Here is a 72,089-nt window from a genome sequence, read left to right as displayed (position 1 = left end):
ATCATCTGAGAATGCCTGCCAAACACACCCCAGCCCATTCTTGTTCTTCTGAATATTTCTGTCTCATGGTCCGCATCCGCTGTCACTACCTGCCCTAAGTTGATGTATTCCCTTACGACATCTAGTGCCTCGCTGCCAATTGTAAATTGCTGTTTTCTTCCGAGACTGTTAAGCATTACTTTAGTGTCCTGCTGATTAATTTTTAGACCCACTCTTCTGCTTTGCCTATCCAGGTCAGTGAACATGCATTGCAATTGGTCCCCTGAGGTACTGAGGAAGGCAATGTCATCAGCGAATCGCGAGTTACTAAGCTATTCTCGATTAACTTTTATCCCCAATTCTTCCCAATCCATGTCTCTGAATACCTCCTGTAAAATAAATTGCCCAAATAAAACAAAGCATTTTGGGGGCCGTTGACCGTGCTGACGCAGTGTGATTTCTGCCCAGTCCCCTATATGTCAACTTGATAAAATGCAACAAGGCGTGGGTAAACGAAGAGACTAACAATGACTCCCATGAGGTGCGACTAGAGCAGCACGGTTCTGCACTGTCTGGTGTGGTTTACCTGGCATGCACCGCGGGAATCTCACTGTGCACTTAAAACAAATGATTGTGAAGGCTGTTGCCGATGCTGACACTATGTGATTTCTGCCCAGTGCTATTTAATGTCAACGTGAAGAAATGCAAGAAGGTGTGCGTAAGCGAAGAGAGTAACAATGACTCCCTCGTGGTGCGACTAGAGCAGTGCGGCTCTTGCGCAGTCTGCTGCACTCCAACTGGCATAGATCGGGGGAATCCGACTGTCCATTTAAAACAAATGATTCGAGGGCCGTTCACCATGCTGACGCAATGTGATTTCTGCCTAGTGCTCTAAACGGCAAAGTGATGAAATAAAGAAATGCCTGGATAAAGGCCAGGTGTAAGAGTGACTCCTGTGAGGTGCGGCTGGAACAGTGCAGCTCTTGCACGGTATGGTACGCCTCAACTGGCATGGACCGGTGGAATTCACTGTCCAAATGAAACAAAGCATTCTGGGGGCCAGTGCTCTAAAGGTCAACGTGAAGAAATGCAAAAAGGTGGGTATAAAGGACAGGAGTAAGAATGACTCCCGTGCAGAGTTTATTGAGCAGTTTCGCTTTGTGCTATCCATTGTGCTTCATTTGGTATGGACCGGTGGAATCCAACTGTCCATTAAAACAAAGCTTTGCGAAGACTTTTGATCATGCTGACGTAATGTGACTTCTGCCCAGCGCTCTAAATGTCAACGTGAAGAAATGCAACAAGGCATGGTTACACAAAGCGAGTAACAATGGCTCTCTTGAGGGGCGGCTAGAGCAGTGTGGCGCTTGCGCTGCTTGGTGCGCTTCAACTGGCATGGACCGGGAGAATCCGACTCTCCAAATAAAACAATGCATTTTGAGGGCCGTTGACCATGCTGACGCAATGTGATTTCTGCCCAGGTCTGTAAATGTCAACGTGAAGAAATGAAAAAAAGGCGTGGTTAAACGACAGGAGTAACTATGACACCCTTTAGGTGCGGCTAGCGCAGTACAGCTCTTGCGCGGTCTGGTGCGAATGAACTGGCATGGACTGACAGAATCCACTGTCCAAATAAAACAAACCATTCTGGGGGCCGTTGAGCATGCTGACGCAGTGTGATTTCTGCACAGTGCTCTAAATGTCGAAGTGAAAAAATGAAAAAAAAGCGTGGATAAAAGACAGGAGTAAGAATGACTCCCTTGCAGTGTGGATTGAGCTGTGCCGCTTTGCACTTTCCGTTGCGCTTCAACTGGTATGGACCGGGAGAATCTGACTGTCCATTGAAAACAAAGCATTGCGAGGACTTTTGACCATGCTGATGCAATGTGATCTCTGCCCAGTCCCCTATATGTCAATTTGATAAAATCAACAAGGCGTGGGTAAACGAAGAGACTAACAATGACTCCCATGAGGTGCGACTAGAGCAGCACGGCTCTGCACTGTCTGGTGTGGCTTACCTGGCATGCACCGGGGGAATCTCACTGTGCACTTAAAACAAATGATTGTGAAGGCTGTTGCCGATGCTGACACTATGTGATTTCTGCCCAGTGCTATTTAATGTCAACGTGAAGAAATGCAAGGAGGTGTGTGTAAGCGGTGAGAGTAACAATGACTCCCTTGAGGTGCGACTAGAGCAGTGCAGCTTTTGCACAGTCTGCTGCACTCCAGCTGGCATAGATCGGGGGAATCCGACTGTCCATTTAAAACAAATGATTGCGAGGGCCGTCGGCCATGCTGACGCAATGTGATTTCTGCCCAGTGCTCTAAATGTGAAACTGAAGTAAATAAAAAAAGGCATGGATAAACTACAGGAGTCACAATGACTCCCTTGTGGTGCGGCTATCGCAGTGCGGCTCTTGCGTGGTCTTGTGTGCCTCAACTGGCATGGACCGGCGGAATCATCATCAGCATCAGCCTGGTTACGCCTACTGCAGGGCAAAGGCCTCTCCCATACATCTCCAACAACCCCGATCATGTACTATGTGTGGCCATGTCGTCCCTGCAAACTTCTTAATCTCATGCGCCCGCCTAACTTTCTGCCGCCCTCTGCTAAGCTTCCCTTCCCTTGGAATCCATTCTGTAACCCTTAATGACCATCGGTTATCTTCCCTCCTCATTTCGTATCCTGCCCATGCCCATTTCTTTTTCTTGATTTCAACTAAGATGTCATTAACTCGCGTTTGTTCCCTCACCCAATCTGCTCTTTTCTTATCCTTTAACGTTACACCTATCATTCTTCTTTCCATAGCTCGTTGCGTCGTCCTCAATTTGAGCAGAACCCATTTCGTAAGCCTCCAGGTTTCTGCCCCATAGGTGAGTACTGGTAAGACACAGGTATTATACTCTTTCCTCTGGAGGGGATAATGGCAACCTGCTAATCATCATCTGAGAATGCCTGCCAAACGCACCCCAGCCCATTCTTGTTCTTCTGAATATTTCTGTCTCATGATCCGCATCCGCTGTCACTACCTGCCCTAAGTTGATGTATTCCCTTACGACTTCTAGTGCCTCGCTGCCAATTGTAAATTGCTGTTTTCTTCCGAGACTGTTAAGCATTACTTTAGTTTCCTGCAGATTAATTTTAGACCCACTCTTCTGCTTTGCCTATCCAGGTCAGTGAACATGCATTGCAATTGGTCCCCTGAGGTACTAAGGAAGGCAATGTCATCAGCGAATCGCGAGTTACTAAGCTATTCTCGATTAACTTTCATCCCCAAATCTTCCCAATCCATGTCTCTGAATACCTCCTGTAAAATAAAATGCCCAAATAAAACAAAGCATTTCTGGGGCCGTTGACCGTGCTGACGCAGTGTGATTTCTGCACAGTGCTCTAAATGTCAAAGTAAAGAAATGAAAAAAAGGTGTGGATAAACGACATGAGTAAGAATGACTCCCTTGCAGTGTGCATTCAGCTGTGCCGCTTTGCACTTTCCATTGCGCTTGAACTGGTATAGACCGGGGGAATCCGACTGTCGATTTAAAACAAAGCATTGCGGGGACTTTTGACCACGCTGACGCAATGTGATTTCTGCCCAGTCCCCTATATGTCAACTTGATAAAATGCAACAAGGCGTGGGTAAACGAAGAGACTAACAATGACTCCCATGAGGTGCGACTAGAGCAGCACAGGTCTGCACTGTCTGGTGTGGCTTACCTGGCATGCACCGCGGGAATCTCACTGTGCACTTAAAACAAACGATTGTGAAGGCTGTTGCCGATGCTGACAATATGTGATTTCTGCCCAGTGCTATTTAATGTCAACGTGAAGAAATGCAAGAAGGTGTGTATGCGATGAGAGTAACAATGACTCCCTCGAGGTGCGACTAGAGCAGTGCGGCTCTTGCGCAGTCTGCTGCACTCCAACTGGCATAGATCGGGGGAATCCGACTGTCCATTTAAAACAAATAATTGCGTGGGCCGTTCACCATGCTGACGCAATGTGATTTCTGCCTAGTGCTCTAAACGGCAAAGTGATGAAATAAAGAAATGCCTGGATAAAGGACAGGTGTAACAGTGACTCCTGTGAGGTGCGGCTGGAGCAGTGCAGCTCTTGCGCGGTATGGTACGCCTCAACTGGCATGGACGGGCGGAATTCACTGTCCAAATGAAACAAAGCATTCTGGGAGCCAGTGCTCTAAATGTCAACGTGAAGAAATGCAAAAAGGTGGGTATAAAGGACAGGAGTAAGAATGACTCCCGTGCAGAGTTTATTGAGCAGTTTCGCTTTGTGCTATCCATTGTGCTTCATTTGGTATGGACCGGTGGAATCCAACTGTCCATTAAAACAAAGCTTTGCGAAGACTTTTGATCATGCTGACGTAATGTGACTTCTGCCCAGCGCTCTAAATGTCAACGTGAAGAAATGCAACAAGGCATGGCTACACAAAGCGAGTAACAATCGCTCTCTTGAGGTGCGGCTAGAGCAGTGTGGCGCTTGCGCTGCCTGGTGCGCTTCAACTGGCATGGACCGGGAGAATCCGACTCTCCAAATAAAACAATGCATTTTGAGGGCCGTTGACCATGCTGACGCAATGTGATTTCTGCCCAGGTCTGTAAATGTCAACGTGCAGAAATGAAAAAAAGGCGTGGTTAAACGACAGGAGCAAGAATGACTCCCTTGCAGTGTGCATTCAGCTGTGCCGCTTTGCACTTTCCATTGCGCTTGAACTGGTATAGACCGGGGGAATCCGACTGTCCATTTAAAACAAAGCATTGCGGGGACTTTTGACCACGCTGACGCAATGTGATTTCTGCCCAGTCCCCTATATGTCAACTTGATAAAATGCAACAAGGCGTGGGTAAACGAAGAGACTAACAATGACTCCCATGAGGTGCGACTAGAGCAGCACAGGTCTGCACTGTCTGGTGTGGCATACCTGGCATGCACCGCGGGAATCTCACTGTGCACTTAAAACAAACGATTGTGAAGGCTGTTGCCGATGCTGACACTATGTGATTTCTGCCCAGTGTTACTTAATGTCAACGTGAAGAAATCCAAGAAGGTGTGAATGCGATGAGAGTAACAATGACTCCCGCGAGGTGCGACTAGAGCAGTGCGGCTCTTGCGCAGTCTGCTGCACTCCAACTGGCATAGATCGGGGGAATCCGACTGTCCATTTAAAACAAATAATTGCGCGGGCCGTTCACCATGCTGACGCAATGTGATTTCTGCCTAGTGCTATAAACGGCAAAGTGATGAAATAAAGAAATGCCTGGATAAAGGACAGGTGTAAGAGTGACTCCTGTGAGGTGCGGCTGGAGCAGTGCAGCTCTTGCGCGGTATGGTACGCCTCAACTGGCATGGACGGGCGGAATTCACTGTCCAAATGAAACAAAGCATTCTGGGAGCCAGTGCTCTAAATGTCAACGTGAAGAAATGCAAAAAGGTGGGTATAAAGGACAGGAGTAAGAATGACTCCCGTGCAGAGTTTATTGAGCAGTTTCGCTTTGTGCTATCCATTGTGCTTCATTTGTTATGGACCGGTGGAATCCAACTGTCCATTAAAACAAAGCTTTGCGAAGACTTTTGATCATGCTGACGTAATGTGACTTCTGCCCAGCGCTCTAAATGTCAACGTGAAGAAATGCAACAAGGCATGGCAACACAAAGCGAGTAACAATGGCTCTCTTGAGGTGCGGCTAGCGCAGTGTGGCGCTTGCGCTGCCTGGTGCGCTTCAACTGGCATGGACCGGGAGAATCCGACTCTCCAAATAAAACAATGCATTTTCAGGGCCGTTGACCATGCTGACGCAATGTGATTTCTGCCCAGGTCTGTAAATGTCAACGTGCAGAAATGAAAAAAAGGCGTGGGTAAACGACAGGAGTAAGAATGACTCCCTTGCAGTGTGGATTCAGGAGTGGCGCTTTATGCTATCTGTTGTGCATCAACTGGCATGGAGCTGCTGAAACTGACTGTCCACTTAAAACAAAGCATTGCAAGGACTTTTGACGATGCTGACGCAATGTGATTTGTGCCCAGGGCTCTAAATGTCAATGTGAGGAAATGGAACAAAGCGTGGGTGAAGGACGTTAGTAACAATGACTCCCTTGAGGTGCGGCTAGAACAGTGCTGCTTTGCACTGTCTGGTGTGGTTCAACTGGAATGCACAGGGGGAATCTTACTGTGCTTTTAAAAGATATAATTGCGAGGGCGGTTGACCATTTTTATGCAAGGTGATTTGTGCCCAGTGCCCTAAATGTCAACCTGAAGAAATAGAACAAGGCGTGGGGGAGCTAAGTGAGTAACAATGACTCCCTTGAGCTGCGACTAGAGCAGTGCGGCTCTAGCGCTGCCTGGTGCGCTTCAACTGGGATAGATCGGGGTAATCCGACTGTCCATTTAAAACAAATGATTGCGAGGGCCGTTGACCATGCTGACGCAATTTGATTTCGGCCTAGTGCTTTGGGCGTGAAATAAATAAATTATGGAAAGGGCTGGATAAACGACAGGAGTAACTATGACACCCTTTAGGTGCGGCTAGCGCAGTGCAGCTCTTGCGCGGTCTGGTGCGAATGAACTGGCATGGACTGACAGAATCCACTGTCCAAATAAAACAAACCATTCTGGGGGCCGTTGAGCATGCTGACGCAGTGTGATTTCTGCACAGTGCTCTAAATGTCGAAGTGAAAAAATGAAAAAAAAAATGGCTGTGGCTTAGCTAAGGTTAAGCCCAGGATGCGAAGCATACTAGCCTTTATTTTAACGCGACAGCGTTAAGGAGCTCGTGTCGCAGAAAAGCCGGTGTCGTCGGCGTCGGCTCAGGCGTGCGGCGCTTGCTCAGGCGCACATTTCGTTGTCGCGCCGAACGCTGCGTTGCTCGACGCGCACCGCGTCCGATGCGGGGCGCGACGCCGCGAGCGACGGCGGGAGTTGGAGCGCCGGTTCTCCTCTGTCGTGACGTCACGGTGTCACGTGATTTCATGGTCACCGCCGCGCCTGAGGAGCTGGGTTGAGCCCTCGTAATATGCTTCGCATAACGTCGGCTCAGGCGTGCGGCGCTTGCTCAGGCGCACATTTCGTTGTCGCGCCGAACGCTGCGTTGCTCGACGCGCACCGCGTCCGATGCGGGGCGCGACGCCGCGAGCGACGGCGGGAGTTGGAGCGCCGGTTCTCCTCTGTCGTGACGTCACGGTGTCACGTGATTTCATGGTCACCGCCGCGCCTGAGGAGCTGGGTTGAGCCCTCGTAATATGCTTCGCATAAAAAGCGTGGATAAAAGACAGGAGTAAGAATGACTCCCTTGCAGTGTGGATTGAGCTGTGCCGATTTGCACTTTCCGTTGCGCTTCAACTGGTATGGACCGGGAGAATCTGACTGTCCATTTAAAACAAAGCATTGCGAGGACTTTTGACCATGCTGATGCAATGTGATCTCTGCCCGGTCCCCTAAATGTCAACGTGATAAAATGCAACAAGGCGAGGGTAAACGAAGAGACTAACAATGACTCCCATGAGGTGGGACTAGAGTAGCGCGGCTTTGCACTGTCTGGTGTGGTTTACCTGGCATGCAACGGGGGAATCTAACTCTGCCATGAAAAGAAATGATTGCGAAGGCCGTTGACCATGCTGACACAATGTGATTTCTGCCCAGTGCTATTTAATGTCAATGTGAAGAAATGCGAAAAAGTGTGTGTAAGCGATGAGAGTAACAATGACACCCTTGAGGTGTGATTAGAGCAGCGCAGCATTTGCACAGTCTGCTGCACTCCAGCTGGCATAGATCGGGGGAATCCGACTGTCCAATTAAAACAAATGATTGTGAGCGCCGTCGACCATGCTGACGGAATGTGATTTCTGCCCAGTGCTCTAAACGTCAAAGCGAAGTAAATAAAAAAAAGGACGGATAAACGGCAGGAGTAACAATGACTCCCCTGTGGTGCGGCTATCGCAGTGCGGCTCTTGCGTGGTCTTGTGTGCCTCAACTGGCATGGACCGGCGGAATCATCATCAGCATCAGCCTGGTTACGCCTACTGCAGGGCAAAGACCTCTCCCATACATCTCCAACAACCCCGATCATGTACTATGTGTGGCCATGTCGTCCCTGCAAACTTCTTAATCTCATGCGCCCGCCTAACTTTCTGCCGCCCTCTGCTAAGCTTCCCTTCCCTTGGAATCCATTCTGTAACCCTTAATGACCATCGGTTATCTTCCCTCCTCATTTCGTATCCTGCCCATGCCCATTTCTTTTTCTTGATTTCAACTAAGATGTCATTAACTCGCGTTTGTTCCCTCACCCAATCTGCTCTTTTCTTATCCTTTAACCTTACACCTATCATTCTTCTTTCCATAGCTCGTTGCGTCGTCCTCAATTTGAGCAGAACCCATTTCGTAAGCCTCCAGGTTTCTGCCCCATAGGTGAGTACTGGTAAGACACAGGTATTATATACTTTCCTCTGGAGGGGATAATGGCAACCTGCTAATCATCATCTGAGAATGCCTGCCAAACGCACCCCAGCCCATTCTTGTTCTTCTGAATATTTCTGTCTCATGATCCGCATCCGCTGTCACTACCTGCCCTAAGTTGATGTATTCCCTTACGACTTCTAGTGCCTCGCTGCCAATTGTAAATTGCTGTTTTCTTCCGAGACTGTTAAGCATTACTTTAGTTTCCTGCAGATTAATTTTAGACCCACTCTTCTGCGTTGCCTATCCAGGTCACTGAACATGCATTGCAATTGGTCCCCTGAGGTACTAAGCAAGGCAATGTCATCAGCGAATCGCGAGTTACCAAGCTATTCTCGATTAACTTTTATCCCCAATTGTTCCCAATCCATGTCTCTGAATACCTCCTGTAAAATAAAATGCCCAAATAGAACAAAGCATTTTGGGGGCCGTTGACCGTGCTGACGCAGTGTGATTTCTGCACAGTGCTCTAAATGTCAAAGTGAAAAAATGAAAAAAGGTGTGGATAAACGACATGAGTAAGAATGACTCCCTTGCAGTGTGCATTCAGTTGTGCCGCTTTGCACTTTCCATTGCGCTTCAACTGGTATAGACCGGGGGAATCCGACTGTCCATTTAAAACAAAGCATTGCGGGGACTTTTGACCATGCTGACGCAATGTGATTTCTGCCCAGTCCCCTATATGTCAACTTGATAAAATCAACAAGGCGTGGGTAAACGAAGAGACTAACAATGACTCCCATGAGGTGCGACTAGAGCAGCACAGCTTTGCACTGTCTGGTGTGGTTTACCTGTCATGCACCGGGGGAATCTCACTGTGCACTTAAAACAAATGATTGTGAAGGCTGTTGCCGATGCTGACACAATGTGATTTCTGCCCAGTGCTATTTAATGTCAACGTGAAGAAATGCAAGAAGGTGTGTATGCGATGAGAGTAACAATGACTCCCTCGAGGTGCGACTAGAGCAGTGCGGCTCTTGCGCAGTCTGCTGCACTCCAACTGGCATAGATCGGGGGAATCCGACTGTCCATTTAAAACAAATAATTGCGTGGGCCGTTCACCATGCTGACGCAATGTGATTTCTGCCTAGTGCTCTAAACGGCAAAGTGCTGAAATAAAGAAATGCCTGCATAAAGGACAGGTGTAAGAGTGACTCCTGCGAGGTGCGGCTGGAGCAGTGCAGCTCTTGCGCGGTATGGTACGCCTCAACTGGCATGGACGGGCGGAATTCACTGTCCAAATGAAACAAAGCATTCTGGGAGCCAGTGCTCTAAATGTCAACGTGAAGAAATGCAAAAAGGTGGGTATAAAGGACAGGAGTAAGAATGACTCCCGTGCAGAGTTTATTGAGCAGTTTCGCTTTGTGCTATCCATTGTGCTTCATTTGGTATGGACCGGTGGAATCCAACTGTCCATTAAAACAAAGCTTTGCGAAGACTTTTGATCATGCTGACGTAATGTGACTTCTGCCCAGCGCTCTAAATGTCAACGTGAAGAAATGCAACAAGGCATGGCTACACAAAGCGAGTAACAATCGCTCTCTTGAGTTGCGGCTAGAGCAGTGTGGCGCTTGCGCTGCCTGGTGCGCTTCAACTGGCATGGACCGGGAGAATCCGACTCTCCAAATAAAACAATGCATTTTGAGGGCCGTTGACCATGCTGACGCAATGTGATTTCTGCCCAGGTCTGTAAATGTCAACGTGCAGAAATGAAAAAAGGCGTGGTTAAACGACAGGAGTAAGAATGACTCGCTTGCAGTGTGCATTCAGCTGTGCCGCTTTGCACTTTCCATTGCGCTTGAACTGGTATAGACCGGGGGAATCCGACTGTCGATTTAAAACAAAGCATTGCGGGGACTTTTGACCACGCTGACGCAATGTGATTTCTGCCCAGTCCCCTATATGTCAACTTGATAAAATGCAACAAGGCGTGGGTAAACGAAGAGACTAACAATGACTCCCATGAGGTGCGACTAGAGCAGCACAGGTCTGCACTGTCTGGTGTGGCTTACCTGGCATGCACCGCGGGAATCTCACTGTGCACTTAAAACAAACGATTGTGAAGGCTGTTGCCGATGCTGACACTATGTGATTTCTGCCCAGTGCTATTTAATGTCAACGTGAAGAAATGCAAGAAGGTGTGTATGCGATGAGAGTAACAATGACTCCCTCGAGGTGCGACTAGAGCAGTGCGGCTCTTGCGCAGTCTGCTGCACTCCAACTGGCATAGATCGGGGGAATCCGACTGTCCATTTAAAACAAATAATTGCGTGGGCCGTTCACCATGCTGGCGCAATGTGATTTCTGCCTAGTGCTCTAAACGGCAAAGTGATGAAATAAAGAAATGCCTGGATAAAGGACAGGTGTAACAGTGACTCATGTGAGGTGCGGCTGGAGCAGTGCAGCTCTTGCGCGGTATGGTACGCCTCAACTGGCATGGACGGGCGGAATTCACTGTCCAAATGAAACAAAGCATTCTGGGAGCCAGTGCTCTAAATGTCAACGTGAAGAAATGCAAAAAGGTGGGTATAAAGGACAGGAGTAAGAATGACTCCCGTGCAGAGTTTATTGAGCAGTTTCGCTTTGTGCTATCCATTGTGCTTCATTTGGTATGGACCGGTGGAATCCAACTGTCCATTAAAACAAAGCTTTGCGAAGACTTTTGATCATGCTGACGTAATGTGACTTCTGCCCAGCGCTCTAAATGTCAACGTGAAGAAATGCAACAAGGCATGGCTACACAAAGCGAGTAACAATCGCTCTCTTGAGGTGCGGCTAGAGCAGTGTGGCGCTTGCGCTGCCTGGTGCGCTTCAACTGGCATGGACCGGGAGAATCCGACTCTCCAAATAAAACAATGCATTTTGAGGGCCGTTGACCATGCTGACGCAATGTGATTTCTGCCCAGGTCTGTAAATGTCAACGTGCAGAAATGAAAAAAAGGCGTGGTTAAACGACAGGAGCAAGAATGACTCCCTTGCAGTGTGCATTCAGCTGTGCCGCTTTGCACTTTCCATTGCGCTTGAACTGGTATAGACCGGGGGAATCCGACTGTCCATTTAAAACAAAGCATTGCGGGGACTTTTGACCACGCTGACGCAATGTGATTTCTGCCCAGTCCCCTATATGTCAACTTGATAAAATGCAACAAGGCGTGGGTAAACGAAGAGACTAACAATGACTCCCATGAGGTGCGACTAGAGCAGCACAGGTCTGCACTGTCTGGTGTGGCTTACCTGGCATGCACCGCGGGAATCTCACTGTGCACTTAAAACAAACGATTGTGAAGGCTGTTGCCGATGCTGACACTATGTGATTTCTGCCTAGTGCTACTTAATGTCAACGTGAAGAAATCCAAGAAGGTGTGAATGCGATGAGAGTAACAATGACTCCCGCGAGGTGCGACTAGAGCAGTGCGGCTCTTGCGCAGTCTGCTGCACTCCAACTGGCATAGATCGGGGGAATCCGACTGTCCATTTAAAACAAATAATTGCGCGGGCCGTTCACCATGCTGACGCAATGTGATTTCTGCCTAGTGCTCTAAACGGCAAAGTGATGAAATAAAGAAATGCCTGGATAAAGGACAGGTGTAAGAGTGACTCCTGTGAGGTGCGGCTGGAGCAGTACAGCTCTTGCACGGTATGGTACGCCTCAACTGGCATGGACCGGTGGAATTCACTGTCCAAATGAAACAAAGCATTCTGGGGGCCAGTGCTCTAAAGGTCAACGTGAAGAAATGCAAAAAGGTGGGTATAAAGGACAGGAGTAAGAATGACTCCCGTGCAGAGTTTATTGAGCAGTTTCGCTTTGTGCTATCCATTGTGCTTCATTTGGTATGGACCGGTGGAATCCAACTGTCCATTAAAACAAAGCTTTGCGAAGACTTTTGATCATGCTGACGTAATGTGACTTCTGCCCAGCGTTCTAAATGTCAACGTGAAGAAATGCAACAAGGCATGGCTACACAAAGCGAGTAACAATGGCTCTCTTGAGGGGCGGCTAGAGCAGTGTGGCGCTTGCGCTGCTTGGTGCGCTTCAACTGGCATGGACCGGGAGAATCCGACTCTCCAAATAAAACAATGCATTTTCAGGGCCGTTGACCATGCTGACGCAATGTGATTTCTGCCCAGGTCTGTAAATGTCAACGTGCAGAAATGAAAAAAAGGCGTGGGTAAACGACAGGAGTAAGAATGACTCCCTTGCAGTGTGGATTCAGGAGTGGCGCTTTATGCTATCTGTTGTGCATCAACTGGCATGGAGCGGCTGAAACTGACTGTCCACTTAAAACAAAGCATTGCAAGGACTTTTGACGATGCTGACGCAATGTGATTTGTGCCCAGGGCTCTAAATGTCAATGTGAGGAAATGGAACAAAGCGTGGGTGAAGGACGTTAGTAACAATGACTCCCTTGAGGTGCGGCTAGAACAGTGCTGCTTTGCACTGTCTGGTGTGGTTCAACTGGAATGCACAGGGGGAATCTTACTGTGCTTTTAAAAGATATAATTGCGAGGGCGGTTGACCATTTTTATGCAAGGTGATTTGTGCCCAGTGCCCTAAATGTCAACCTGAAGAAATAGAACAAGGCGTGGGGGAGCTAAGTGAGTAACAATGACTCCCTTGAGCTGCGACTAGAGCAGTGCGGCTCTAGCGCTGCCTGGTGCGCTTCAACTGGGATAGATCGGGGTAATCCGACTGTCCATTTAAAACAAATGATTGCGAGGGCCGTTGACCATGCTGACGCAATTTGATTTCTGCCTAGTGCTTTAAACGTGAAATAAATAAATTATGGAAAGGGCTGGATAAGCGACAGGAGTAACTATGACACCCTTTAGGTGCGGCTAGCGCAGTGCAGCTCTTGCGCGGTCTGGTGCGAATGAACTGGCATGGACTGACAGAATCCACTGTCCAAATAAAACAAACCATTCTGGGGGCCGTTGAGCATGCTGACGCAGTGTGATTTCTTCACAGTGCTCTAAATGTCGAAGTGAAAAAATGAAAAAAAAATGGCTGTGGCTTAGCTAAGGTTAAGCCCAGGATGCGAAGCATACTAGCCTTTATTTTAACGCGACAGCGTTAAGGAGCTCGTGTCGCAGAAAAGCCGGTGTCGTCGGCGTCGGCTCAGGCGTGCGGCGCTTGCTCAGGCGCACATTTCGTTGTCGCGCCGAACGCTGCGTTGCTCGACGCGCACCGCGTCCGATGCGGGGCGCGACGCCGCGAGCGACGGCGGGAGTTGGAGCGCCGGTTCTCCTCTGTCGTGACGTCACGGTGTCACGTGATTTCATGGATACCGCCGCGCCTGAGGAGCTGGGTTGAGCCCTCGTAATATGCTTCGCATAACGTCGGCTCAGGCGTGCGGCGCTTGCTCAGGCGCACATTTCGTTGTCGCGCCGAACGCTGCGTTGCTCGACGCGCACCGCGTCCGATGCGGGGCGCGACGCCGCGAGCGACGGCGGGAGTTGGAGCGCCGGTTCTCCTCTGTCGTGACGTCACGGTATCACGTGATTTCATGGTCACCGCCGCGCCTGAGGAGCTGGGTTGAGCCCTCGTAATATGCTTCGCATAAAAAGCGTGGATAAAAGACAGGAGTAAGAATGACTCCCTTGCAGTGTGGATTGAGCTGTGCCGCTTTGCACTTTCCGTTGCGCTTCAACTGGTATGGACCGGGAGAATCTGACTGTCCATTTAAAACAAAGCATTGCGAGGACTTTTGACCATGCTGATGCAATGTGATCTCTGCCCAGTCCCCTAAATGTCAACGTGATAAAATGCAACAAGGCGAGGGTAAACGAAGAGACTAACAATGACTCCCATGAGGTGGGACTAGAGTAGCGCGGCTTTGCACTGTCTGGTGTGGTTTACCTGGCATGCAACGGGGGAATCTAACTCTGCCATGAAAAGAAATGATTGCGAAGGCCGTTGACCATGCTGACACAATGTGATTTCTGCTCAGTGCTATTTAATGTCAATGTGAAGAAATGCAAAAAAGGTGTGTGTAAGCGATGAGAGTAACAATGACACCCTTGAGGTGTGATTAGAGCAGCGCAGCATTTGCACAGTCTGCTGCACTCCAGCTGGCATAGATCGGGGGAATCCGACTGTCCAATTAAAACAAATGATTGTGAGCGCCGTCGACCATGCTGACGGAATGTGATTTCTGCCCAGTGCTCTAAACGTCAAAGCGAAGTAAATAAAAAAAAGGACGAATAAACGGCAGGAGTAACAATGACTCCCTCGTGGTGCGGCTATCGCAGTGCGGCTATTGCGTGGTCTTGTGCGCCTCAACTGGCATGGACCGGCGGAATCATCATCAGCATAGGCCTGGTTACGCCTACTGCAGGGCAAAGGCCTCTCCCATACATCTCCAACAACCCCGATCATGTACTAAGTGTGGCCATGTCGTCCCCGCAAACTTCTGAATCTCATGCGCCCGCCTAACTTTCTGCCGCCCTCTGCTAAGCTTCTCTTCCCTTGGAATCCCTTCCGTAACCCTCAATGACCATCGGTTATCTTCCCTCCTCATTGGGTATCCTGCCCATGCCCCTTTCTTTTTCTTGATTTCAACTAAGATGTCATTAAGTCGCGTTTGTTCCCTCACCCAATCTGCTCTTTTCTTATCCTTGAACGTTACACCTATCATTCTTCTTTCCATAGCTCGTTGTGTCGTCCTCAATATGAGCAGAACCCTTTTCGTAAGCCTCAAGGTTTCTGCCCCATAGGTGAGTGCTGGTAAGACACAGGTATTATATACTTTCCTCTTGAGGGGATAACGGCAACCTGCTATTCATCATCTGAGAATGCCTGCCAAACGCACCCCAGCCCATTCTTGTTCTTCTGAATATTTCTGTCTCATGATCCGCATCCGCTGTCACTACCTGACCTAAGTTGGTGTATTCCCTTACGACTTCCAGAGCCTCGCTGCCTATTGTAAATTGCGGTTTTCTTCGGAGACTGTTAAGCATTACTTTAGTTTCCTGCAGATTAATTTTTAGACCCACTCTTCTGCTTTGCCTATCCAGGTCACTGAACATGCATTGCAATTGGTCCCCTGAGGTACTAAGCAAGGCAATGTCATCAGCGAATCGCGAGTTACCAAGCTATTCTCGATTAACTTTTATCCCCAATTCTTCCCAATCCATGTCTCTGAATACCTCCTGTAAAATAAAATGCCCAAATAAAACAAAGCATTTTGGGGGCCGTTGACCGTGCTGACGCAGTGTGATTTCTGCACAGTGCTCTAAATGTCAAAGTGAAAAAATGAAAAAAAAGCATGGATAAAAGACAGGAGTAAGAATGACTCCCTTGCAGTGTGGATTGAGCTGTGCCGCTTTGCACTTTCCGTTGCGCTTCAACTGGTATGGACCGGGAGAATCTGACTGTCCATTTAAAACAAAGCATTGCGAGGACTTTTGACCATGCTGATGCAATGTGATCTCTGCCCAGTCCCCTATATGTCAACTTGATAAAATCAACAAGGCGAGGGTAAACGAAGAGACTAACAATGACTCCCATGAGGTGCGACTAGAGCAGCACGGCTCTGCACTGTCTGGTGTGGCTTACCTGGCATGCACCGGGGGAATCTCACTGTGCACTTAAAACAAATGATTGTGAAGGCTGTTGCCGATGCTGACACAATGTGATTTCTGCCCAGTGCTCTAAACGTCAAACTGAAGTAATTAAAAAAAGGCATGGATAAACTACAGGAGTCACAATGACTCCCTTGTGGTGCGGCTATCGCAGTGCGGCTCTTGCGTGGTCTTGTGTGCCTCAACTGGCATGGACCGGCGCAATCATCATCAGCATCAGCCTGGTTACGCCTACTGCAGGGCAAAGGCCTCTCCCATACATCTCCAACAACCCCGATCATGTACTATGTGTGGCCATGTCGTCCCTGCAAACTTCTTAATCTCATGCGCCCGCCTAACTTTCTGCCGCCCTCTGCTAAGCTTCCCTTCCCTTGGAATCCATTCCGTAACCCTCAATGACCATCGGTTATCTTCCCTCCTCATTGCGTATCCTGCCCATGCCCATTTCTTTTTCTTGATTTCAACTAAGATGTCATTAACTCGCGTTTGTTCCCTCACCCAATCTGCTCTTTTCTTATCCTTGAACGTTACACCTATCATTCTTCTTTCCATAGCTCGTTGCGTCGTCCTCAATTTGAGCAGAACCCTTTTCGTAAGCCTCCAGGTTTTTGCCCCATAGGTGAGTACTGGTAAGACACAGGTATTATATACTTTCCTCTTGAGGGGATAATGGCAACCTGCTAATCATCATCTGAGAATGCCTGCCAAACGCACCCCAGCCCATTCTTGTTCTTCTGAATATTTCTGTCTCATGATCCGCATCCGCTGTCACTACCTGCCCTAAGTTGATGTATTCCTTTACGACTTCCAGTGCCTCGCTGCCAATTGTAAATTGCTGTTTTCTTCCGAGACTGTTAAGCATTACTTTAGTTTCCTGCAGATTACTTTTTAGACCCACTCTTCTGCTTTGTCTCTCCAGGTCAGTGAACAAGCATTGCAATTGGTCCCCTGAGGTACTAATGAAGGCAATGTCATCAGCGAATCGCGAGTTACTAAGCTATTCTCGATTAACTTTTATCCCCAATTCTTCCCAATCCATGTCTCTGAATACCTCCTGTAAAATAAAATTCCCAAATAAAACAAAGCATTTTGGGGGCCGTTGACCGTGCTGACGCAGTGTGATTTCTGCCCAGTCCCCTATATGTCAACTTGATAAAATGCAACAAGGCGTGGGTAAACGAAGAGACTAACAATGACTCCCATGAGGTGCGACTAGAGCAGCACGGTTCTGCACTGTCTGGTGTGGTTTACCTGGCATGCACCGCGGGAATCTCACTGTGCACTTAAAACAAATGATTGTGAAGGCTGTTGCCGTACTGACACTATGTGATTTCTGCCCAGTGCTATTTAATGTCAACGTGAAGAAATGCAAGAAGGTGTGCGTAAGCGAAGAGAGTAACAATGACTCCCTCGTGGTGCGACTAGAGCAGTGCGGCTCTTGCGCAGTCTGCTGCACTCCAACTGGCATAGATCGGGGGAATCCGACTGTCCATTTAAAACAAATGATTCGAGGGCCGTTCACCATGCTGACGCAATGTGATTTCTGCCTAGTGCTCTAAACGGCAAAGTGATGAAATAAAGAAATGCCTGGATAAAGGACAGGTGTAAGAGTGACTCCTGTGAGGTGCGGCTGGAGCAGTGCAGCTCTTGCACGGTATGGTACGCCTCAACTGGCATGGACCGGCGGAATTCACTGTCCAAATGAAACAAAGCATTCTGGAGGCCAGTGCTCTAAAGGTCAACGTGAAGAAATGCAAAAAGGTGGGTATAAAGGACAGGAGTAAGAATGACTCCCGTGCAGAGTTTATTGAGCAGTTTCGCTTTGTGCTATCCATTGTGCTTCATTTGGTATGGACCGGTGGAATCCAACTGTCCATTAAAACAAAGCTTTGCGAAGACTTTTGATCATGCTGACGTAATGTGACTTCTGCCCAGCGCTCTAAATGTCAACGTGAAGAAATGCAACAAGGCATGGCTACACAAAGCGAGTAACAATGGCTCTCTTGAGGGGCGGCCAGAGCAGTGTGGCGCTTGCGCTGCTTGGTGCGCTTCAACTGGCATGGACCGGGAGAATCCGACTCTCCAAATAAAACAATGCATTTTGAGGGCCGTTGACCATGCTGACGCAATGTGATTTCTGCCCAGGTCTGTAAATGTCAACGTGAAGAAATGAAAAAAAGGCGTGGTTAAACGACAGGAGTAACTATGACACCCTTTAGGTGCGGCTAGCGCAGTACAGCTCTTGCGCGGTCTGGTGCGAATGAACTGGCATGGACTGACAGAATCCACTGTCCAAATAAAACAAACCATTCTGGGGGCCGTTGAGCATGCTGACGCAGTGTGATTTCTGCACAGTGCTCTAAATGTCGAAGTGAAAAAATGAAAAAAAAAAGCGTGGATAAAAGACAGGAGTAAGAATGACTCCCTTGCAGTGTGGATTGAGCTGTGCCGCTTTGCACTTTCCGTTGCGCTTCAACTGGTATGGACCGGGAGAATCTGACTGTCCATTGAAAACAAAGCATTGCGAGGACTTTTGACCATGCTGATGCAATGTGATCTCTGCCCAGTCCCCTATATGTCAACTTGATAAAATCAACAAGGCGTGGGTAAACGAAGAGACTAACAATGACTCCCATGAGGTGCGACTAGAGCAGCACGGCTCTGCACTGTCTGGTGTGGCTTACCTGGCATGCACCGGGGGAATCTCACTGTGCACTTAAAACAAATGATTGTGAAGGCTGTTGCCGATGCTGACACAATGTGATTTCTGCCCAGTGCTATTTAATGTCAACGTGAAGAAATGCAAGAAGGTGTGTGTAAGCTATGAGAGTAACAATGACTCCCTTGAGGTGCGACTAGAACAGTGCAGCTTTTGCACAGTCTGCTGCACTCCAGTTGGCATAGATCGGGGGAATCCGACTGTCCATTTAAAACAAATGATTGCGAGGGCCGTCGACCATGCTGACGCAATGTGATTTCTGCCCAGTGCTCTAAACGTGAAACTGAAGTAAATAAAAAAAGGCATGGATAAACTACAGGAGTCACAATGACTCCCTTGTGGTGCGGCTATCGCAGTGCGGCTCTTGCGTGGTCTTGTGTGCCTCAACTGGCATGGACCGGCGGAATCATCATCAGCATCAGCCTGGTTACGCCTACTGCAGGGCAAAGGCCTCTCCCGTACATCTCCAACAACCCCGATCATGTACTATGTGTGGCCATGTCGTCCCTGCATACTTCTTAATCTCATGCGCCCGCCTAACTTTCTGCCGCCCTCTGCTAAGCTTCCCTTCCCTTGGAATCCATTCCGTAACCCTTAATGACCATCGGTTATCTTCCCTCCTCATTTCGTATCCTGCCCATGCCCATTTCTTTTTCTTGATTTCAACTAAGATGTCATTAACTCGCGTTTGTTCCCTCACCCAATCTGCTCTTTTCTTATCCTTTAACGTTACACCTATCATTCTTCTTTCCATAGCTCGTTGCGTCGTCCTCAATTTGAGCAGAACCCATTTCGTAAGCCTCCAGGTTTCTGCCCCATAGGTGAGTACTGGTAAGACACAGGTATTATATACTTTCCTCTTGAGGGGAAAATGGCAACCTGCTAATCATCATCTGAGAATGCCTGCCAAACGCACCCCAGCCCATTCTTGTTCTTCTGAATATTTCTGTCTCATAATCCGCATCCGCTGTCACTACCTGCCCTAAGTTGATGTAATCCCTTACGACTTCTAGTGCCTCGCTGCCAATTGTAAATTGCTGTTTTCTTCCGAGACTGTTAAGCATTACTTTAGTTTCCTGCAGATTAATTTTTAGACCCACTCTTCTGCTTTGCCTATCCAGGTCAGTGAACATGCATTGCAATTGGTCCCGTGAGGTACTAAGGAAGGCAATGTCATCAGCGAATCGCGAGTTACTAAGCTATTCTCGATTAACTTTTATCCCCAAATCTTCCCAATCCATGTCTCTGAATACCTCCTGTAAAATAAAATGCCCAAATAAAACAAAGCATTTTGGGGGCCGTTGACCATGCTGACGCAATGTGATTTCTGCCCAGGTCTGTAAATGTCAACGTGCAGAAATGAAAAAAAGGCGTGGTTAAACGACAGGAGTAAGAATGACTCCCTTGCAGTGTGGATTCAGGAGTGGCGCTTTATGCTATCTGTTGTGCATCAACTGGCATGGACCGGGGGAATCCGACTGTCCATTTAAAACAAAGCATTGCGGGGACTTTTGACCATGCTGACGCAATGTGATTTCTGCCCAGTCCCCTATATGTCAACTTGATAAAATCAACAAGGCGTGGGTAAACGAAGAGACTAACAATGACTCCCATGAGGTGCGACTAGAGCAGCACAGCTTTGCTCTGTCTGGTGTGGTTTACCTGTCATGCACCGGGGGAATCTCACTGTGCACTTAAAACAAATGATTGTGAAAGCTGTTGCCGATGCTGACACAATGTGATTTCTGCCCAGTGCTATTTAATATCAACGTGAAGAAATGCAAGAAGGTGTGTATGCGATGAGAGTAACAATGACTCCCTCGAGGTGCGACTAGAGCAGTGCGGCTCTTGCGCAGTCTGCTGCACTCCAACTGGCATAGATCGGGGGAATCCGACTGTCCATTTAAAACAAATGATTACGCGGGCCGTTCACCATGCTGACGCAATGTGATTTCTGCCTAGTGCTCTAAACGGCAAAGTGTTGAAATAAAGAAATGCCTGGATAAAGGACAGGTGTAAGAGTGACTCCTGTGAGGTGCGGCTGGAGCAGTGCAGGTCTTGCGCGGTATGGTACGCCTCAACTGGCATGGACGGGCGGAATTCACTGTCCAAATGAAACAAAGCATTCTGGGAGCCAGTGCTCTAAATGTCAACGTGAAGAAATGCAAAAAGGTGGGTATAAAGGACAGGAGTAAGAATGACTCCCGTGCAGAGTTTATTGAGCAGTTTCGCTTTGTGCTATCCATTGTGCTTCATTTGGTATGGACCGGTGGAATCCAACTGTCCATTAAAACAAAGCTTTGCGAAGACTTTTGATCATGCTGACGTAATGTGACTTCTGCCCAGCGCCCTAAATGTCAACGTGAAGAAATGCAACAAGGCATGGCTACACAAAGCGTGTAACAATGGCTCTCTTAAGGTGCGGCTAGAGCAGTGTGGCGCTTGCGCTGCCTGGTGCGCTTCAACTGGCATGGACCGGGAGAATCCGACTCTCGAAATAAAACAATGCATTTTGAGGGCGCGGTTGACCATGCTGACGCAATGTGATTTCTGCCCAGGTCTGTAAATGTCAACGTGCAGAAAGAAAAAAAGGCGTGGTTAAAGGACAGGAGTAAGAATGACTCCCTTGCAGTGTGGATTCAGGAGTGGCGCTTTATGCTATCTGTTGTGCTTCAACTGGCATGGACCGGCTGAAACTGACTGTCCACTTAAAACAAAGCATTGCAAGGACTTTTGACGATGCTGACGCAATGTGATTTGTGCCCAGGGCTCTAAATGTCAATGTGAGGAAATTGAACAAAGCGTGGGTGAAGGACGTTAGTAACAATGACTCCCTTGAGGTGCGGCTAGAACAGTGCTGCTTTGCACTGTCTGGTGTGGTTCAACTGGAATGCACAGGGGGAATCTTACTGTGCTTTTAAAAGATATAATTGCGAGGGCGGTTGACCATTTTTATGCAAGGTGATTTGTGCCCAGTGCCCTAAATGTCAACCTGAAGAAATAGAACAAGGCGTTGGGGAGTTAAGTGAGTAACAATGACTCCCTTGAGCTGCGACTAGAGCAGTGCGGCTCTAGCGCTGCCTGGTGCGCTTCAACTGGGATAGATCGGGGTAATCCGACTGTCCATTTAAAACAAATGATTGCGAGGGCCGTTCACCATGCCGACGCAATTTGATTTCTGCCTAGTGCTTTAAACGTGAAGTAAATAAATTAAGGAAAGGGCTGGATAAACGACAGGAGTAACTATGACACCCTTTAGTTGCGGCTAGCGCAGTGCAGCTCTTGCGCGGTCTGGTGCGAATGAACTGGCACGGACTGACAGAATCCACTGTCCAAATAAAACAAACCATTCTGGGGGCCGTTGAGCATGCTGACGCAGTGTGATTTCTTCACAGTGCTCTAAATGTCGAAGTGAAAAAATGAAAAAAAAATGGCTGTGGCTTAGCTAAGGTTAAGCCCAGGATGCGAAGCATACTAGCCTTTATTTTAACGCGACAGCGTTAAGGAGCTCGTGTCGCAGAAAAGCCGGTGTCGTCGGCGTCGGCTCAGGCGTGCGGCGCTTGCTCAGGCGCACATTTCGTTGTCGCGCCGAACGCTGCGTTGCTCGACGCGCACCGCGTCCGATGCGGGGCGCGACGCCGCGAGCGACGGCGGCAGTTGGAGCGCCGGTTCTCCTCTGTCGTGACGTCACGGTGTCACGTGATTTCATGGTCACCGCCGCGCCTGAGGAGCTGGGTTGAGCCCTCGTAATATGCTTCGCATAACGTCGGCTCAGGCGTGCGGCGCTTGCTCAGGCGCACATTTCGTTGTCGCGCCGAACGCTGCGTTGCTCGACGCGCACCGCGTCCGATGCGGGGCGCGACGCCGCGAGCGACGGCGGGAGTTGGAGCGCCGGTTCTCCTCTGTCGTGACGTCACGGTATCACGTGATTTCATGGTCACCGCCGCGCCTGAGGAGCTGGGTTGAGCCCTCGTAATATGCTTCGCATAAAAAGCGTGGATAAAAGACAGGAGTAAGAATGACTCCCTTGCAGTGTGGATTGAGCTGTGCCGCTTTGTACTTTCCGTTGCGCTTCAACTGGTATGGACCGGGAGAATCTGACTGTCCATTTAAAACAAAGCATTGCGAGGACTTTTGACCATGCTGATGCAATGTGATCTCTGCCCAGTCCCCTAAATGTCAACGTGATAAAATGCAACAAGGCGAGGGTAAACGAAGAGACTAACAATGACTCCCATGAGGTGGGACTAGAGTAGCGCGGCTTTGCACTGTCTGGTGTGGTTTACCTGGCATGCAACGGGGGAATCTAACTCTGCCATGAAAAGAAATGATTGCGAAGGCCGTTGACCATGCTGACACAATGTGATTTCTGCTCAGTGCTATTTAATGTCAATGTGAAGAAATGCAAAAAAGGTGTGTGTAAGCGATGAGAGTAACAATGACACCCTTGAGGTGTGATTAGAGCAGCGCAGCATTTGCACAGTCTGCTGCACTCCAGCTGGCATAGATCGGGGGAATCCGACTGTCCAATTAAAACAAATGATTGTGAGCGCCGTCGACCATGCTGACGGAATGTGATTTCTGCCCAGTGCTCTAAACGTCAAAGCGAAGTAAATAAAAAAAAGGACGAATAAACGGCAGGAGTAACAATGACTCCCTCGTGGTGCGGCTATCGCAGTGCGGCTATTGCGTGGTCTTGTGCGCCTCAACTGGCATGGACCGGCGGAATCATCATCAGCATAGGCCTGGTTACGCCTACTGCAGGGCAAAGGCCTCTCCCATACATCTCCAACAACCCCGATCATGTACTAAGTGTGGCCATGTCGTCCCCGCAAACTTCTGAATCTCATGCGCCCGCCTAACTTTCTGCCGCCCTCTGCTAAGCTTCTCTTCCCTTGGAATCCATTCCGTAACCCTCAATGACCATCGGTTATCTTCCCTCCTCATTGCGTATCCTGCCCATGCCCCTTTCTTTTTCTTGATTTCAACTAAGATGTCATTAAGTCGCGTTTGTTCCCTCACCCAATCTGCTCTTTTCTTATCCTTGAACGTTACACCTATCATTCTTCTTTCCATAGCTCGTTGTGTCGTCCTCAATATGAGCAGAACCCTTTTCGTAAGCCTCAAGGTTTCTGCCCCATAGGTGAGTGCTGGTAAGACACAGGTATTATATACTTTCCTCTTGAGGGGATAACGGCAACCTGCTATTCATCATCTGAGAATGCCTGCCAAACGCACCCCAGCCCATTCTTGTTCTTCTGAATATTTCTGTCTCATGATCCGCATCCGCTGTCACTACCTGACCTAAGTTGGTGTATTCCCTTACGACTTCCAGTGCCTCGCTGCCTATTGTAAATTGCGGTTTTCTTCGGAGACTGTTAAGCATTACTTTAGTTTCCTGCAGATTAATTTTTAGACCCACTCTTCTGCTTTGCCTATCCAGGTCACTGAACATGCATTGCAATTGGTCCCCTGAGGTACTAAGCAAGGCAATGTCATCAGCGAATCGCGAGTTACCAAGCTATTCTCGATTAACTTTTATCCCCAATTCTTCCCAATCCATGTCTCTGAATACCTCCTGTAAAATAAAATGCCCAAATAAAACAAAGCATTTTGGGGGCCGTTGACCGTGCTGACGCAGTGTGATTTCTGCACAGTGCTCTAAATGTCAAAGTGAAAAAATGAAAAAAAAAGCGTGGATAAAAGACAGGAGTAAGAATGACTCCCTTGCAGTGTGGATTGAGCTGTGCCGCTTTGCACTTTCCGTTGCGCTTCAACTGGTATGGACCGGGAGAATCTGACTGTCCATCTAAAACAAAGCATTGCGAGGACTTTTGACCATGCTGATGCAATGTGATCTCTGCCCAGTCCCCTATATGTCAACTTGATAAAATCAACAAGGCGAGGGTAAACGAAGAGACTAACAATGACTCCCATGAGGTGCGACTAGAGCAGCACGGCTCTGCACTGTCTGGTGTGGCTTACCTGGCATGCACCGGGGGAATCTCACTGTGCACTTAAAACAAATGATTATGAAGGCTGTTGCCGATGCTGACACAATGTGATTTCTGCCCAGTGCTCTAAACGTCAAACTGAAGTAATTAAAAAAAGGCATGGATAAACTACAGGAGTCACAATGACTCCCTTGTGGTGCGGCTATCGCAGTGCGGCTCTTGCGTGGTCTTGTGTGCCTCAACTGGCATGGACCGGCGCAATCATCATCAGCATCAGCCTGGTTACGCCTACTGCAGGGGAAAGGCCTCTCCCATACATCTCCAACAACCCCGATCATGTACTATGTGTGGCCATGTCGTCCCTGCAAACTTCTTAATCTCATGCGCCCGCCTAACTTTCTGCCGCCCTCTGCTAAGCTTCCCTTCCCTTGGAATCCATTCCGTAACCCTCAATGACCATCGGTTATCTTCCCTCCTCATTGCGTATCCTGCCCATGCCCATTTCTTTTTCTTGATTTCAACTAAGATGTCATTAACTCGCGTTTGTTCCCTCACCCAATCTGCTCTTTTCTTATCCTTGAACGTTACACCTATCATTCTTCTTTCCATAGCTCGTTGCGTCGTCCTCAATTTGAGCAGAACCCTTTTCGTAAGCCTCCAGGTTTTTGCCCCATAGGTGAGTACTGGTAAGACACAGGTATTATATACTTTCCTCTTGAGGGGATAATGGCAACCTGCTAATCATCATCTGAGAATGCCTGCCAAACGCACCCCAGCCCATTCTTGTTCTTCTGAATATTTCTGTCTCATGATCCGCATCCGCTGTCACTACCTGCCCTAAGTTGATGTATTCCCTTACGACTTCCAGTGCCTCGTTGCCAATTGTAAATTGCTGTTTTCTTCCGAGACTGTTAAGCATTACTTTAGTTTCCTGCAGATTACTTTTTAGACCCACTCTTCTGCTTTGTCTCTCCAGGTCAGTGAACATGCATTGCAATTGGTCCCCTGAGGTACTAATGAAGGCAATGTCATCAGCGAATCGCGAGTTACTAAGCTATTCTCGATTAACTTTTATCCCCAATTCTTCCCAATCCATGACTCTGAATACCTCCTGTAAAATAAAATGCCCAAATAAAACAAAGCATTTTGGGGGCCGTTGACCATGCTGACGCAGTGTGATTTCTGCACAGTGCTCTATATGTCAACGTGACAAAATGAAAAAAAGCGTGGATAAACGACATGAGTAATGACTCCCTAGCAGTGTGCATTCAGCTGTGCCGCTTTGCACTTTCCGTTGTGCTTCAACTGGTATAGACCGGGGGAATCCTGCTGTCCATTTAAAACAAAGCATTGCGGGGACTTTTGACCATGCTGACGCAATGTGATTTCTGCCCAGTCCCCTATATGTCAACTTGATAAAATGCGACAAGGCGTGGGTAAACGAAGAGACTAACTATGACTCCCATGAGGTGCGACTAGAGCAGCACGGCTTTGCACTGTCTGGTGTGGTTTACCTGGCATGCACCGGGGGAATCTCACTGTGCAATTAAAACAAATAATTGTGAAGGCTGTTGCCGATGCTGACACAATGTGATTTCTGCCCACTGCTATTTAATGTCAACGTGAAGAAATGCAAGAAGGTGTGTGTAAGCGGTGAGAGTAACAATGACTCCCTTGAGGTGCGCCTAGAGCAGTGCGGCTCTTGCGCAGTCTGCTGCACTCCAACTGGCATAGATCGGGGGAATCCGACTGTCAATTTATAACAAATGATTGCGAGGGCCGTTCACCATGCTTACGCAATGTGATTTCTGCCCAGTGCTCTAAACGTCAAAGTGAAGTAATTAAAAAAAAGGGCGGATAAACGACAGGAGTAACCATGACTCCCTTGTGAAGCGGCTATCGCAGTGCGGCTCTTGCGTGGTCTTGTGTGCCTCAACTGGCATGGACCGGCGGAATCAGCATCAGCCTGGTTACGCCTACTGCAGGGCAAAGGCCTCTCCCATACATCTCCAACAACCCCGATCATGTACTAAGTGTGGCCATGTCGTCCCTGCAAACTTCTTAATCTCATGCGCCCGCCTAACTTTCTGCCGCCCTCTGCTAAGCTCCCCTTCCCTTGGAATCCATTCCGTAACCCTTAATGACCATTGGTTATCTTCCCTCCTCATTTCGTGTCCTGCCCATGCCCATTTCTTTTTCTTGATTTCAACTAAGACATCATTAACTCGCGTTTGTTCCCTCACCCAATCTGCTCTTTTCTTATCCTTTAACATTACACCTATCATTCTTCTTTCCATAGCTCGTTGCGTCGTCCTCAATTTGAGCAGAACCATTTTCGTAAGCCTCCAGGTTTCTGCCCCATAGTTGAGTACTGGTAAGACACAGGTATTATATACTTTCCTCTTGAGGGGATAATGGCAACCTGCTAATCATCATCTGAGAATGCCTGCCAAACACACCCCAGCCCATTCTTGTTCTTCTGAATATTTCTGTCTCATGATCCGCATCCGCTGTCACTACCTGCCCTAAGTTGATGTATTCCCTTACGACTTCTAGTGCCTCGCTGCCAATTGTAAATTGCTGTTTTCTTCCGAGACTGTTAAGCATTACTTTAGTTTCCTGCTGATTAATTTTTAGACCCACTCTTCTGCTTTGCCTATCCAGGTCAGTGAACATGCATTGCAATTGGTCCCCTGAGGTACTGAGGAAGGCAATGTCATCAGCGAATCGCGAGTTACTAAGCTATTCTCGATTAACTTTTATCCCCAATTCTTCCCAATCCATGTCTCTGAATACCTCCTGTAAAATAAAATGCCCAAATAAAACAATGCATTTTGGGGGCCGTTGACCGTGCTGACGCAGTGTGATTTCTGCCCAGTCCCCTATATGTCAACTTGATAAAATGCAACAAGGCGTGGGTAAACGAAGAGACTAACAATGACTCCCATGAGGTGCGACTAGAGCAGCACGGTTCTGCACTGTCTGGTGTGGTTTACCTGGCATGCACCGCGGGAATCTCACTGTGCACTTAAAACAAATGATTGTGAAGGCTGTTGCCGATGCTGACACTATGTGATTTCTGCCCAGTGCTATTTAATGTCAACGTGAAGAAATGCAAGAAGGTGTGCGTAAGCGAAGAGAGTAACAATGACTCCCTCGTGGTGCGACTAGCGCAGTGCGGCTCTTGCGCAGTCTGCTGCACTCCAACTGGCATAGATCGGGGGAATCCGACTGTCCATTTAAAACAAATGATTCGAGGGCCGTTCACCATGCTGACGCAATGTGATTTCTGCCTAGTGCTCTAAACGGCAAAGTGATGAAATAAAGAAATGCCTGGATAAAGGAACGGTGTAAGAGTGACTCCTGTGAGGTGCGGCTGGAGCAGTGCAGCTCTTGCACGGTATGGTACGCCTCAACTGGCATGGACCGGCGGAATTCACTGTCCAAATGAAACAAAGCATTCTGGGGGCCAGTGCTCTAAAGGTCAACGTGAAGAAATGCAAAAAGGTGGGCATAAAGGACAGGAGTAAGAATGACTCCCGTGCAGAGTTTATTGAGCAGTTTCGCTTTGTGCTATCCATTGTGCTTCATTTGGTATGGACCGGTGGAATCCAACTGTCCATTAAAACAAAGCTTTGCGAAGACTTTTGATCATGCTGACGTAATGTGACTTCTGCCCAGCGCTCTAAATGTAACGTGAAGAAATGCAACAAGGCATGGCTACACAAAGCGAGTAACAATGGCTCTCTTGAGGGGCGGCTAGAGCAGTGTGGCGCTTGCGCTGCTTGCTGCGCTTCAACTGGCATGGACCGGGAGAATCCGACTCTCCAAATAAAACAATGCATTTTGAGGGCCGTTGACCATGCTGACGCAATGTGATTTGTGCCCAGGTCTGTAAATGTCAACGTGAAGAAATGAAAAAAAGGCGTGGTTAAACGACAGGAGTAACTATGACACCCTTTAGGTGCGGCTAGCGCAGTACAGCTCTTGTGCGGTCTGGTGCGAATGAACTGGCATGGACTGACAGAATCCACTGTCCAAATAAAACAAACCATTCTGGGGGCCGTTGAGCATGCTGACGCAGTGTGATTTCTGCACAGTGCTCTAAATGTCGAAGTGAAAAAATGAAAAAAAAGCGTGGATAAAAGACAGGAGTAAGAATGACTCCCTTGCAGTGTGGATTGAGCTGTGCCGCTTTGCACTTTCCGTTGCGCTTCAACTGGTATGGACCGGGAGAATCTGACTGTCCATTGAAAACAAAGCATTGCGAGGACTTTTGACCATGCTGATGCAATGTGATCTCTGCCCAGTCCCCTATATGTCAACTTGATAAAATCAACAAGGCGTGGGTAAACGAAGAGACTAACAATGACTCCCATGAGGTGCGACTAGAGCAGCACGGCTCTGCACTGTCTGGTGTGGCTTACCTGGCATGCACCGGGGTAATCTCACTGTGCACATAAAACAAATGATTGTGAAGGCTGTTGCCGATGCTGACACAATGTGATTTCTGCCCAGTGCTATTTAATGTCAACGTGAAGAAATGCAAGGTGTGTGTAAGCTATGAGAGTAACAATGACTCCCTTGAGGTGCGACTAGAACAGTGCAGCTTTTGCAGTCTGCTGCACTCCAGCTGGCATAGATCGGGGGAATCCGACTGTCCATTTAAAACAAATGATTGCGAGGGCCGTCGACCATGCTGACGCAATGTGATTTCTGCCCAGTGCTCTAAACGTGAAACTGAAGTAAATAAAAAAGGCATGGATAAACTACAGGAGTCACAATGACTCCCTTGTGGTGCGGCTATCGCAGTGCGGCTCTTGCGTGGTCTTGTGTGCCTCAACTGGCATGGACCGGCGGAATCATCATCAGGTTCAGCCTGGTTACGCCTACTGCAGGGCAAAGGCCTCTCCCGTACATCTCCAACAACCCCGATCATGTACTATGTGTGGCCATGTCGTCCCTGCAAACTTCTTAATCTCGTGCGCCCGCCTAACTTTCTGCCGCCCTCTGCTAAGCTTCCCTTCCCTTGGAATCCATTCCGTAACCCTTAATGACCATCGGTTATCTTCCCTCCTCATTTCGTATCCTGCCCATGCCCATTTCTTTTTCTTGATTTCAACTAAGATCTCATTAACTCGCGTTTGTTCCCTCACCCAATCTGCTCTTTTCTTATGCTTTAACGTTACACCTATCATTCTTCTTTCCATAGGTCGTTGCGGCGTCCTCAATTTGAGCAGAACCCATTTCGTAAGCCTCCAGGTTTCTGCCCCATAGGTGAGTACTGGTAAGACACAGGTATTATATACTTTCCTCTTGAGGGGATAATGGCAACCTGCTAATCATCATCTGAGAATGCCTGCCAAACGCACCCCAGCCCATTCTTGTTCTTCTGAATATTTCTGTCTCATGATCCGCATCCGCTGTCACTACCTGCCCTAAGTTGATGTAATCCCTTACGACTTCTAGTGCCTCGCTGCCAATTGTAAATTGCTGTTTTCTTCCGAGACTGTTAAGCATTACTTTAGTTTCCTGCAGATTAATCTTTAGACCCACTCTTCTGCTTTGCCTATCCAGGTCAGTGAACATGCATTGCAATTGGTCCCCTGAGGTACTAAGGAAGGCAATGTCATCAGCGAATCGCGAGTTACTAAGCTATTCTCGATTAACTTTTATCCCCAAATCTTCCCAATCCATGTCTCTGAATACCTCCTGTAAAATAAAATGCCCAAATAAAACAAAGCATTTTGGGGGCCGTTGACCATGCTGACGCAATGTGATTTCTGCCCAGGTCTGTAAATGTCAACGTGCAGAAATGAAAAAAAAGGCGTGGTTAAACGACAGGAGTAAGAATGACTCCCTTGCAGTGTGGATTCAGGAGTGGCGCTTTATGCTATCTGTTGTGCATCAACTGGCATGGACCGGGGGAATCCGACTGTCCATTTAAAACAAAGAATTGCGGGGACTGTTGACCATGCTGACGCAATGTGATTTCTGCCCAGTCCCCTATATGTCAACTTGATAAAATCAACAAGGCGTGGGTAAACGAAGAGACTAACAATGACTCCCATGAGGTGCGACTAGAGCAGCACAGCTTTGCACTGTCTGGTGTGGTTTACCTGTCATGCACCGGGGGAATCTCACTGTGCACTTAAAACAAATGATTGTGAAGGCTGTTGCCGATGCTGACACAATGTGATTTCTGCCCAGTGCTATTTAATGTCAACGTGAAGAAATGCAAGAAGGTGTGTATGCGATGAGAGTAACAATGACTCCCTCGAGGTGCGACTAGAGCAGTGCGGCTCTTGCGCAGTCTGCTGCACTCCAACTGGCATAGATCGGGGGAATCCGACTGTCCATTTAAAACAAATAATTGCGTGGGCCGTTCACCATGCTGACGCAATGTGATTTCTGCCTAGTGCTCTAAACGGCAAAGTGCTGAAATAAAGAAATGCCTGCATAAAGGACAGGTGTAAGAGTGACTCCTGCGAGGTGCGGCTGGAGCAGTGCAGCTCTTGCGCGGTATGGTACGCCTCAACTGGCATGGACGGGCGGAATTCACTGTCCAAATGAAACAAAGCATTCTGGGAGCCAGTGCTCTAAATGTCAACGTGAAGAAATGCAAAAAGGTGGGTATAAAGGACAGGAGTAAGAATGACTCCCGTGCAGAGTTTATTGAGCAGTTTCGCTTTGTGCTATCCATTGTGCTTCATTTGGTATGGACCGGTGGAATCCAACTGTCCATTAAAACAAAGCTTTGCGAAGACTTTTGATCATGCTGACGTAATGTGACTTCTGCCCAGCGCTCTAAATGTCAACGTGAAGAAATGCAACAAGGCATGGCTACACAAAGCGAGTAACAATCGCTCTCTTGAGTTGCGGCTAGAGCAGTGTGGCGCTTGCGCTGCCTGGTGCGCTTCAACTGGCATGGACCGGGAGAATCCGACTCTCCAAATAAAACAATGCATTTTGAGGGCCGTTGACCATGCTGACGCAATGTGATTTCTGCCCAGGTCTGTAAATGTCAACGTGCAGAAATGAAAAAAGGCGTGGTTAAACGACAGGAGTAAGAATGACTCGCTTGCAGTGTGCATTCAGCTGTGCCGCTTTGCACTTTCCATTGCGCTTGAACTGGTATAGACCGGGGGAATCCGACTGTCGATTTAAAACAAAGCATTGCGGGGACTTTTGACCACGCTGACGCAATGTGATTTCTGCCCAGTCCCCTATATGTCAACTTGATAAAATGCAACAAGGCGTGGGTAAACGAAGAGACTAACAATGACTCCCATGAGGTGCGACTAGAGCAGCACAGGTCTGCACTGTCTGGTGTGGCTTACCTGGCATGCACCGCGGGAATCTCACTGTGCACTTAAAACAAACGATTGTGAAGGCTGTTGCCGATGCTGACACTATGTGATTTCTGCCCAGTGCTATTTAATGTCAACGTGAAGAAATGCAAGAAGGTGTGTATGCGATGAGAGTAACAATGACTCCCTCGAGGTGCGACTAGAGCAGTGCGGCTCTTGCGCAGTCTGCTGCACTCCAACTGGCATAGATCGGGGGAATCCGACTGTCCATTTAAAACAAATAATTGCGTGGGCCGTTCACCATGCTGGCGCAATGTGATTTCTGCCTAGTGCTCTAAACGGCAAAGTGATGAAATAAAGAAATGCCTGGATAAAGGACAGGTGTAACAGTGACTCATGTGAGGTGCGGCTGGAGCAGTGCAGCTCTTGCGCGGTATGGTACGCCTCAACTGGCATGGACGGGCGGAATTCACTGTCCAAATGAAACAAAGCATTCTGGGAGCCAGTGCTCTAAATGTCAACGTGAAGAAATGCAAAAAGGTGGGTATAAAGGACAGGAGTAAGAATGACTCCCGTGCAGAGTTTATTGAGCAGTTTCGCTTTGTGCTATCCATTGTGCTTCATTTGGTATGGACCGGTGGAATCCAACTGTCCATTAAAACAAAGCTTTGCGAAGACTTTTGATCATGCTGACGTAATGTGACTTCTGCCCAGCGCTCTAAATGTCAACGTGAAGAAATGCAACAAGGCATGGCTACACAAAGCGAGTAACAATCGCTCTCTTGAGGTGCGGCTAGAGCAGTGTGGCGCTTGCGCTGCCTGGTGCGCTTCAACTGGCATGGACCGGGAGAATCCGACTCTCCAAATAAAACAATGCATTTTGAGGGCCGTTGACCATGCTGACGCAATGTGATTTCTGCCCAGGTCTGTAAATGTCAACGTGCAGAAATGAAAAAAAGGCGTGGTTAAACGACAGGAGCAAGAATGACTCCCTTGCAGTGTGCATTCAGCTGTGCCGCTTTGCACTTTCCATTGCGCTTGAACTGGTATAGACCGGGGGAATCCGACTGTCCATTTAAAACAAAGCATTGCGGGGACTTTTGACCACGCTGACGCAATGTGATTTCTGCCCAGTCCCCTATATGTCAACTTGATAAAATGCAACAAGGCGTGGGTAAACGAAGAGACTAACAATGACTCCCATGAGGTGCGACTAGAGCAGCACAGGTCTGCACTGTCTGGTGTGGCTTACCTGGCATGCACCGCGGGAATCTCACTGTGCACTTAAAACAAACGATTGTGAAGGCTGTTGCCGATGCTGACACTATGTGATTTCTGCCTAGTGCTACTTAATGTCAACGTGAAGAAATCCAAGAAGGTGTGAATGCGATGAGAGTAACAATGACTCCCGCGAGGTGCGACTAGAGCAGTGCGGCTCTTGCGCAGTCTGCTGCACTCCAACTGGCATAGATCGGGGGAATCCGACTGTCCATTTAAAACAAATAATTGCGCGGGCCGTTCACCATGCTGACGCAATGTGATTTCTGCCTAGTGCTCTAAACGGCAAAGTGATGAAATAAAGAAATGCCTGGATAAAGGACAGGTGTAAGAGTGACTCCTGTGAGGTGCGGCTGGAGCAGTACAGCTCTTGCACGGTATGGTACGCCTCAACTGGCATGGACCGGTGGAATTCACTGTCCAAATGAAACAAAGCATTCTGGGGGCCAGTGCTCTAAAGGTCAACGTGAAGAAATGCAAAAAGGTGGGTATAAAGGACAGGAGTAAGAATGACTCCCGTGCAGAGTTTATTGAGCAGTTTCGCTTTGTGCTATCCATTGTGCTTCATTTGGTATGGACCGGTGGAATCCAACTGTCCATTAAAACAAAGCTTTGCGAAGACATTTGATCATGCTGACGTAATGTGACTTCTGCCCAGCGTTCTAAATGTCAACGTGAAGAAATGCAACAAGGCATGGCTACACAAAGCGAGTAACAATGGCTCTCTTGAGGGGCGGCTAGAGCAGTGTGGCGCTTGCGCTGCTTGGTGCGCTTCAACTGGCATGGACCGGGAGAATCCGACTCTCCAAATAAAACAATGCATTTTCAGGGCCGTTGACCATGCTGACGCAATGTGATTTCTGCCCAGGTCTGTAAATGTCAACGTGCAGAAATGAAAAAAAGGCGTGGGTAAACGACAGGAGTAAGAATGACTCCCTTGCAGTGTGGATTCAGGAGTGGCGCTTTATGCTATCTGTTGTGCATCAACTGGCATGGAGCGGCTGAAACTGACTGTCCACTTAAAACAAAGCATTGCAAGGACTTTTGACGATGCTGACGCAATGTGATTTGTGCCCAGGGCTCTAAATGTCAATGTGAGGAAATGGAACAAAGCGTGGGTGAAGGACGTTAGTAACAATGACTCCCTTGAGGTGCGGCTAGAACAGTGCTGCTTTGCACTGTCTGGTGTGGTTCAACTGGAATGCACAGGGGGAATCTTACTGTGCTTTTAAAAGATATAATTGCGAGGGCGGTTGACCATTTTTATGCAAGGTGATTTGTGCCCAGTGCCCTAAATGTCAACCTGAAGAAATAGAACAAGGCGTGGGGGAGCTAAGTGAGTAACAATGACTCCCTTGAGCTGCGACTAGAGCAGTGCGGCTCTAGCGCTGCCTGGTGCGCTTCAACTGGGATAGATCGGGGTAATCCGACTGTCCATTTAAAACAAATGATTGCGAGGGCCGTTGACCATGCTGACGCAATTTGATTTCTGCCTAGTGCTTTAAACGTGAAATAAATAAATTATGGAAAGGGCTGGATAAGCGACAGGAGTAACTATGACACCCTTTAGGTGCGGCTAGCGCAGTGCAGCTCTTGCGCGGTCTGGTGCGAATGAACTGGCATGGACTGACAGAATCCACTGTCCAAATAAAACAAACCATTCTGGGGGCCGTTGAGCATGCTGACGCAGTGTGATTTCTTCACAGTGCTCTAAATGTCGAAGTGAAAAAATGAAAAAAAAATGGCTGTGGCTTAGCTAAGGTTAAGCCCAGGATGCGAAGCATACTAGCCTTTATTTTAACGCGACAGCGTTAAGGAGCTCGTGTCGCAGAAAAGCCGGTGTCGTCGGCGTCGGCTCAGGCGTGCGGCGCTTGCTCAGGCGCACATTTCGTTGTCGCGCCGAACGCTGCGTTGCTCGACGCGCACCGCGTCCGATGCGGGGCGCGACGCCGCGAGCGACGGCGGGAGTTGGAGCGCCGGTTCTCCTCTGTCGTGACGTCACGGTGTCACGTGATTTCATGGATACCGCCGCGCCTGAGGAGCTGGATTGAGCCCTCGTAATATGCTTCGCATAACGTCGGCTCAGGCGTGCGGCGCTTGCTCAGGCGCACATTTCGTTGTCGCGCCGAACGCTGCGTTGCTCGACGCGCACCGCGTCCGATGCGGGGCGCGACGCCGCGAGCGACGGCGGGAGTTGGAGCGCCGGTTCTCCTCTGTCGTGACGTCACGGTATCACGTGATTTCATGGTCACCGCCGCGCCTGAGGAGCTGGGTTGAGCCCTCGTAATATGCTTCGCATAAAAAGCGTGGATAAAAGACAGGAGTAAGAATGACTCCCTTGCAGTGTGGATTGAGCTGTGCCGCTTTGCACTTTCCGTTGCGCTTCAACTGGTATGGACCGGGAGAATCTGACTGTCCATTTAAAACAAAGCATTGCGAGGACTTTTGACCATGCTGATGCAATGTGATCTCTGCCCAGTCCCCTAAATGTCAACGTGATAAAATGCAACAAGGCGAGGGTAAACGAAGAGACTAACAATGACTCCCATGAGGTGGGACTAGAGTAGCGCGGCTTTGCACTGTCTGGTGTGGTTTACCTGGCATGCAACGGGGGAATCTAACTCTGCCATGAAAAGAAATGATTGCGAAGGCCGTTGACCATGCTGACACAATGTGATTTCTGCTCAGTGCTATTTAATGTCAATGTGAAGAAATGCAAAAAAGGTGTGTGTAAGCGATGAGAGTAACAATGACACCCTTGAGGTGTGATTAGAGCAGCGCAGCATTTGCACAGTCTGCTGCACTCCAGCTGGCATAGATCGGGGGAATCCGACTGTCCAATTAAAACAAATGATTGTGAGCGCCGTCGACCATGCTGACGGAATGTGATTTCTGCCCAGTGCTCTAAACGTCAAAGCGAAGTAAATAAAAAAAAGGACGAATAAACGGCAGGAGTAACAATGACTCCCTCGTGGTGCGGCTATCGCAGTGCGGCTATTGCGTGGTCTTGTGCGCCTCAACTGGCATGGACCGGCGGAATCATCATCAGCATAGGCCTGGTTACGCCTACTGCAGGGCAAAGGCCTCTCCCATACATCTCCAACAACCCCGATCATGTACTAAGTGTGGCCATGTCGTCCCCGCAAACTTCTGAATCTCATGCGCCCGCCTAACTTTCTGCCGCCCTCTGCTAAGCTTCTCTTCCCTTGGAATCCATTCCGTAACCCTCAATGACCATCGGTTATCTTCCCTCCTCATTGGGTATCCTGCCCATGCCCCTTTCTTTTTCTTGATTTCAACTAAGATGTCATTAAGTCGCGTTTGTTCCCTCACCCAATCTGCTCTTTTCTTATCCTTGAACGTTACACCTATCATTCTTCTTTCCATAGCTCGTTGTGTCGTCCTCAATATGAGCAGAACCCTTTTCGTAAGCCTCAAGGTTTCTGCCCCATAGGTGAGTGCTGGTAAGACACAGGTATTATATACTTTCCTCTTGAGGGGATAACGGCAACCTGCTATTCATCATCTGAGAATGCCTGCCAAACGCACCCCAGCCCATTCTTGTTCTTCTGAATATTTCTGTCTCATGATCCGCATCCGCTGTCACTACCTGACCTAAGTTGGTGTATTCCCTTACGACTTCCAGAGCCTCGCTGCCTATTGTAAATTGCGGTTTTCTTCGGAGACTGTTAAGCATTACTTTAGTTTCCTGCAGATTAATTTTTAGACCCACTCTTCTGCTTTGCCTATCCAGGTCACTGAACATGCATTGCAATTGGTCCCCTGAGGTACTAAGCAAGGCAATGTCATCAGCGAATCGCGAGTTACCAAGCTATTCTCGATTAACTTTTATCCCCAATTCTTCCCAATCCATGTCTCTGAATACCTCCTGTAAAATAAAATGCCCAAATAAAACAAAGCATTTTGGGGGCCGTTGACCGTGCTGACGCAGTGTGATTTCTGCACAGTGCTCTAAATGTCAAAGTGAAAAAATGAAAAAAAAGCATGGATAAAAGACAGGAGTAAGAATGACTCCCTTGCAGTGTGGATTGAGCTGTGCCGCTTTGCACTTTCCGTTGCGCTTCAACTGGTATGGACCGGGAGAATCTGACTGTCCATTTAAAACAAAGCATTGCGAGGACTTTTGACCATGCTGATGCAATGTGATCTCTGCCCAGTCCCCTATATGTCAACTTGATAAAATCAACAAGGCGAGGGTAAACGAAGAGACTAACAATGACTCCCATGAGGTGCGACTAGAGCAGCACGGCTCTGCACTGTCTGGTGTGGCTTACCTGGCATGCACCGGGGGAATCTCACTGTGCACTTAAAACAAATGATTGTGAAGGCTGTTGCCGATGCTGACACAATGTGATTTCTGCCCAGTGCTCTAAACGTCAAACTGAAGTAATTAAAAAAAGGCATGGATAAACTACAGGAGTCACAATGACTCCCTTGTGGTGCGGCTATCGCAGTGCGGCTCTTGCGTGGTCTTGTGTGCCTCAACTGGCATGGACCGGCGCAATCATCATCAGCATCAGCCTGGTTACGCCTACTGCAGGGCAAAGGCCTCTCCCATACATCTCCAACAACCCCGATCATGTACTATGTGTGGCCATGTCGTCCCTGCAAACTTCTTAATCTCATGCGCCCGCCTAACTTTCTGCCGCCCTCTGCTAAGCTTCCCTTCCCTTGGAATCCATTCCGTAACCCTCAATGACCATCGGTTATCTTCCCTCCTCATTGCGTATCCTGCCCATGCCCATTTCTTTTTCTTGATTTCAACTAAGATGTCATTAACTCGCGTTTGTTCCCTCACCCAATCTGCTCTTTTCTTATCCTTGAACGTTACACCTATCATTCTTCTTTCCATAGCTCGTTGCGTCGTCCTCAATTTGAGCAGAACCCTTTTCGTAAGCCTCCAGGTTTTTGCCCCATAGGTGAGTACTGGTAAGACACAGGTATTATATACTTTCCTCTTGAGGGGATAATGGCAACCTGCTAATCATCATCTGAGAATGCCTGCCAAACGCACCCCAGCCCATTCTTGTTCTTCTGAATATTTCTGTCTCATGATCCGCATCCGCTGTCACTACCTGCCCTAAGTTGATGTATTCCTTTACGACTTCCAGTGCCTCGCTGCCAATTGTAAATTGCTGTTTTCTTCCGAGACTGTTAAGCATTACTTTAGTTTCCTGCAGATTACTTTTTAGACCCACTCTTCTGCTTTGTCTCTCCAGGTCAGTGAACAAGCATTGCAATTGGTCCCCTGAGGTACTAATGAAGGCAATGTCATCAGCGAATCGCGAGTTACTAAGCTATTCTCGATTAACTTTTATCCCCAATTCTTCCCAATCCATGTCTCTGAATACCTCCTGTAAAATAAAATGCCCAAATAAAACAAAGCATTTTGGGGGCCGTTGACCGTGCTGACGCAGTGTGATTTCTGCCCAGTCCCCTATATGTCAACTTGATAAAATGCAACAAGGCGTGGGTAAACGAAGAGACTAACAATGACTCCCATGAGGTGCGACTAGAGCAGCACGGTTCTGCACTGTCTGGTGTGGTTTACCTGGCATGCACCGCGGGAATCTCACTGTGCACTTAAAACAAATGATTGTGAAGGCTGTTGCCGTACTGACACTATGTGATTTCTGCCCAGTGCTATTTAATGTCAACGTGAAGAAATGCAAGAAGGTGTGCGTAAGCGAAGAGAGTAACAATGACTCCCTCGTGGTGCGACTAGAGCAGTGCGGCTCTTGCGCAGTCTGCTGCACTCCAACTGGCATAGATCGGGGGAATCCGACTGTCCATTTAAAACAAATGATTCGAGGGCCGTTCACCATGCTGACGCAATGTGATTTCTGCCTAGTGCTCTAAACGGCAAAGTGATGAAATAAAGAAATGCCTGGATAAAGGACAGGTGTAAGAGTGACTCCTGTGAGGTGCGGCTGGAGCAGTGCAGCTCTTGCACGGTATGGTACGCCTCAACTGGCATGGACCGGCGGAATTCACTGTCCAAATGAAACAAAGCATTCTGGGGGCCAGTGCTCTAAAGGTCAACGTGAAGAAATGCAAAAAGGTGGGTATAAAGGACAGGAGTAAGAATGACTCCCGTGCAGAGTTTATTGAGCAGTTTCGCTTTGTGCTATCCATTGTGCTTCATTTGGTATGGACCGGTGGAATCCAACTGTCCATTAAAACAAAGCTTTGCGAAGACTTTTGATCATGCTGACGTAATGTGACTTCTGCCCAGCGCTCTAAATGTCAACGTGAAGAAATGCAACAAGGCATGGCTACACAAAGCGAGTAACAATGGCTCTCTTGAGGGGCGGCTAGAGCAGTGTGGCGCTTGCGCTGCTTGGTGCGCTTCAACTGGCATGGACCGGGAGAATCCGACTCTCCAAATAAAACAATGCATTTTGAGGGCCGTTGACCATGCTGACGCAATGTGATTTCTGCCCAGGTCTGTAAATGTCAACGTGAAGAAATGAAAAAAAGGCGTGGTTAAACGACAGGAGTAACTATGACACCCTTTAGGTGCGGCTAGCGCAGTACAGCTCTTGCGCGGTCTGGTGCGAATGAACTGGCATGGACTGACAGAATCCACTGTCCAAATAAAACAAACCATTCTGGGGGCCGTTGAGCATGCTGACGCAGTGTGATTTCTGCACAGTGCTCTAAATGTCGAAGTGAAAAAATGAAAAAAAAAAGCGTGGATAAAAGACAGGAGTAAGAATGACTCCCTTGCAGTGTGGATTGAGCTGTGCCGCTTTGCACTTTCCGTTGCGCTTCAACTGGTATGGACCGGGAGAATCTGACTGTCCATTGAAAACAAAGCATTGCGAGGACTTTTGACCATGCTGATGCAATGTGATCTCTGCCCAGTCCCCTATATGTCAACTTGATAAAATCAACAAGGCGTGGGTAAACGAAGAGACTAACAATGACTCCCATGAGGTGCGACTAGAGCAGCACGGCTCTGCACTGTCTGGTGTGGCTTACCTGGCATGCACCGGGGGAATCTCACTGTGCACTTAAAACAAATGATTGTGAAGGCTGTTGCCGATGCTGACACAATGTGATTTCTGCCCAGTGCTATTTAATGTCAACGTGAAGAAATGCAAGAAGGTGTGTGTAAGCTATGAGAGTAACAATGACTCCCTTGAGGTGCGACTAGAACAGTGCAGCTTTTGCACAGTCTGCTGCACTCCAGTTGGCATAGATCGGGGGAATCCGACTGTCCATTTAAAACAAATGATTGCGAGGGCCGTCGACCATGCTGACGCAATGTGATTTCTGCCCAGTGCTCTAAACGTGAAACTGAAGTAAATAAAAAAAGGCATGGATAAACTACAGGAGTCACAATGACTCCCTTGTGGTGCGGCTATCGCAGTGCGGCTCTTGCGTGGTCTTGTGTGCCTCAACTGGCATGGACCGGCGGAATCATCATCAGCATCAGCCTGGTTACGCCTACTGCAGGGCAAAGGCCTCTCCCGTACATCTCCAACAACCCCGATCATGTACTATGTGTGGCCATGTCGTCCCTGCATACTTCTTAATCTCATGCGCCCGCCTAACTTTCTGCCGCCCTCTGCTAAGCTTCCCTTCCCTTGGAATCCATTCCGTAACCCTTAATGACCATCGGTTATCTTCCCTCCTCATTTCGTATCCTGCCCATGCCCATTTCTTTTTCTTGATTTCAACTAAGATGTCATTAACTCGCGTTTGTTCCCTCACCCAATCTGCTCTTTTCTTATCCTTTAACGTTACACCTATCATTCTTCTTTCCATAGCTCGTTGCGTCGTCCTCAATTTGAGCAGAACCCATTTCGTAAGCCTCCAGGTTTCTGCCCCATAGGTGAGTACTGGTAAGACACAGGTATTATATACTTTCCTCTTGAGGGGAAAATGGCAACCTGCTAATCATCATCTGAGAATGCCTGCCAAACGCACCCCAGCCCATTCTTGTTCTTCTGAATATTTCTGTCTCATAATCCGCATCCGCTGTCACTACCTGCCCTAAGTTGATGTAATCCCTTACGACTTCTAGTGCCTCGCTGCCAATTGTAAATTGCTGTTTTCTTCCGAGACTGTTAAGCATTACTTTAGTTTCCTGCAGATTAATTTTTAGACCCACTCTTCTGCTTTGCCTATCCAGGTCAGTGAACATGCATTGCAATTGGTCCCGTGAGGTACTAAGGAAGGCAATGTCATCAGCGAATCGCGAGTTACTAAGCTATTCTCGATTAACTTTTATCCTCCTGAGACCCGGGATGCATTTGGGTCCACAGATTTTTCCCATACTTTCAGAATAAGTCAGTAGGGTTATGAAGGTGAAAAGTGTTAAATATTTTTCCAATAGCCCTGATAGTTACAGCTCAGCGCGATGTCCAATATATTGGACACTGGGATTCTGCCCGGTCTGTTCTCAGCCAGCACACACGTAATGATGTACCGCAGATATTGCGCTCAAACTCGTGTGCAAAAATATTTTAATAACTCGAAAGGCAAAGTTGTGAATGAAGTACATAAAAAGATTATTCATGTGTTAAAAAAAAATTGGTCTTGTGTTCACTTCCTGTGGGAAACTTCAAAGCACCTTTTTGTCCTTGGTGATGCAGAAGAAGAGCCGAAGAGCTGCGCGTACGCTGTTGTATTAACTTTATTATAAAATCAAAGATATGCCCTGAAAGCAGGTAGCAATACAAGAAACAGTGCTTACTTCTCCGGCAGCTGCCGTAAAACGCCGCACCACTGAATGCCGCCATTGTGGAACAGTTCCGGCGGGAATTTTAACGATGTATTTTCATCAAAGCTGCATAGATGGCGCGATTTAGTGCTAAAGAACTTTGTTTTCATGTCGCAGCCTTTGTAGTCTGCAACGGGCAGCGTTTGCAGTGTCTGCCAGTATTGAGCAGTGGGTAGCGCTCTTTTCTTGGGGTTCCCGAAGAGACAGTCAAGCCTGCTTTGATGGCGAATGCCACTCGGTTTCGTTCTCACTCTCAGTTTCATCCTGCTGCTTCCCTTGAGCCACGAGAGTCTCAGCAACAGATTGGCGGAACTGCATATATTTCAGTATTTCTTTCCGCTGTTTCTTTAGGGAGCGTATGTCCCACGTGTACTGCACCTTGGAATTGCTGAGGGCAATGTCGAAGAGGTGAAGGATGGCTCTGATTGTCCACTTGTTGACACGTGCTTTTATCCTGTAGTAACTTATCTTTCGATCTGTGTTGTTAACACCGGCCATGTTGACGTAGATGCGCACAATATCTGGTTGAGGGATATCGATGTTCGCGACAGGTGTCTTGCGGGTCCTAGCCATGGATTTAAAAAAGATAAGTTATCAGCTTAATTCATCAGACACGCGTGGCCGGTCCCCTAAAGAAAAAAAAAAGATGTGATTTCATCCACAAGTCTCTAAATGCCAACAGTAGTCGCATGCTGTTCATAACAAGGCCATCACAAAAGCGCGGTCAAAATAACCGGGTTGAGTCCTAGCGTCCAACGTAATGGACACGCGAAATCAAAGGAAGCGTAAAAAAAAGTGAGCGCGCGAACAGTTTAAATTCCGTATTCTGCGCGTACGCTGTTGTATTAACTTTAATGTAAAATCAAAGATATGCCCTGAAAGCAGGTAGAAATACGAGAAACAGTGTTTACTTCTCCGGCAGCTGCCGTAAAACGCCGCACCGCTGAATGCCACCATTGTGAAACTGTTTCGGCGGGAATTAGAACGATGTATTTTCATCAAAGCTGCATAGATGGCGCAAGCAGGTGTCCAATAAGTAGGACAGCGTGGTTTTATGAGGATGAAAGCCTTGCCACAGGAGTACTGGCTCATTCATGAATGTCCAATATATTGGACAAATCTCCATAGCCGGGTCTCAGGAGGTTATCCCCAAATCTTCCCAATCCATGTCTCTGAATACCTCCTGTAAAATAAAATGCCCAAATAAAACAAAGCATTTTGGGGGCCGTTGACCATGCTGACGCAATGTGATTTCTGCCCAGGTCTGTAAATGTCAACGTGCAGAAATGAAAAAAAGGCGTGGTTAAACGACAGGAGTAAGAATGACTCCCTTGCAGTGTGGATTCAGGAGTGGCGCTTTATGCTATCTGTTGTGCATCAACTGGCATGGACCGGGGGAATCCGACTGTCCATTTAAAACAAAGCATTGCGGGGACTTTTGACCATGCTGACGCAATGTGATTTCTGCCCAGTCCCCTATATGTCAACTTGATAAAATCAACAAGGCGTGGGTAAACGAAGAGACTAACAATGACTCCCATGAAGTGCGACTAGAGCAGCACAGCTTTGCTCTGTCTGGTGTGGTTTACCTGTCATGCACCGGGGGAATCTCACTGTGCACTTAAAACAAATGATTGTGAAAGCTGTTGCCGATGCTGACACAATGTGATTTCTGCCCAGTGCTATTTAATATCAACGTGAAGAAATGCAAGAAGGTGTGTATGCGATGAGAGTAACAATGACTCCCTCGAGGTGCGACTAGAGCAGTGCGGCTCTTGCGCAGTCTGCTGCACTCCAACTGGCATAGATCGGGGGAATCCGACTGTCCATTTAAAACAAATGATTACGCGGGCCGTTCACCATGCTGACGCAATGTGATTTCTGCCTAGTGCTCTAAACGGCAAAGTGTTGAAATAAAGAAATGCCTGGATAAAGGACAGGTGTAAGAGTGACTCCTGTGAGGTGCGGCTGGAGCAGTGCAGGTCTTGCGCGGTATGGTACGCCTCAACTGGCATGGACGGGCGGAATTCACTGTCCAAATGAAACAAAGCATTCTGGGAGCCAGTGCTCTAAATGTCAACGTGAAGAAATGCAAAAAGGTGGGTATAAAGGACAGGAGTAAGAATGACTCCCGTGCAGAGTTTATTGAGCAGTTTCGCTTTGTGCTATCCATTGTGCTTCATTTGGTATGGACCGGTGGAATCCAACTGTCCATTAAAACAAAGCTTTGCGAAGACTTTTGATCATGCTGACGTAATGTGACTTCTGCCCAGCGCCCTAAATGTCAACGTGAAGAAATGCAACAAGGCATGGCTACACAAAGCGTGTAACAATGGCTCTCTTAAGGTGCGGCTAGAGCAGTGTGGCGCTTGCGCTGCCTGGTGCGCTTCAACTGGCATGGACCGGGAGAATCCGACTCTCGAAATAAAACAATGCATTTTGAGGGCGCGGTTGACCATGCTGACGCAATGTGATTTCTGCCCAGGTCTGTAAATGTCAACGTGCAGAAAGAAAAAAAGGCGTGGTTAAAGGACAGGAGTAAGAATGACTCCCTTGCAGTGTGGATTCAGGAGTGGCGCTTTATGCTATCTGTTGTGCTTCAACTGGCATGGACCGGCTGAAACTGACTGTCCACTTAAAACAAAGCATTGCAAGGACTTTTGACGATGCTGACGCAATGTGATTTGTGCCCAGGGCTCTAAATGTCAATGTGAGGAAATTGAACAAAGCGTGGGTGAAGGACGTTAGTAACAATGACTCCCTTGAGGTGCGGCTAGAACAGTGCTGCTTTGCACTGTCTGGTGTGGTTCAACTGGAATGCACAGGGGGAATCTTACTGTGCTTTTAAAAGATATAATTGCGAGGGCGGTTGACCATTTTTATGCAAGGTGATTTGTGCCCAGTGCCCTAAATGTCAACCTGAAGAAATAGAACAAGGCGTGGGGGAGCTAAGTGAGTAACAATGACTCCCTTGAGCTGCGGCTAGAGCAGTGCGGCTCTAGCGCTGCCTGGTGCGCTTCAACTGGGATAGATCGGGGTAATCCGACTGTCCATTTAAAACAAATGATTGCGAGGGCCGTTGACCATGCTGACGCAATTTGATTTCTGCCTAGTGCTTTAAACGTGAAATAAAGAAATTAAGGAAAGGGCTGGATAACCGACAGGAGTAACTATGACACCCTTTAGGTGCGGCTAGCGCAGTACAGCTCTTGCGCGGTCTGGTGCGAATGAACTGGCATGGACTGACAGAATCCACTGTCCAAATAAAACAAACCATTCTGGGGGCCGTTGAGCATGCTGACGCAGTGTGATTTCTGCACAGTGCTCTAAATGTCGAAGTGAAAAAATGAAAAAAAAGCGTGGATAAAAGACAGGAGTAAGAATGACTCCCTTGCAGTGTGGATTGAGCTGTGCCGCTTTGCACTTTCCGTTGCGCTTCAACTGGTATGGACCGGGAGAATCTGACTGTCCATTGAAAACAAAGCATTGCGAGGACTTTTGACCATGCTGATGCAATGTGATCCCTGCCCAGTCCCCTATATGTCAACTTGATAAAATCAACAAGGCGTGGGTAAACGAAGAGACTAACAATGACTCCCATGAGGTGCGACTAGAGCAGCACGGCTCTGCACTGTCTGGTGTGGCTTACCTGGCATGCACCGGGGGAATCTCACTGTGCACTTAAAACAAATGATTGTGAAGGCTGTTGCCGATGCTGACACAATGTGATTTCTGCCCAGTGCTATTTAATGTCAACGTGAAGAAATGCAAGAAGGTGTGTGTAAGCTATGAGAGTAACAATGACTCCCTTGAGGTGCGACTAGAACAGTGCAGCTTTTGCACAGTCTGCTGCACTCCAGCTGGCATAGATCGGGGGAATCCGACTGTCCATTTAAAACAAATGATTGCGAGGGCAGTCGACCATGCTGACGCAATGTGATTTCTGCCCAGTGCTCTAAACGTGAAACTGAAGTAAATAAAAAAAGGCATGGATAAACTACAGGAGTCACAATGACTCCCTTGTGGTGCGGCTATCGCAGTGCGGCTCTTGCGTGGTCTTGTGTGCCTCAACTGGCATGGACCGGCGGAATCATCATCAGCATCAGCCTGGTTACGCCTACTGCAGGGCAAAGGCCTCTCCCGTACATCTCCAACAACCCCGATCATGTACTATGTGTGGCCATGTCGTCCCTGCAAACTTCTTAATCTCATGCGCCCGCCTAACTTTCTGCCGCCCTCTGCTAAGCTTCCCTTCCCTTGGACTCAATTCCGTAACCCTTAATGGCCATCGGTTATCTTCCCTCCTCATTTCGTATCCTGCCCATGCCCATTTCTTTTTCTTGATTTCAACTAAGATGTCATTAACTCGCGTTTGTTCCCTCACCCAATCTGCTCTTTTCTTATTCTTTAACGTTACACCTATCATTCTTCTTTCCATAGCTCGTTGCGTCGTCCTCAATTTGAGCAGAACCCATTTCGTAAGCCTCCAGGTTTCTGCCCCATAGGTGAGTACTGGTAAGACACATGTATTATATACTTTCCTCTTGAGGGGATAATGGCAACCTGCTAATCATCATCTGAGAATGCCTGCCAAACGCACCCCAGCCCGTTCTTGTTCTTCTGAATATTTCTGTCTCATGATCCGCATCCGCTGTCACTACCTGCCCTAAGTTGATGTAATCCCTTACGACTTCTAGTGCCTCGCTGCCAATTGTAAATTGCTGTTTTCTTCCGAGACTGTTAAGCATTACTTTAGTTTCCTGCAGATTAATTTTTAGACCCACTCTTCTGCTTTGCCTATCCAGGTCAGTGAACATGCATTGCAATTGGTCCCGTGAGGTACTAAGGAAGGCAATGTCATCAGCGAATCGCGAGTTACTAAGCTATTCTCGATTAACTTTTATCCCCAAATCTTCCCAATCCATGTCTCTGAATACCTCCTGTAAAATAAAATGCCCAAATAAAACAAAGCATTTTGGGGGCCGTTGACCATGCTGACGCAATGTGATTTCTGCCCAGGTCTGTAAATGTCAACGTGCAGAAATGAAAAAAAGGCGTGGTTAAACGACAGGAGTAAGAATGACTCCCTTGCAGTGTGGATTCAGGAGTGGCGCTTTATGCTATCTGTTGTGCATCAACCGGCATGGACCGGGGGAATCCGACTGTCCATTTAAAACAAAGCATTGCGGGGACTTTTGACCATGCTGACGCAATGTGATTTCTGCCCAGTCCCCTATATGTCAACTTGATAAAATCACCAAGGCGTGGGTAAACGAAGAGACTAACAATGACTCCCATGAGGTGCGACTAGAGCAGCACAGCTTTGCACTGTCTGGTGTGGTTTACCTGTCATGCACCGGGGGAATCTCACTGTGCACTTAAAACAAATGATTGTGAAGGCTGTTGCCGATGCTGACACAATGTGATTTCTGCCCAGTGCTATTTAATGTCAACGTGAAGAAATGCAAGAAGGTGTGTATGCGATGAGAGTAACAATGACTCCCTCGAGGTGCGACTAGAGCAGTGCGGCTCTTGCGCAGTCTGCTGCACTCCAACTGGCATAGATCGGGGGAATCCGACTGTCCATTTAAAACAAATGATTACGCGGGCCGTTCACCATGCTGACGCAATGTGATTTCTGCCTAGTGCTCTAAACGGCAAAGTGATGAAATAAAGAAATGCCTGGATAAAAGACAGGTGTAAGAGTGACTCCTGTGAGGTGCGGCTGGAGTAGTGCAGGTCTTGCGCGGTATGGTACGCCTCAACTGGCATGGACGGGCGGAATTCACTGTCCAAATGAAACAAACCATTCTGGGAGCCAGTGCTCTAAATGTCAACGTGAAGAAATGCAAAAAGGTGGGTATAAAGGACAGGAGTAAGAATGACTCCCGTGCAGAGTTTATTGAGCAGTTTCGCTTTGTGCTATCCATTGTGCTTCATTTGGTATGGACCGGTGGAATCCAACTGTCCAATAAAACAAAGCTTTTCGAAGACTTTTGATCATGCTGACGTAATGTGACTTCTGCCCAGCGCCCTAAATGTCAACGTGAAGAAATGCAACAAGGCATGGCTACACAAAGCGAGTAACAATGGCTCTCTTAAGGTGCGGCTAGAGCAGTGTGGCGCTTGCGCTGCCTGGTGCGCTTCAACTGGCATGGACCGGGAGAATCCGACTCTCGAAATAAAACAATGCATTTTGAGGGCCGTTGACCATGCTGACGCAATGTGATTTCTGCCCAGGTCTGTAAATGTCAACGTGCAGAAATGAAAAAAAGGCGTGGTTAAAGGACAGGAGTAAGAATGACTCCCTTGCAGTGTGGATTCAGGAGTGGCGCTTTATGCTATCTGTTGTGCTTCAACTGGCATGGACCGGCTGAAACTGACTGTCCACTTAAAACAAAGCATTGCAAGGACTTTTGACGATGCTGACGCAATGTGATTTGTGCCCAGGGCTCTAAATGTCAATGTGAGGAAATTGAACAAAGCGTGGGTGAAGGACGTTAGTAACAATGACTCCCTTGAGGTGCGGCTAGAACAGTGCTGCTTTGCACTGTCTGGTGTGGTTCAACTGGAATGCACAGGGGGAATCTTACTGTGCTTTTAAAAGATATAATTGCGAGGGCGGTTGACCATTTTTATGCAAGGTGATTTGTGCCCAGTGCCCTAAATGTCAACCTGAAGAAATAGAACAAGGCGTTGGGGAGTTAAGTGAGTAACAATGACTCCCTTGAGCTGCGACTAGAGCAGTGCGGCTCTAGCGCTGCCTGGTGCGCTTCAACTGGGATAGATCGGGGTAATCCGACTGTCCATTTAAAACAAATGATTGCGAGGGCCGTTCACCATGCCGACGCAATTTGATTTCTGCCTAGTGCTTTAAACGTGAAGTAAATAAATTAAGGAAAGGGCTGGATAAACGACAGGAGTAACTATGACACCCTTTAGTTGCGGCTAGCGCAGTGCAGCTCTTGCGCGGTCTGGTGCGAATGAACTGGCACGGACTGACAGAATCCACTGTCCAAATAAAACAAACCATTCTGGGGGCCGTTGAGCATGCTGACGCAGTGTGATTTCTTCACAGTGCTCTAAATGTCGAAGTGAAAAAATGAAAAAAAAATGGCTGTGGCTTAGCTAAGGTTAAGCCCAGGATGCGAAGCATACTAGCCTTTATTTTAACGCGACAGCGTTAAGGAGCTCGTGTCGCAGAAAAGCCGGTGTCGTCGGCGTCGGCTCAGGCGTGCGGCGCTTGCTCAGGCGCACATTTCGTTGTCGCGCCGAACGCTGCGTTGCTCGACGCGCACCGCGTCCGATGCGGGGCGCGACGCCGCGAGCGACGGCGGCAGTTGGAGCGCCGGTTCTCCTCTGTCGTGACGTCACGGTGTCACGTGATTTCATGGTCACCGCCGCGCCTGAGGAGCTGGGTTGAGCCCTCGTAATATGCTTCGCATAACGTCGGCTCAGGCGTGCGGCGCTTGCTCAGGCGCACATTTCGTTGTCGCGCCGAACGCTGCGTTGCTCGACGCGCACCGCGTCCGATGCGGGGCGCGACGCCGCGAGCGACGGCGGGAGTTGGAGCGCCGGTTCTCCTCTGTCGTGACGTCACGGTATCACGTGATTTCATGGTCACCGCCGCGCCTGAGGAGCTGGGTTGAGCCCTCGTAATATGCTTCGCATAAAAAGCGTGGATAAAAGACAGGAGTAAGAATGACTCCCTTGCAGTGTGGATTGAGCTGTGCCGCTTTGCACTTTCCGTTGCGCTTCAACTGGTATGGACCGGGAGAATCTGACTGTCCATTTAAAACAAAGCATTGCGAGGACTTTTGACCATGCTGATGCAATGTGATCTCTGCCCAGTCCCCTAAATGTCAACGTGATAAAATGCAACAAGGCGAGGGTAAACGAAGAGACTAACAATGACTCCCATGAGGTGGGACTAGAGTAGCGCGGCTTTGCACTGTCTGGTGTGGTTTACCTGGCATGCAACGGGGGAATCTAACTCTGCCATGAAAAGAAATGATTGCGAAGGCCGTTGACCATGCTGACACAATGTGATTTCTGCTCAGTGCTATTTAATGTCAATGTGAAGAAATGCAAAAAAGGTGTGTGTAAGCGATGAGAGTAACAATGACACCCTTGAGGTGTGATTAGAGCAGCGCAGCATTTGCACAGTCTGCTGCACTCCAGCTGGCATAGATCGGGGGAATCCGACTGTCCAATTAAAACAAATGATTGTGAGCGCCGTCGACCATGCTGACGGAATGTGATTTCTGCCCAGTGCTCTAAACGTCAAAGCGAAGTAAATAAAAAAAAGGACGAATAAACGGCAGGAGTAACAATGACTCCCTCGTGGTGCGGCTATCGCAGTGCGGCTATTGCGTGGTCTTGTGCGCCTCAACTGGCATGGACCGGCGGAATCATCATCAGCATAGGCCTGGTTACGCCTACTGCAGGGCAAAGGCCTCTCCCATACATCTCCAACAACCCCGATCATGTACTAAGTGTGGCCATGTCGTCCCCGCAAACTTCTGAATCTCATGCGCCCGCCTAACTTTCTGCCGCCCTCTGCTAAGCTTCTCTTCCCTTGGAATCCATTCCGTAACCCTCAATGACCATCGGTTATCTTCCCTCCTCATTGCGTATCCTGCCCATGCCCCTTTCTTTTTCTTGATTTCAACTAAGATGTCATTAAGTCGCGTTTGTTCCCTCACCCAATCTGCTCTTTTCTTATCCTTGAACGTTACACCTATCATTCTTCTTTCCATAGCTCGTTGTGTCGTCCTCAATATGAGCAGAACCCTTTTCGTAAGCCTCAAGGTTTCTGCCCCATAGGTGAGTGCTGGTAAGACACAGGTATTATATACTTTCCTCTTGAGGGGATAACGGCAACCTGCTATTCATCATCTGAGAATGCCTGCCAAACGCACCCCAGCCCATTCTTGTTCTTCTGAATATTTCTGTCTCATGATCCGCATCCGCTGTCACTACCTGACCTAAGTTGGTGTATTCCCTTACGACTTCCAGTGCCTCGCTGCCTATTGTAAATTGCGGTTTTCTTCGGAGACTGTTAAGCATTACTTTAGTTTCCTGCAGATTAATTTTTAGACCCACTCTTCTGCTTTGCCTATCCAGGTCACTGAACATGCATTGCAATTGGTCCCCTGAGGTACTAAGCAAGGCAATGTCATCAGCGAATCGCGAGTTACCAAGCTATTCTCGATTAACTTTTATCCCCAATTCTTCCCAATCCATGTCTCTGAATACCTCCTGTAAAATAAAATGCCCAAATAAAACAAAGCATTTTGGGGGCCGTTGACCGTGCTGACGCAGTGTGATTTCTGCACAGTGCTCTAAATGTCAAAGTGAAAAAATGAAAAAAAAGCATGGATAAAAGACAGGAGTAAGAATGACTCCCTTGCAGTGTGGATTGAGCTGTGCCGCTTTGCACTTTCCGTTGCGCTTCAACTGGTATGGACCGGGAGAATCTGACTGTCCATTTAAAACAAAGCATTGCGAGGACTTTTGACCATGCTGATGCAATGTGATCTCTGCCCAGTCCCCTATATGTCAACTTGATAAAATCAACAAGGCGAGGGTAAACGAAGAGACTAACAATGACTCCCATGAGGTGCGACTAGAGCAGCACGGCTCTGCACTGTCTGGTGTGGCTTACCTGGCATGCACCGGGGGAATCTCACTGTGCACTTAAAACAAATGATTGTGAAGGCTGTTGCCGATGCTGACACAATGTGATTTCTGCCCAGTGCTCTAAACGTCAAACTGAAGTAATTAAAAAAAGGCATGGATAAACTACAGGAGTCACAATGACTCCCTTGTGGTGCGGCTATCGCAGTGCGGCTCTTGCGTGGTCTTGTGTGCCTCAACTGGCATGGACCGGCGCAATCATCATCAGCATCAGCCTGGTTACGCCTACTGCAGGGCAAAGGCCTCTCCCATACATCTCCAACAACCCCGATCATGTACTATGTGTGGCCATGTCGTCCCTGCAAACTTCTTAATCTCATGCGCCCGCCTAACTTTCTGCCGCCCTCTGCTAAGCTTCCCTTCCCTTGGAATCCATTCCGTAACCCTCAATGACCATCGGTTATCTTCCCTCCTCATTGCGTATCCTGCCCATGCCCATTTCTTTTTCTTGATTTCAACTAAGATGTCATTAACTCGCGTTTGTTCCCTCACCCAATCTGCTCTTTTCTTATCCTTGAACGTTACACCTATCATTCTTCTTTCCATAGCTCGTTGCGTCGTCCTCAATTTGAGCAGAACCCATTTCGTAAGCCTCCAGGTTTCTGCCCCATAGGTGAGTACTGGTAAGACACAGGTATTATATACTTTCCTCTTGAGGGGAAAATGGCAACCTGCTAATCATCATCTGAGAATGCCTGCCAAACGCACCCCAGCCCATTCTTGTTCTTCTGAATATTTCTGTCTCATGATCCGCATCCGCTGTCACTACCTGCCCTAAGTTGATGTAATCCCTTACGACTTCTAGTGCCTCGCTGCCAATTGTAAATTGCTGTTTTCTTCCGAGACTGTTAAGCATTACTTTAGTTTCCTGCAGATTAATTTTTAGACCCACTCTTCTGCTTTGCCTATCCAGGTCAGTGAACATGCATTGCAATTGGTCCCGTGAGGTACTAAGGAAGGCAATGTCATCAGCGAATCGCGAGTTACTAAGCTATTCTCGATTAACTTTTATCCCCAAATCTTCCCAATCCATGTCTCTGAATACCTCCTGTAAAATAAAATGCCCAAATAAAACAAAGCATTTTGGGGGCCGTTGACCATGCTGACGCAATGTGATTTCTGCCCAGGTCTGTAAATGTCAACGTGCAGAAATGAAAAAAAGGCGTGGTTAAACGACAGGAGTAAGAATGACTCCCTTGCAGTGTGCATTCAGCTGTGCCGCTTTGCACTTTCCATTGCGCTTGAACTGGTATAGACCGGGGGAATCCGACTGTCCATTTAAAACAAAGCATTCCGGGGACTTTTGACCACGCTGACGCAATGTGATTTCTGCCCAGTCCCCTATATGTCAACTTGATAAAATGCAACAAGGCGTGGGTAAACGAAGAGACTAACAATGACTCCCATGAGGTGCGACTAGAGCAGCACAGGTCTGCACTGTCTGGTGTGGCTTACCTGGCATGCACCGCGGGAATCTCACTGTGCACTTAAAACAAATGATTGTGAAGGCTGTTGCCGATGCTGACACTATGTGATTTCTGCCTAGTGCTACTTAATGTCAACGTGAAGAAATCCAAGAAGGTGTGAATGCGATGAGAGTAACAATGACTCCCGCGAGGTGCGACTAGAGCAGTGCGGCTCTTGCGCAGTCTGCTGCACTCCAACTGGCATAGATCGGGGGAATCCGACTGTCCATTTAAAACAAATGATTACGCGGGCCGTTCACCATTCTGACGCAATGTGATTTCTGCCTAGTGCTCTAAACGGCAAAGTGATGAAATAAAGAAATGCCTGGATAAAGGACAGGTGTAAGAGTGACTCCTGTGAGGTGCGGCTGGAGCAGTGCAGCTCTTGCGCGGTATGGTACGCCTCAACTGGCATGGACGGGCGGAATTCACTGTCCAAATGAAACAAAGCATTCTGGGAGCCAGTGCTCTAAATGTCAACGTGAAGAAATGCAAAAAGGTGGGTATAAAGGACAGGAGTAAGAATGACTCCCGTGCAGAGTTTATTGAGCAGTTTCGCTTTGTGCTATCCATTGTGCTTCATTTGGTATGGACCGGTGGAATCCAACTGTCCATTAAAACAAAGCTTTGCGAAGACTTTTGATCATGCTGACGTAATGTGACTTCTGCCCAGCGCTCTAAATGTCAACGTGAAGAAATGCAACAAGGCATGGCTACACAAAGCGAGTAACAATGGCTCTCTTGAGGTGCGGCTAGAGCAGGGTGGCGCTTACGCTGCCTGGTGCGCTTCAACTGGCATGGACCGGGAGAATCCGACTCTCCAAATAAAACAATGCATTTTGAGGGCCGTTGACCATGCTGACGCAATGTGATTTCTGCCCAGGTCTGTAAATGTCAACGTGCAGAAATGAAAAAAAGGCGTGGTTAAACGACAGGAGTAAGAATGACTCCCTTGCAGTGTGGATTCAGGAGTGGCGCTTTATGCTATCTGTTGTGCTTCAACTGGCATGGACCGGCTGAAACTGACTGTCCACTTAAAACAAAGCATTGCAAGGACTTTTGACGATGCTGACGCAATGTGATTTGTGCCCAGGGCTCTAAATGTCAATGTGAGGAAATGGAACAAAGCGTGGGTGAAGGACGTTAGTAACAATGACTCCCTTGAGGTGCGGCTAGAACAGTGCTGCTTTGCACTGTCTGGTGTGGTTCAACTGGAATGCACAGGGGGAATCTTACTGTGCTTTTAAAAGATATAATTGCGAGGGCGGTTGGCCATTTTTATGCAAGGTGATTTGTGCCCAGTGCCCTAAATGTCAACCTGAAGAAATAGAACAAGGCGTGGGGGAGCTAAGTGAGTAACAATGACTCCCTTGAGCTGCGGCTAGAGCAGTGCGGCTCTAGCGCTGCCTGGTGCGCTTCAACTGGGATAGATCGGGGTAATCCGACTGTCCATTTAAAACAAATGATTGCGAGGGCCGTTGACCATGCTGACGCAATTTGATTTCTGCCTAGTGCTTTAAACGTGAAATAAATAAATTAAGGAAAGGGCTGGATAAATGACAGGAGTGACTATGACACCCCTTAGGTGCGGCTAGCGCAGTGCAGCTCTTGCGCGGTCTGGTGCGAATGAACTGGCACGGACTGACAGAATCCACTGTCCAAATAAAACAAACCATTCTGGGGGCCGTTGAGCATGCTGACGCAGTGTGATTTCTGCACAGTGCTCTAAATGTCGAAGTGAAAAAATGAAAAAAAAAGCGTGGATAAAAGACAGGAGTAAGAATGACTCCCTTGCAGTGTGGATTGAGCTGTGCCGCTTTGCACTTTCCGTTGCGCTTCAACTGGTATGGACCGGGAGAATCTGACTGTCCATCTAAAACAAAGCATTGCGAGGACTTTTGACCATGCTGATGCAATGTGATCTCTGCCCAGTCCCCTATATGTCAACTTGATAAAATCAACAAGGCGAGGGTAAACGAAGAGACTAACAATGACTCCCATGAGGTGCGACTAGAGCAGCACGGCTCTGCACTGTCTGGTGTGGCTTACCTGGCATGCACCGGGGGAATCTCACTGTGCACTTAAAACAAATGATTATGAAGGCTGTTGCCGATGCTGACACAATGTGATTTCTGCCCAGTGCTCTAAACGTCAAACTGAAGTAATTAAAAAAAGGCATGGATAAACTACAGGAGTCACAATGACTCCCTTGTGGTGCGGCTATCGCAGTGAGGCTCTTGCGTGGTCTTGTGTGCCTCAACTGGCATGGACCGGCGCAATCATCATCAGCATCAGCCTGGTTACGCCTACTGCAGGGGAAAGGCCTCTCCCATACATCTCCAACAACCCCGATCATGTACTATGTGTGGCCATGTCGTCCCTGCAAACTTCTTAATCTCATGCGCCCGCCTAACTTTCTGCCGCCCTCTGCTAAGCTTCCCTTCCCTTGGAATCCATTCCGTAACCCTCAATGACCATCGGTTATCTTCCCTCCTCATTGCGTATCCTGCCCATGCCCATTTCTTTTTCTTGATTTCAACTAAGATGTCATTAACTCGCGTTTGTTCCCTCACCCAATCTGCTCTTTTCTTATCCTTGAACGTTACACCTATCATTCTTCTTTCCATAGCTCGTTGCGTGGTCCTCAATTTGAGCAGAACCCTTTTCGTAAGCCTCCAGGTTTTTGCCCCATAGGTGAGTACTGGTAAGACACAGGTATTATATACTTTCCTCTTGAGGGGATAATGGCAACCTGCTAATCATCATCTGAGAATGCCTGCCAAACGCACCCCAGCCCATTCTTGTTCTTCTGAATATTTCTGTCTCATGATCCGCATCCGCTGTCACTACCTGCCCTAAGTTGATGTATTCCCTTACGACTTCCAGTGCCTCGTTGCCAATTGTAAATTGCTGTTTTCTTCCGAGACTGTTAAGCATTACTTTAGTTTCCTGCAGATTACTTTTTAGACCCACTCTTCTGCTTTGTCTCTCCAGGTCAGTGAACATGCATTGCAATTGGTCCCCTGAGGTACTAATGAAGGCAATGTCATCAGCGAATCGCGAGTTACTAAGCTATTCTCGATTAACTTTTATCCCCAATTCTTCCCAATCCATGACTCTGAATACCTCCTGTAAAATAAAATGCCCAAATAAAACAAAGCATTTTGGGGGCCGTTGACCATGCTGACGCAGTGTGATTTCTGCACAGTGCTCTATATGTCAACGTGACAAAATGAAAAAAAGCGTGGATAAACGACATGAGTAATGACTCCCTAGCAGTGTGCATTCAGCTGTGCCGCTTTGCACTTTCCGTTGTGCTTCAACTGGTATAGACCGGGGGAATCCTGCTGTCCATTTAAAACAAAGCATTGCGGGGACTTTTGACCATGCTGACGCAATGTGATTTCTGCCCAGTCCCCTATATGTCAACTTGATAAAATGCGACAAGGCGTGGGTAAACGAAGAGACTAACTATGACTCCCATGAGGTGCGACAAGAGCAGCACGGCTTTGCACTGTCTGGTGTGGTTTACCTGGCATGCACCGGGGGAATCTCACTGTGCAATTAAAACAAATAATTGTGAAGGCTGTTGCCGATGCTGACACAATGTGATTTCTGCCCACTGCTATTTAATGTCAACGTGAAGAAATGCAAGAAGGTGTGTGTAAGCGGTGAGAGTAACAATGACTCCCTTGAGGTGCGCCTAGAGCAGTGCGGCTCTTGCGCAGTCTGCTGCACTCCAACTGGCATAGATCGGGGGAATCCGACTGTCAATTTATAACAAATGATTGCGAGGGCCGTTCACCATGCTTACGCAATGTGATTTCTGCCCAGTGCTCTAAACGTCAAAGTGAAGTAATTAAAAAAAAGGGCGGATAAACGACAGGAGTAACCATGACTCCCTTGTGAAGCGGCTATCGCAGTGCGGCTCTTGCGTGGTCTTGTGTGCCTCAACTGGCATGGACCGGCGGAATCAGCATCAGCCTGGTTACGCCTACTGCAGGGCAAAGGCCTCTCCCATACATCTCCAACAACCCCGATCATGTACTAAGTGTGGCCATGTCGTCCCTGCAAACTTCTTAATCTCATGCGCCCGCCTAACTTTCTGCCGCCCTCTGCTAAGCTCCCCTTCCCTTGGAATCCATTCCGTAACCCTTAATGACCATTGGTTATCTTCCCTCCTCATTTCGTGTCCTGCCCATGCCCATTTCTTTTTCTTGATTTCAACTAAGACATCATTAACTCGCGTTTGTTCCCTCACCCAATCTGCTCTTTTCTTATCCTTTAACATTACACCTATCATTCTTCTTTCCATAGCTCGTTGCGTCGTCCTCAATTTGAGCAGAACCATTTTCGTAAGCCTCCAGGTTTCTGCCCCATAGTTGAGTACTGGTAAGACACAGGTATTATATACTTTCCTCTTGAGGGGATAATGGCAACCTGCTAATCATCATCTGAGAATGCCTGCCAAACACACCCCAGCCCATTCTTGTTCTTCTGAATATTTCTGTCTCATGATCCGCATCCGCTGTCACTACCTGCCCTAAGTTGATGTATTCCCTTACGACTTCTAGTGCCTCGCTGCCAATTGTAAATTGCTGTTTTCTTCCGAGACTGTTAAGCATTACTTTAGTTTCCTGCTGATTAATTTTTAGACCCACTCTTCTGCTTTGCCTATCCAGGTCAGTGAACATGCATTGCAATTGGTCCCCTGAGGTACTGAGGAAGGCAATGTCATCAGCGAATCGCGAGTTACTAAGCTATTCTCGATTAACTTTTATCCCCAATTCTTCCCAATCCATGTCTCTGAATACCTCCTGTAAAATAAAATGCCCAAATAAAACAATGCATTTTGGGGGCCGTTGACCGTGCTGACGCAGTGTGATTTCTGCCCAGTCCCCTATATGTCAACTTGATAAAATGCAACAAGGCGTGGGTAAACGAAGAGACTAACAATGACTCCCATGAGGTGCGACTATAGCAGCACGGTTCTGCACTGTCTGGTGTGGTTTACCTGGCATGCACCGCGGGAATCTCACTGTGCACTTAAAACAAATGATTGTGAAGGCTGTTGCCGATGCTGACACTATGTGATTTCTGCCCAGTGCTATTTAATGTCAACGTGAAGAAATGCAAGAAGGTGTGCGTAAGCGAAGAGAGTAACAATGACTCCCTCGTGGTGCGACTAGCGCAGTGCGGCTCTTGCGCAGTCTGCTGCACTCCAACTGGCATAGATCGGGGGAATCCGACTGTCCATTTAAAACAAATGATTCGAGGGCCGTTCACCATGCTGACGCAATGTGATTTCTGCCTAGTGCTCTAAACGGCAAAGTGATGAAATAAAGAAATGCCTGGATAAAGGAACGGTGTAAGAGTGACTCCTGTGAGGTGCGGCTGGAGCAGTGCAGCTCTTGCACGGTATGGTACGCCTCAACTGGCATGGACCGGCGGAATTCACTGTCCAAATGAAACAAAGCATTCTGGGGGCCAGTGCTCTAAAGGTCAACGTGAAGAAATGCAAAAAGGTGGGCATAAAGGACAGGAGTAAGAATGACTCCCGTGCAGAGTTTATTGAGCAGTTTCGCTTTGTGCTATCCATTGTGCTTCATTTGGTATGGACCGGTGGAATCCAACTGTCCATTAAAACAAAGCTTTGCGAAGACTTTTGATCATGCTGACGTAATGTGACTTCTGCCCAGCGCTCTAAATGTAACGTGAAGAAATGCAACAAGGCATGGCTACACAAAGCGAGTAACAATGGCTCTCTTGAGGGGCGGCTAGAGCAGTGTGGCGCTTGCGCTGCTTGCTGCGCTTCAACTGGCATGGACCGGGAGAATCCGACTCTCCAAATAAAACAATGCATTTTGAGGGCCGTTGACCATGCTGACGCAATGTGATTTGTGCCCAGGTCTGTAAATGTCAACGTGAAGAAATGAAAAAAAGGCGTGGTTAAACGACAGGAGTAACTATGACACCCTTTAGGTGCGGCTAGCGCAGTACAGCTCTTGTGCGGTCTGGTGCGAATGAACTGGCATGGACTGACAGAATCCACTGTCCAAATAAAACAAACCATTCTGGGGGCCGTTGAGCATGCTGACGCAGTGTGATTTCTGCACAGTGCTCTAAATGTCGAAGTGAAAAAATGAAAAAAAAGCGTGGATAAAAGACAGGAGTAAGAATGACTCCCTTGCAGTGTGGATTGAGCTGTGCCGCTTTGCACTTTCCGTTGCGCTTCAACTGGTATGGACCGGGAGAATCTGACTGTCCATTGAAAACAAAGCATTGCGAGGACTTTTGACCATGCTGATGCAATGTGATCTCTGCCCAGTCCCCTATATGTCAACTTGATAAAATCAACAAGGCGTGGGTAAACGAAGAGACTAACAATGACTCCCATGAGGTGCGACTAGAGCAGCACGGCTCTGCACTGTCTGGTGTGGCTTACCTGGCATGCACCGGGGTAATCTCACTGTGCACATAAAACAAATGATTGTGAAGGCTGTTGCCGATGCTGACACAATGTGATTTCTGCCCAGTGCTATTTAATGTCAACGTGAAGAAATGCAAGGTGTGTGTAAGCTATGAGAGTAACAATGACTCCCTTGAGGTGCGACTAGAACAGTGCAGCTTTTGCAGTCTGCTGCACTCCAGCTGGCATAGATCGGGGGAATCCGACTGTCCATTTAAAACAAATGATTGCGAGGGCCGTCGACCATGCTGACGCAATGTGATTTCTGCCCAGTGCTCTAAACGTGAAACTGAAGTAAATAAAAAAGGCATGGATAAACTACAGGAGTCACAATGACTCCCTTGTGGTGCGGCTATCGCAGTGCGGCTCTTGCGTGGTCTTGTGTGCCTCAACTGGCATGGACCGGCGGAATCATCATCAGGTTCAGCCTGGTTACGCCTACTGCAGGGCAAAGGCCTCTCCCGTACATCTCCAACAACCCCGATCATGTACTATGTGTGGCCATGTCGTCCCTGCAAACTTCTTAATCTCGTGCGCCCGCCTAACTTTCTGCCGCCCTCTGCTAAGCTTCCCTTCCCTTGGAATCCATTCCGTAACCCTTAATGACCATCGGTTATCTTCCCTCCTCATTTCGTATCCTGCCCATGCCCATTTCTTTTTCTTGATTTCAACTAAGATCTCATTAACTCGCGTTTGTTCCCTCACCCAATCTGCTCTTTTCTTATGCTTTAACGTTACACCTATCATTCTTCTTTCCATAGGTCGTTGCGGCGTCCTCAATTTGAGCAGAACCCATTTCGTAAGCCTCCAGGTTTCTGCCCCATAGGTGAGTACTGGTAAGACACAGGTATTATATACTTTCCTCTTGAGGGGATAATGGCAACCTGCTAATCATCATCTGAGAATGCCTGCCAAACGCACCCCAGCCCATTCTTGTTCTTCTGAATATTTCTGTCTCATGATCCGCATCCGCTGTCACTACCTGCCCTAAGTTGATGTAATCCCTTACGACTTCTAGTGCCTCGCTGCCAATTGTAAATTGCTGTTTTCTTCCGAGACTGTTAAGCATTACTTTAGTTTCCTGCAGATTAATCTTTAGACCCACTCTTCTGCTTTGCCTATCCAGGTCAGTGAACATGCATTGCAATTGGTCCCCTGAGGTACTAAGGAAGGCAATGTCATCAGCGAATCGCGAGTTACTAAGCTATTCTCGATTAACTTTTATCCCCAAATCTTCCCAATCCATGTCTCTGAATACCTCCTGTAAAATAAAATGCCCAAATAAAACAAAGCATTTTGGGGGCCGTTGACCATGCTGACGCAATGTGATTTCTGCCCAGGTCTGTAAATGTCAACGTGCAGAAATGAAAAAAAAGGCGTGGTTAAACGACAGGAGTAAGAATGACTCCCTTGCAGTGTGGATTCAGGAGTGGCGCTTTATGCTATCTGTTGTGCATCAACTGGCATGGACCGGGGGAATCCGACTGTCCATTTAAAACAAAGAATTGCGGGGACTGTTGACCATGCTGACGCAATGTGATTTCTGCCCAGTCCCCTATATGTCAACTTGATAAAATCAACAAGGCGTGGGTAAACGAAGAGACTAACAATGACTCCCATGAGGTGCGACTAGAGCAGCACAGCTTTGCACTGTCTGGTGTGGTTTACCTGTCATGCACCGGGGGAATCTCACTGTGCACTTAAAACAAATGATTGTGAAGGCTGTTGCCGATGCTGACACAATGTGATTTCTGCCCAGTGCTATTTAATGTCAACGTGAAGAAATGCAAGAAGGTGTGTATGCGATGAGAGTAACAATGACTCCCTCGAGGTGCGACTAGAGCAGTGCGGCTCTTGCGCAGTCTGCTGCACTCCAACTGGCATAGATCGGGGGAATCCGACTGTCCATTTAAAACAAATGATTACGCGGGCCGTTCACCATGCTGACGCAATGTGATTTCTGCCTAGTGCTCTAAACGGCAAAGTGATGAAATAAAGAAATGCCTGGATAAAGGACAGGTGTAAGAGTGACTCCTGTGAGGTGCGGCTGGAGCAGTGCAGCTCGTGCGCGGTATGGTACGCCTCAACTGGCATGGACGGGCGGAATTCACTGTCCAAATGAAACAAAGCATTCTGGGAGCCAGTGCTCTAAATGTCAACGTGAAGAAATGCAAAAAGGTGGGTATAAAGGACAGGAGTAAGAATGACTCCCGTGCAGAGTTTATTGAGCAGTTTCGCTTTGTGCTATCCATTGTGCTTCATTTGGTATGGACCGGTGGAATCCAACTGTCCATTAAAACAAAGCTTTGCGAAGACTTTTGATCATGCTGACGTAATGTGACTTCTGCCCAGCGCCCTAAATGTCAACGTGAAGAAATGCAACAAGGCATGGCTACACAAAGCGAGTAACAATGGCTCTCTTAAGGTGCGGCTAGAGCAGTGTGGCGCTTGCGCTGCCTGGTGCGCTTCAACTGACATGGACCGGGAGAATCCGACTCTCGAAATAAAACAATGCATTTTGAGGGCCGTTGACCATGCTGACGCAATGTGATTTCTGCCCAGGTCTGTAAATGTCAACGTGCAGAAATGAAAAAAAGGCGTGGTTAAAGGACAGGAGTAAGAATGACTCCCTTGCAGTGTGGATTCAGGAGTGGCGCTTTATGCTATCTGTTGTGCTTCAACTGGCATGGACCGGCTGAAACTGACTGTCCACTTAAAACAAAGCATTGCAAGGACTTTTGACGATGCTGACGCAATGTGATTTGTGCCCAGGGCTCTAAATGTCAATGTGAGGAAATGGAACAAAGCGTGGGTGAAGGACGTTAGTAACAATGACTCCCTTGAGGTGCGGCTAGAACAGTGCTGCTTTGCACTGTCTGGTGTGGTTCAACTGGAATGCACAGGGGGAATCTTACTGTGCTTTTAAAAGATATAATTGCGAGGGCGGTTGACCATTTTTATGCAAGGTGATTTGTGCCCAGTGCCCTAAATGTCAACCTGAAGAAATAGAACAAGGCGTGGGGGAGCTAAGTGAGTAACAATGACTCCCTTGAGCTGCGACTAGAGCAGTGCCGCTCTAGCGCTGCCTGGTGCGCTTCAACTGGGATAGATCGGGGTAATCCGACTGTCCATTTAAAACAAATGATTGCGAGGGCCGTTGACCATGCCGACGCAATATGATTTCTGCCTAGTGCTTTAAACGTGAAATAAATAAATTAAGGAAAGGGCTGGATAAACGACAGGAGTAACTATGACACCCTTTAGGTGCGGCTAGCGCAGTGCAGCTCTTGCGCGGTCTGGTGCGAATGAACTGGCACGGACTGACAGAATCCACTGTCCAAATAAAACAAACCATTCTGGGGGCCGTTGAGCTTGCTGACGCAGTGTGATTTCTGCACAGTGCTCTAAATGTCGAAGTGAAAAAATGAAAAAAAAGCGTGGATAAAAGACAGGAGTAAGAATGACTCCCTTGCAGTGTGGATTGAGCTGTGCCGCTTTGCACTTTCCGTTGCGCTTCAACTGGTATGGACCGGGAGAATCTGACTGTCCATTTAAAACAAAGCATTGCGAGGACTTTTGACCATGCTGATGCAATGTGATCTCTGCCCAGTCCCCTATATGTCAACTTGATAAAATCATCAAGGCGTGGGTAAACGAAGAGACTAACAATGACTCCCATGAGGTGGGACTAGAGTAGCGCGGCTTTGCACTGTCTGGGGCGGTTTACCTGGCATGCAACGGGGGAATCTAACTCTGCCATGAAAAGAAATGATTGCGAAGGCCGTTGACCATGCTGACACAATGTGATTTCTGCCCAGTGCTATTTAATGTCAATGTGAAGAAATGCAAAAAAGGTGTGTGTAAGCGATGAGAGTAACAATGACTCCCTTGAGGTGCGACTAGAGCAGTGCAGCTTTTGCACAGTCTGCTGCACTCCAGCTGGCATAGATCGGGGGAATCCGACTGTCCATTTAAAACAAATGATTGCGAGGGCCGTCGGCCATGCTGACGCAATGTGATTTCTGCCCAGTGCTCTACACGTGAAACTGAAGTAAATAAAAAAAGGCATGGATAAACTACAGGAGTCACAATGACTCCCTTGTGGTGCGGCTATCGCAGTGCGGCTCTTGCGTGGTCTTGTGTGCCTCAACTGGCATGGACCGGCGGAATCATCATCAGCATAGGCCTGGTTACGCCTACTGCAGGGCAAAGGCCTCTCCCATACATCTCCAACAACCCCGATCATGTACTAAGTGTGGCCATGTCGTCCCCGCAAACTTCTGAATCTCATGCGCCCGCCTAACTTTCTGCCGCCCTCTGCTAAGCTTCCCTTCCCTTGGAATCCATTCCGTAACCCTTAATGACCATCGGTTATCTTCCCTCCTCATTTCGTATCCTGCCCATGCCCATTTCTTTTTCTTGATTTCAACTAAGATGTCATTACCTCGCGTTTGTTCCCTCACCCAATCTGCTCTTTTCTTATCCTTTAACGTTACACCTATCATTCTTCTTTCCATAGCTCGTTGCGTCGTCCTCAATTTGAGCAGAACCCATTTCATAAGCCTCCAGGTTTCTGCCCCATAGGTGACTACTGGTAAGACACAGGTATTATATACTGTCCTCTGGAGGGGATAATGGCAACCTGCTAATCATCATCTGAGAATGCCTGCCAAACGCACCCCAGCCCATTCTTGTTCTTCTGAATATTTCTGTCTCATGATCCGCATCCGCTGTCACTACCTGCCCTAAGTTGATGTATTCCCTTACGACTTCTAGTGCCTCGCTGCCAATTGTAAATTGCTGTTTTCTTCCGAGACTGTTAAGCATTACTTTAGTTTCCTGCAGATTAATTTTTAGACCCACTCTTCTGCTTTGCCTATCCAGGTCAGTGAACATGCATTGCAATTGGTCCCCTGAGGTACTGAGGAAGGCAATTTCATCAGCGAATCGCGAGTTACTAAGCTATTCTCGATTAACTTTTATCCCCAAATCTTCCCAATCCATGTCTCTGAATACCTCCTGTAAAATAAAATGCCCAAATAAAACAAAGCATTTTGGGGGCCGTTGACCGTGCTGACGCAGTGTGATTTCTGCACAGTGCTCTAAATGTCAAAGTAAAGAAATGAAAAAAAGGTGTGGATAAACGACATGAGTAAGAATGACTCCCTTGCAGTGTGCATTCAGCTGTGCCGCTTTGCACTTTCCATTGCGCTTGAACTGGTATAGACCGGGGGAATCCGACTGTCGATTTAAAACAAAGCATTGCGGGGACTTTTGACCACGCTGACGCAATGTGATTTCTGCCCAGTCCCCTATATGTCAACTTGATAAAATGCAACAAGGCGTGGGTAAACGAAGAGACTAACAATGACTCCCATGAGGTGCGACTAGAGCAGCACAGGTCTGCACTGTCTGGTGTGGCTTACCTGGCATGCACCGCGGGAATCTCACTGTGCACTTAAAACAAACGATTGTGAAGGCTGTTGCCGATGCTGACACTATGTGATTTCTGCCCAGTGCTATTTAATGTCAACGTGAAGAAATGCAAGAAGGTGTGTATGCGATGAGAGTAACAATGACTCCCTCGAGGTGCGACTAGAGCAGTGCGGCTCTTGCGCAGTCTGCTGCACTCCAACTGGCATAGATCGGGGGAATCCGACTGTCCATTTAAAACAAATAATTGCGTGGGCCCTTCACCATGCTGACGCAATGTGATTTCTGCCTAGTGCTCTAAACGGCAAAGTGATGAAATAAAGAAATGCCTGGATAAAGGACAGGTGTAAGAGTGACTCCTGTGAGGAGCGGCTGGAGCAGTGCAGCTCTTGCGCGGTATGGTACGCCTCAACTGGCATGGACGGGCGGAATTCACTGTCCAAATGAAACAAAGCATTCTGGGAGCCAGTGCTCTAAATGTCAACGTGAAGAAATGCAAAAAGGTGGGTATAAAGGACAGGAGTAAGAATGACTCCCGTGCAGAGTTTATTGAGCAGTTTCGCTTTGTGCTATCCATTGTGCTTCATTTGGTATGGACCGGTGGAATCCAACTGTCCAATAAAACAAAGCTTTGCTAAGACTTTTGATCATGCTGACGTAATGTGACTTCTGCCCAGCGCTCTAAATGTCAACGTGAAGAAATGCAACAAGGCATGGCTACACAAAGCGAGTAACAATCGCTCTCTTGAGGTGCGGCTAGAGCAGTGTGGCGCTTGCGCTGCCTGGTGCGCTTCAACTGGCATGGACCGGGAGAATCCGACTCTCCAAATAAAACAATGCATTTTGAGGGCCGTTGACCATGCTGACGCAATGTGATTTCTGCCCAGGTCTGTAAATGTCAACGTGCAGAAATGAAAAAAAAGGCGTGGTTAAACGACAGGAGTAAGAATGACTCCCTTGCAGTGTGGATTCAGGAGTGGCGCTTTATGCTATCTGTTGTGCATCAACTGGCATGGAGCGGCTGAAACTGACTGTCCACTTAAAACAAAGCATTGCAAGGACTTTTGACGATGCTGACGCAATGTGATTTGTGCCCAGGGCTCTAAATGTCAATGTGAGGAAATGGAACAAAGCGTGGGTGAAGGACGTTAGTAACAATGACTCCATTGAGGTGCGGCTAGAACAGTGCTGCTTTGCACTGTCTGGTGTGGTTCAACTGGAATGCACAGGGGGAATCTTACTGTGCTTTTAAAAGATATAATTGCGAGGGCGGTTGACCATTTTTATGCAAGGTGATTTGTGCCCAGTGCCCTAAATGTCAACCTGAAGAAATAGAACAAGGCGTGGGGGAGCTAAGTGAGTAACAATGACTCCCTTGAGCTGCGACTAGAGCAGTGCGGCTCTAGCGCTGCCTGGTGCGCTTCAACTGGGATAGATCGGGGTAATCCGACTGTCCATTTAAAACAAATGATTGCGAGGGCCGTTGACCATGCTGACGCAATTTGATTTCTGCCTAGTGCTTTAAACGTGAAATAAATAAATTAAGGAAAGGGCTGGATAAACGACAGGAGTAACTATGACACCCTTTAGGTGCGGCTAGCGCAGTGCAGCTCTTGCGCGGTCTGGTGCGAATGAACTGGCATGGACTGACAGAATCCACTGTCCAAATAAAGCAAACCATTCTGGGGGCCATTGAGCATGCTGACGCAGTGTGATTTCTGCACAGTGCTCTAAATGTCGAAGTGAAAAAATGAAAAAAAAAGCGTGGATAAAAGACAGGAGTAAGAATGACTCCCTTGCAGTGTGGATTGAGCTGTGCCGCTTTGCACTTTCCGTTGCGCTTCAACTGGTATGGACCGCGAGAATCTGACTGTCCATTTAAAACAAAGCATTGCGAGGACTTTTGACCATGCTGATGCAATGTGATCTCTGCCCAGTCCCCTAAATGTCAACGTGATAAAATGCAACAAGGCGAGGGTAAACGAAGAGACTAACAATGACTCCCACGAGGTGGGACTAGAGTAGCGCGGCTTTGCACTGTCTGGTGTGGTTTACCTGGCATGCAACGGGGGAATCTAACTCTGCCATGAAAAGAAATGATTGCGAAGGCCGTTGACCATGCTGACACAATGTGATTTCTGCCCAGTGCTATTTAATGTCAATGTGAAGAAATGCAAAAAAGGTGTGTGTAAGCGATGAGAGTAACAATGACACCCTTGAGGTGTGATTAGAGCAGCGCAGCATTTGCACAGTCTGCTGCACTCCAGCTGGCATAGATCGGGGGAATCCGACTGTCCAAATAAAACAAATGATTGTGAGCGCCGTCGACCATGCTGACGGAATGTGATTTCTGCCCAGTGCTCTAAACGTCAAAGTGAAGTAAAAAAAAAATGGACGGATAAACGACAGGAGTAACAATGACTCCCTCGTGGTGCGGCTATCGCAGTGCGGCTATTGCGTGGTCTTGTGCGCCTCAACTGGCATGGACCGGCGGAATCATCATCAGCATAGGCCTGGTTACGCCTACTGCAGGGCAAAGGCCTCTCCCATACATCTCCAACAACCCCGATCATTTACTAATTGTGGCCATGTCGTCCCCGCAAACTTCTGAACCTCATGCGCCCGCCTAACTTTCTGCCGCCCTCTGCTAAGCTTCTCTTCCCTTGGAATCCATTCCGTAACCCTCAATGACCATCGGTTATCTTCCCTCCTCATTGCGTATCCTGCCCATGCCCCTTTCTTTTTCTTGATTTCAACTAAGATGTCATTAAGTCGCGTTTGTTCCCTCACCCAATCTGCTCTTTTCTTATCCTTGAACGTTACACCTATCATTCTTCTTTCCATAGCTCGTTGTGTCGTCCTCAATATGAGCAGAACCCTTTTCGTAAGCCTCAAGGTTTCTGCCCCATAGGTGAGTGCTGGTAAGACACAGGTATTATATACTTTCCTCTTGAGGGGATAACGGCAACCTGCTATTCATCATCTGAGAATGCCTGCCAAACGCACCCCAGCCCATTCTTGTTCTTCTGAATATTTCTGTCTTATGATCCGCATCCGCTGTCACTACCTGACCTAAGTTGGTGTATTCCCTTACGACTTCGAGTGCCTCGCTGCCTATTGTAAATTGCGGTTTTCTTCGGAGACTGTTAAGCATTACTTTAGTTTCCTGCAGATTAATTTTTAGACCCACTCTTCTGCTTTCCCTATCCAGGTCACTGAACATGCATTGCAATTGGTCCCCTGAGGTACTAAGCAAGGCAATGTCATCAGCGAATCGCGAGTTACCAAGCTATTCTCGATTAACTTTTATCCCCAATTCTTCCAATTCCATGTCTCTGAATAGCTCCTGTAAAATAAAATGCCCAAATAAAACAAAGCATTTTGGGGGCCGTTGACCGTGCTGACGCAGTGTGATTTCTGCACAGTGCTCTAAATGTCAAAGTGAAAAAATGAAAAAAAGGTGTGGATAAACGACATGAGTAAGAATGACTCCCTTGCAGTGTGCATTCACCTGTGCCGCTTTGCACTTTCCATTGCGCTTCAACTGGTATAGACCGGGGGAATCCGACTGTCCATTTAAAACAAAGCATTGCGGGGACTTTTGACCATGCTGACGCAATGTGATTTCTGCCCAGTCCCCTATATGTCAACTTGATAAAATCAACAAGGCGTGGGTAAACGAAGAGACTAACAATGACTCCCATGAGGTGCGACTAGAGCAGCACAGCTTTGCACTGTCTGGTGTGGTTTACCTGTCATGCACCGGGGGAATCTCACTGTGCACTTAAAACAAATGATTGTGAAGGCTGTTGCCGATGCTGACACAATGTGATTTCTGCCCAGTGCTATTTAATGTCAACGTGAAGAAATGCAAGAAGGTGTGTATGCGATGAGAGTAACAATGACTCCCTCGAGGTGCGACTAGAGCAGTGTGGCTCTTGCGCAGTCTGCTGCACTCCAACTGGCATAGATCGGGGGAATCCGACTGTCCATTTAAAACAAATGATTACGCGGGCCGTTCACCATGCTGACGCAATGTGATTTCTGCCTAGTGCTTTAAACGGCAAAGTGATGAAATAAAGAAATGCCTGGATAAAGGACAGGTGTAAGAGTGACTCCTGTGAGGTGCGGCTGGAGCAGTGCAGCTCTTGCGCGGTATGGTACGCCTCAACTGGCATGGACGGGCGGAATTCACTGTCCAAATGAAACAAAGCATTCTGGGAGCCAGTGCTCTAAATGTCAACGTGAAGAAATGCAAAAAGGTGGGTATAAAGGACAGGAGTAAGAATGACTCCCGTGCAGAGTTTATTGAGCAGTTTCGCTTTGTGCTATCCATTGTGCTTCATTTGGTATGGACCGGTGGAATCCAACTGTCCATTAAAACAAAGCTTTGCGAAGACTTTTGATCATGCTGACGTAATGTGACTTCTGCCCAGCGCTCTAAATGTCAACGTGAAGAAATGCAACAAGGCATGGCTACACAAAGCGAGTAACAATGGCCCTCTTGAGGTGCGGCTAGAGCAGTGTGGCGCTTGCGCTGCCTGGTGCGCTTCAACTGGCATGGACCGGGAGAATCCGACTCTCCAAATAAAACAATGCATTTTGAGGGCCGTTGACCATGCTGACGCAATGTGATTTCTGCCCAGGTCTGTAAATGTCAACGTGCAGAAATGAAAAAAAAGGCGTGGTTAAACGATAGGAGTAAGAATGACTCCCTTGCAGTGTGGATTCAGGAGTGGCGCTTTATGCTATCTGTTGTGCTTCAACTGGCATGGACCGGCTGAAACTGACTGTCCACTTAAAACAAAGCATTGCAAGGACTTTTGACGATGCTGACGCAATGTGATTTGTGCCCAGGGCTCTAAATGTCAATGTGAGGAATTGGAACAAAGCGTGGGTGAAGGACGTTAGTAACAATGACTCCCCTGAGGTGCGGCTAGAACAGTGCTGCTTTGCACTGTCTGGTGTGGTTCAACTGGAATGCACAGGGGGAATCTTACTGTGCTTTTAAAAGATATAATTGCGAGGGCGGTTGACCATTTTTATGCAAGGTGATTTGTGCCATGTGCCCTAAATGTCAACCTGAAGAAATAGAACTAGGCGTGGGGGAGCTAAGTGAGTAACAATGACTCCCTTGAGCTGCGGCTAGAGCAGTGCGGCTCTAGCGCTGCCTGGTGCGCTTCAACTGGGATAGATCGGGGTAATCCGACTGTCCATTTAAAACAAATGATTGCGAGGGCCGTTGACCATGCTGACGCAATTTGATTTCTGCCTAGTGCTTTAAACGTGAAATAAATAAATTAAGGAAAGGGCTGGGTAAACGACAGGAGTAACTATGACACCCTTTAGGTGCGGCTAGCGCAGTGCAGCTCTTGCGCGGTCTGGTGCGAATGAACTGGCATGGACTGACAGAATCCACTGTCCAAATAAAACAAACCATTCTGGGGGCCGTTGAGCATGCTGACGCAGTGTGATTTCTGCACAGTGCTCTGAATGTCGAAGTGAAAAAATGAAAAAAAAGCGTGGATAAAAGACAGGAGTAAGAATGACTCCCTTGCAGTGTGGATTGAGCTGTGCCGCTTTGCACTTTCCGTTGCGCTTCAACTGGTATGGACCGGGAGAATCTGACTGTCCATTTAAAACAAAGCATTGCGAGGACTTTTGACCATGCTGATGCAATGTGATCTCTGCCCAGTCCCCTATATGTCAACTTGATAAAATCATCAAGGCGTGGGTAAACGAAGAGACTAACAATGACTCCCATGAGGTGCGACTAGAGCAGCACGGCTCTGCACTGTCTGGTGTGGCTTACCTGGCATGCACCGGGGGAATCTCACTGTACACTTAAAACAAATGATTGTGAAGGCTGTTGCCGATGCTGACACTATGTGATTTCTGCCCAGTGTTATTTATTGTCAACGTGAAGAAATGCAAGAAGGTGTGTGTAAGCGGTGAGAGTAACAATGACTCCCTTGAGGTGCGACTAGAGCAGTGCAGCTTTTGCACAGTCTGCAGCAGCACTCCAGCTGGCATAGATCGGGGGAATCCGACTGTCCATTTAAAACAAATGATTGCGAGGGCCGTCGGCCATGCTGACGCAATGCGATTTCTGCCCAGTGCTCTACACGTGAAACTGAAGTAAATAAAAAAGGCATGGATAAACTACAGGAGTCACAATGACTCCCTTGTGGTGCGGCTATCGCAGTGCGGCTCTTGCGTGGTCTTGTGTGCCTCAACTGGCATGGACCGGCGGAATCATCATCAGCATCAGCCTGGTTACGCCTACTGCAGGGCAAAGGCCTCTCCCATACATCTCCAACAACCCCGATCATGTACTATGTGTGGCAATGTCGTCCCTGTAAACTTCTTAATCTCATGCGCCCGCCTAACTTTCTGGCGCCCTCTGCTAAGCTTCCCTTCCCTTGGAATCCATTCCGTAACCCTTAATGACCATCGGTTATCTTCCCTCCTCATTTCGTATCCTGCCCATGCCCATTTCTTTTTCTTGATTTCAACTAAGATGTCATTAACTCGCGTTTGTTCCCTCACCCAATCTGCTCTTTTCTTATCCTTTAACGTTACACCTATCATTCTTCTTTCCATAGCTCGTTGCGTCGTCCTCAATTTGAGCAGAACCCATTTCGTAAGCCTCCAGGTTTCTGCCCCATAGGTGAGTACTGGTAAGACACAGGTATTATATACTTTCCTCTGGAGGGGATAATGGCAACCTGCTAATCATCATCTGAGAATGCCTGCCAAACGCACCCCAGCCCATTCTTGTTCTTCTGAATATTTCTGTCTCATGATCCGCATCCGCTGTCACTACCTGCCCTAAGTTGATGTATTCCCTTACGACTTCTAGTGCCTCGCTGCCAATTGTAAATTGCTGTTTTCTTCCGAGACTGTTAAGCATTACTTTAGTTTCCTGCAGATTAATTTTTAGACCCACTCTTCTGCTTTGCCTATCCAGGTCAGTGAACATGC

This window comes from Dermacentor albipictus, unplaced genomic scaffold (assembly GCF_038994185.2).
Source record: "Dermacentor albipictus isolate Rhodes 1998 colony unplaced genomic scaffold, USDA_Dalb.pri_finalv2 scaffold_49, whole genome shotgun sequence".
Taxonomy (NCBI): Eukaryota; Metazoa; Arthropoda; class Arachnida; order Ixodida; family Ixodidae; genus Dermacentor; species Dermacentor albipictus.
This window is presented reverse-complemented; position numbering follows the sequence as displayed.